This window comes from Mytilus galloprovincialis, chromosome 13, assembly GCF_965363235.1.
Source record: "Mytilus galloprovincialis chromosome 13, xbMytGall1.hap1.1, whole genome shotgun sequence".
Lineage (NCBI taxonomy): Eukaryota > Metazoa > Mollusca > Bivalvia > Mytilida > Mytilidae > Mytilus > Mytilus galloprovincialis.
Genome location: NC_134850.1, coordinates 6736830 through 6808918, shown reverse-complemented (window position 1 = coordinate 6808918; position 72089 = coordinate 6736830). Strand labels below are relative to the sequence as shown.

At 32.1% G+C, this 72089-nt stretch overlaps 2 long non-coding RNA genes across 3 annotated transcripts; both read left to right on the top strand.

Annotated features, from left to right (window-relative positions):
• Positions 1-5912: 5912 nt before the first annotated feature.
• On the top strand, positions 5913-7408 carry LOC143056761 (uncharacterized). The gene is made up of 3 exons (XR_012972498.1): positions 5913-6290; positions 6648-6726; positions 7290-7408. It is a non-coding gene; the product is annotated as an uncharacterized LOC143056761 (long non-coding RNA).
• A 5941-nt stretch (positions 7409-13349) lies between these two features.
• LOC143056587 (uncharacterized) lies at positions 13350-70106 on the top strand. 2 transcript variants are annotated; one of them, XR_012972411.1, is made up of 3 exons: positions 13350-13594; positions 55074-55242; positions 69825-70106. It is a non-coding gene; the product is annotated as an uncharacterized LOC143056587 (long non-coding RNA). The 2 variants fall into 2 exon arrangements; XR_012972412.1 differs by lacking the exon at positions 69825-70106 and adding an exon at positions 55539-55630.
• Positions 70107-72089: the final 1983 nt, after the last annotated feature.

The window sequence follows — 72089 nt, the reverse complement described above, 5'->3', positions numbered from 1 at the left end:
GTAATATCGACTGACAGCCATTGCTCGATCGAAATGCCCGAAATAAATGATCGAAATATCAAAAAAGTGTTTAGTTAGTTGATTTTCTATGGCTGTTTCAAATGTTTTACATATTGCCGACAAAACACTAACTGGGCGGTAATTTTTCCTTTTAAACATACTGTTTTTTATGAATGGGTTCCACTTGGGTAATTTTAAACGTCTCTAGAAATTGAAGTTACTGTATATAATGATAAATAAACAACCTGTGTGATCAATAAACTCATTATAGATACCAGGACTAAATTTTGTATATACGCCAGACGCGCGTTGTGTCTACAAAAGACTCATCAGAGACGCTCAAATCCAAAAAAGTTTCAAAAGGCCAAATAGAGTACGAGCTTGAGGAGCATTGAGGACCAAAATTCCTAAAAGTTTTGCCAAATACAGCTAAGGTAATCTATGCCTGAGGTAGAAAAGCCTTAGTATTTCAAAAAATCAAAATTTTGTAAACAGTTAATTTATAATTATAACCATATCAATGATAATTCATATCAGCACAAAAGTGCTGACTTCTGGGCTGGTGATACCCTCAGGGAAACAAATCTCCACCAGCAGTGGCATCGATCCAGTGGTTGTAAATACATGATTAACAGCGTGAAAAATGTTTGGTAACATACCAATGATACCAGTTGCCTTTTAAACATTTATTATTCCATTTTTTATAGGTTGGTTCCCTCCGTATAACATTCAGTATGCCTTCGGAATCACATGTATTTGGGGCATGGATCCCCCTTTTTTGGACCTCACTAAAAAAAAATTGTTCACTGTTTTTTTTATTTATTTACATTATTCTACAATGTATAAACATATATCAAGTCTCAACAATCCATTGCTAGTCGATTACAATAACTTTTTTACTATCCATACGAGCCCCAAGTGAAAAAAGAAAAGGTAATTACCTTCGATGACTGACCTACTTTCACTTTGGAGGATTAGGTCAGGAAATCGATCAAAATTTCATATAAAAACTCACTTACTTTTCATAAAAAGTACATCCTTAGATTCCTAAGATATTTTTCTCGACGTTTAAATAGGTCACATGGTGATCTGCGGTGGTTTTGTGTCTTGTTTTACTGATTTTGTTCTACAATTGTCGTCCGTTTGAACCTCGATTCACGGAAGTGAAAATACAGCGCCATCTGCGTGGTCTTTCGCTATGTTTCATAACTCTGTTTGACTAAACTGCTTTCCTGTTTTTGTTTACCAGTTTTACAGATGGGTTCCGAATGCAATGTAGCTATAAGAAAAGGTAAGAGATATTCGAATATTGTCTTTTTCTGAAAAGTACGGGAAATTTCTAAAATGTTTGACGAAGATCAAATTAAAGCATTTAATTTAATCAAGGATGTCCACAATCTACTTTTAAGTGGACAAGCCGGAGCTGGCAAAACATTCTAAAAAATTTAAAAAGCTGTAAAATATTTACGAAAGCACCAAAGAAAGGCAGACATTGTGTGTTCTACTGGCATTGCTGCTACACATTTTTCCGACTTCGGAGCACAAACCTTACATCGATGGGCAGGAATTGAAGATGGTAGGCATATGAATCAAAACTTACTGCATCTCATTGAAACAGATGAAAGATTTATTTCTGTTAAGAAGAATTTTCTCAATGTTGATGTGCTTTTTATAGACGAAATTTCTATGATTAGTTCCAAAGTTCTTTCTCAAGTGGAATTTTTAATTAGAAATGTGAGGAAATCAAATCAATACTTTGGTGGTGCTCAAATTGTATTAGTAGGGGATTTTTACCAGCTCCCCCTGTACCAAATGAACTTTTAGGTGATCCTGGAAACCATTGTTTTAGAATTAAGTGGTTTACTGGCTGTTTTCCTCATCAAATTATTTTACATTTGATCCATCGTCAAAGTGACCATACTCTTATTAAATGCATTAATGAATTTGAAATTGGCAATCCGTCAAATGAGACGTTAGCATTTTTAAACTCACCGAATAGACTCACTGAAAATGAACATAATGCTGTGCAACTTTTTGCCAGGAATTTAGATGTTGACTTATCTAATTTTTTTTCAAGGGGTAATTCAGTACAGCTAGCATTTTCCTTTTCCTTTTCTGGAGAACATTTATTTTTTTTACAGAAATAGCACAAATGTGAAGCAACATTTGATGTTTTAAACGGTAAAACAATTTTACATGATTTTGATCTTAAATGAATGGTTTCTGAGTTTTCATCTCCAAAAATAGACACATGCTCTTTGTATACAGAAAGATCTGGTTGAATATGACTGCCGTCAACAGCAAGAAAACCACTACAAATATTTAATTGTCTAACAGTTTCAAAAACAGAATGATTTGACATGTTTAAATAACTGTTATTTTCAATACTTATTTCATCAAACTTAATTGTTTTACCTTGTGCAATTATGAACCATTGACCGTTGGATTCAAATTTAATTTCAATCATGAATCTGTTGCCATTTATGATTTCCGTTTTGAAATAACCAAGCAATATTTCATCTGGGAGTCTTGATATTACAAAAAAGTAATTTGGCACAATAGAAACTATTTTTTTTAAATTCTAAAGAATTTGTTTCGGACAGTGTACGCAATGACAGTCCATAATAAGCCTGAGTAGTCTTGCTCCAATCATCTTTACACCTTTTTTGTCTTTTTTGTGACATCCCTGAATATTTGTACAATACAATTTCCAATAGCTGCACTGGACACTGGTAAACAGTATTTTTTCTTAATTTCATTAAGATCAACATAATTACTAGCTTTGTTTGATCAGAAGACATCTTAATAAACACTTTTTTTTACAAAAACAAAGTTTTATGTTTATAACCTTTTTTTTGGATTTGTAAAAGTCCGCCAAAAATACTTTATTCTAATATCTCTTACCTTTTCTTATAGCTACATTGCATTCGGAACCCATCTGTAAAACTGGTAAACAAAAACAGGAAAGCAGTTTAGTCAAACGAAGTTATGGAACATAGCGAAAGACCACGCAGATGGCGCTGTATTTTCACTTCCGTGAATCGAGGTTCAAACGGACGACAATTGTAGAACAAAATCAGTAAAACAAGACACAAAACCGCCGCAGATTACCATGTGACCTATTTAAACGTCGAGAAAAATATCCCAGGGATCTAAGGATGTACTTTTTATGAAAAGTAAGTGATTTTTTATATGAATTTTTTATCGATTTCCTGACCTGATCATCCAAAGTGAAAGTAGGTCAGTCATCAAAGGTAATTACATTTTCTTTTTTCACTTGGGGCTCGTATGGATAGTAAAAAAGTTATTGTAAACGACTAGCAATGGATTATTGAGACTTGATATATGTTTATACATTGTAGAATATTGTAAATAAATAAAAAAACACTAAACAATTTTTTTTTAGTGAGGTCCAAAAAAGGGGGATCCATGCCCCAAATACCTGTGTTCGAAATATACAAATATTAACGGTCGGTATGAGCTAATGATGGCCTTGAACTTGAACGTTTCGGTTCCCGGTTTGACGACGTCCTCATACGGTACCAGTTGAAATGGCGTTAAACGTCAGAATGAAATAATTTCTTGATCAGTTAGTGGAAACATCCCAAACTCATTAATTCTTGATTTTATAACAGGAGGGAACATAATTATATTGAAGCAAAGACATTTTTTCGGGCATCGGCAAAATAGCAAACAACAACAACAACAACAATTTGTATTTGTCAATCAAGACGCCCCGAGGATCAGTACAATTACAGTTTAAATTAAAGTGTACTAATAATTGTGGTGATTTTTTTCATTGAAATTACAATGCATGATAAATATGATATTTGCATGATCAACTCTGATTAATATGACTGAGTTAATCGTATAGAAATCTATTGCATCATCATAAACCTGATAAAAAAATAATATATACAATATGACATAGACAATCGCATAGCTCCAAAAAATATTGCTTTTGAAATAATGGCTTGTTATTTGAATAACATACTATAGTATCACATATCTTTAAATGAAATAGGTTTCAACTTAGCTTCCGCTTACTAGGCAGCGACTTGCTATTCTAACGTGACTTGTCTCTATTAGTTTTAATTTATTTTATTATTATCATGTATACATAAAATGTCCCTCTGCTAACTAATAATCTATTTTTCCAGCGCCGGCAAAATGACACTAAATTAATGGTGCCGGTAAAATAGCCATTTCTATAGAAATAAGCTATTTTGCCGGCTTGAACTAAGATAGTTCACACAGTGCCGGCAAAAAAGTAACTGCCTTTTATTTAACAACAAAGAAATATAGATTATGTCGACTGCTTTCCTCATTCAACATTGTTCAATATTCAATAATTTTCGTGAAATGTACGAGCTTATTATAGATAGCCGATAGAGCGACAATATAATTTATAGGTCAATAAATGAGGGGGTTATGAGGGGTCATGATCACGAAACCCGGGCTTAAAAACACGAAATCCCGAGGTCCCGAATTTAAATAAATTTAAATCCCGACATCCTGAAATTCGGGGGAAAAAAATCTCGGATCCCGAAATCCTGAGCTTAAAAAAAACCGATCCCGTAAAGGCCTCCTATCCCTTCCATCGCTGTTATTTTAAAACTCTCTCCCTTTAAAGCTTTCATTTCTTGAATGCCCAAGCCCCCTCCCCCCTCCTCTTCCATTTTTTTTAATCCCACATCCCCACTTTTATCTATCCCTGTCCGGTAAACATAAAAACAGTTTTGGTATAATTATATACTGACCATGACACTGATTTGATTAAGCCTTTTAGGGATTTTTTTTTATATTCATATTTTTACAGAAGGGAAATGTCAAAATAAATCTCTGTCCTCCTTTTAACTGATGTATTGTTGTTTTTTTTTGTCCCAAATTTTTTAAATTATGAAGCCTATTTTTGTTTTGAAGCATCCCACCTGGACATTTATATAAAAGTACATGCAATTCTTTCAACTTCCAAAAGAGGGACGAAAGATACCAAAGGGACAGTCAAACTCATAAATCCAAAACAACTGACAACGTCATGGCTAAAAACGAAAAAGACAAACAAATAACAGCACACACGGCACAACATAGAAAATCAAAGAATAAACAACACGAACCCCACCAAAAAACTAGGTGTGATCTCATTTGTTCCCAAACTTTTTTACAGTGCTTTATTTTTTAGTACGCTATAAATCAATAAACATTTACAGTAATGACATGAGTGCATGGTACGCCCGTCACATTTTCACATAATAAGTTTAATTACGTCTCAATGTCATATATTTGAAATTTATGAAAATCAAACAGGAGATTACATTAATAGATATAAACAATTCACCAAAATGTTATAACATTTGCTGACACATTGTTCTGTTATTGTCCGAAAACTGGAAAATCCCACCTTCTTTTAAGCGAATAAAACCCCTTAACTCAGAAATGTAAAATCTAAATATTTTGTAAAATTATAAACATCAACAGATATAAACTATTCACCAAAATTTCTAGTCCGAGATTACTCTGACGTCCAACGGCTGTTTTGCCAGACAAGTTTGGGCCGTGGGATCGCGTCTTGTAGAGTAATTTCGGACTACAAAGTTTCATGAGAACTGCTGAAAGCATTTTCAAGTTATTTTTCCGAATCTAGAGTAATCCCTTTTTCTGACAAATATATGACTCTGTAACTCAAAAACGTGAAATCTAAAATTTATGAAAATCAAAAGGGAGCTCTTGTCAATAGATATAAACAATTCACCAAAATTTCGCAAGTTGGTGAAAGCATTCTTTTTAATAAAAAAAAAAACTCAACTCAAAACCTTAATAGAAAGAATGTCAACATTGAAAGTGAAATATAGCTAAATCATTAGATTGACTGATTCGATCCACAAAAAAATCATTCTTATTTTAGGTGTAATACCACCAAATCATGGTACGTCACATCCGGTTGCATACGAAAGTAGGCCTAAAAAAATATTCCCTTGAATTTGACAGTTGTAGAAAATTAACCCTGCATTTCAATGCACTTAAATTTTTCTGAGTCGTAAATATGTATGTTGGGTGTCTGAAAGCATCATTCTTTTTTTATTTGATGGTCTTATAAAATATTTTGGAACGTTAAGGTTACATAGTTACCAAAGCAGGTAACCAGTAAATAACAGTGTAAAAATTGGGTTGTCTACCCTCGGCGGTGGTTACTTTCTTATATGCAATGAAATGTAGTGTGAAATTTTCACTGTATCACTGGAAAGGATTGAACTTTACACATGCAAAGTATTTCTTTGGTTGAAATAAAGGTAAATACTGTACGATTTTTTTAAAAGTGCCAATTTAACAAAGACTAATAGGGAAAAATCAATGGTGGTATTACACCTATTTAGGGAAACTAAAATGTGCACTCGTGACCCTATTGTACTTTCATTTTTAAAAGTTATTAATAAACCAGTTCATACATTGTAAACATGGACTATTCGGAATGGATTTAGACACAGAAAGTACGTTTGAGGTAAAATTGCATTGAAATGGGGGTTTACGGGTGTTTTCTTAGTCAAATGGGTGGACAGACGAAGCTGTATTTAGATTACTGTGTTAAATTTTAAATTACCCTTACAGTTTTTGTTTTGTTTATACAACATGTGAATTTTTTATTTCAGTGTTAACCATGTTCTGAAGAGCATTCTGTTGAAAAATCTTATATGTGAATTGGTCTGCAGATGACACTTCAGCATTAAAGTATGTATCAACTATCATCATGTTTTTTTTTTGTTTTGGCCGCAAAAGTTTACAATTTGCCATTGTGCCGTCTACATTTTGCACAGACAATAACTCATCTAAACACTTATTTGTCCTGGATTTATCCACATCAGAATCCAGTCTCACATACTTAAACTTTATAATTCTTACCAATTATTTTTTGTACCAGCATTCCAAGGGACATAACCCTTTTTAAAAACATTTTGAGGTATTTTTTTATTACTCTTTCTCCCCATTTTCTAATGTAAAATACAAGAAAGTGGACTTTTTGTGTAAATCTATTAGAAATATACTGTTATGAGTAAATAAAAAGACTTTGATACCAGTAGCAATAAATGATTGACTGAAAGGGAACCGTTATTTCTCACACTCGGGGAACAGACCAAAAACTCAAGTTACACATAAGGGCTTATAGAAACTTCCGTGTAGACTGTTAACATTTATAGAGACAGTTCTTTCAGCTAAAACACTTTAATTATTGATTTAACATTACATTTATTTCATTTTTGTGGGAAAATAATCACATTTGTTTTATTTTTTAGACAAAAGATATCAAGTTTTGATGAAAAAGGAAGGAAGGAGGAAAAATGGACCAAAACAGACCAAAACAGACCTTCAAATGAACTCTAAAAGGTGCAATAAAATTGTTTATCATCTTAAAGTTGTCTTTTGTATTCTATTTAATTGTTTGAATGCATATATCATGAGTTTATGATCAGATATTAGTCAACACTGCATTTTATAATGATACACTGAAATTAGGATTTTTCGAAGAAATTGGACTGAAATTGCCGTAGGGTATGGCCTTACATTATAGTGATTTTCTCTGAAACTATAGTTCTGACTGAGACAAAACTTGACAGTTATGCTTGAAATAACTTGCAATTGGAGGGGAAAAATTGCATTAAGTTTATTTGACATTTAGGTGATCGGTAAAATCAAAAACTAGCTTATTTTTTCAACCTTACAAGTTTATACATGTATATAAATACTTGTACATACATGCATATATCAGTTAGACTGAAATGGGTGATCTTCAATCACTGATTCAAGTAAACATTTTGTCCAGAAATTTTGGAAGTAAGAGTTGTCTTTCTTTAATAATCACCAATTTTAAAAGTACTAGTAGTATAAATAAAACACTAGACTAAGTGATTTAATTTTATTGTATTTTGAATATACTGTACAATGTTTATTAACCAGGGACTAATTATGTTCATATATGAAATCCCATTTAGTTTATTTAAAATCACCTCAGTAAATAGTTTCTGGTGTTTTCTTTCATTATCAGGTATGGAATGTCAGACCTTTTAACTAGGTTCATCCTTCTGACATACATGTAAGAAAGCTAGTCCTACTGTACCTAGGCCCTCTGGTGTCAAATGCTGGTAGACCATTTCTGAAAGACAATTCAACTACAATCATTAATTTAAAAAATTCAGATAACACAAATTCAAAGTGAGGTCAATAAATAGTCTTTTAATCAAAGCAAGTTTTAAATCTATGGAATATAAACAAATTTCAAGACCTGCTTTCTTTCAAATTCCCTCATGAGATTTGTTGACCTGAATTTTCATACTCTATTATAAAAGGATAAAAAGTTGACCGGGCTATTTATTTTTTGGTGAATTTTAGTTCAAAATTGAAAATTTGACTTCATCATTTCTATTCAAAGGTGACTTCCGGTCAGCTTTTTACCCTTTTTACGTAATGTATTCATATTTTTCTTTATATAATATTATTTTTCACTAAATTTTCTTTAAGAATCAATTTACAGATTTTGACCGGGATATATGCTTTTTCAGGAAATTAAGTTTTAATGTTCAAAAATGTGTTGCCAGAGTCACGCTAAGAACGACTTCCGGTCAACTTTTCGGTAAAAAAACATATTTAAATATATTATGTTTTAATTTTATATTATAGTCTATTATATTAGCTTTCAAAATCAGTTTTATTTTTCAACCTAGCTTTAGAGGTTCTAGAGATATTAGTTAAAATACACCCAAATTTCACTTCCGCGTTTTAGACCTTCCCCTCGAGATCGTTCATTTCAAATAGTAAAACAAGCATTAGCCTTTCAAAAAGGGCTAGTCGACTCTTAGCTGATGAAAATGGAAAGTGCTCTCGCTTTGTAGATTTATTCATTTACTACTCTAAGAAAAGCCCCGTGCATCAATCACATATGCAACTATTCCAGTTATAATTAGGTTCGATAACCCTGCATATGACTGGTTTAATTAGGATTATGTAAAATGTACTGGTTACCCGTGTAATGAGTTCAGAAAAAATATATATATATATATATATATATATATATATATAAGTACGTCTGAGTCAGTGACAACCCTACAACAGATGTATCCATCGGATCGCCATCAATGATGGTGATACATGGCTGTGTACATAATGTATATGCAACTCGTCTAAACATCAACCCAACAATGTTAGATCTGTAAATTTGCTTTCGCAAATTTTTGGTTCTTCCCTCGCCGGGATTCGAACCCATGCTACTGTGATATCGTGACACCAAATCGCCTGCACTGCAGCCGTCCCGCTAGACCACACGACCACCTGGGCTCTCAAAAAAAGAGCTTTCGCTGGCCGTGTGTTACCTTTCCACGTCAGTTTTAATCTAGCGGCGTACTGCAGTACATGATATATCAGGCATGAAGATGTTATTGTTACAGATCAGCTAAATTATCTATAGTAAAGGATCCTACAAATTAATGTAAGATACAGTCACAGAAAATAATTATATTTATAAGTACGTCTGAGTCAGTGACATATATATTGATATTTCATCTTTGTTACCATCCATCCGTGGTTTCCTTTTGTTAAAATAAAATCTTATAATAAAATGATTTCATAAACATCGTATAATACTAATATATATATATATATTAGGTCTTGTAAAAACTTCATCGTGATTAGGCCACGTTGCCATGTTTGTTTTCTTTTATCACGTTGATGACTTAATTAATATCTCTACAATCTAGCTTTATTCTTGATTATCATACGAGTTAAATAATGTGTCATATTTAATTGCAATACAAACAGTTAAATCTTATTGAATTATTTGCATGTGCAAAATAAGTGTAAAACATCGTCTACGTTTGAAAATTATTTGGTCGCCATTTTGTTATATGTAACTTCGAAATTTGTTATCAAAACAAATAGCATGTATCATCTTTAACAGAGGGAAACAATCTTTAATTCTATGCTGCATTAAGGTAAGACAATTATTGAAAAGACTTGCATCTAACAATTTTTTAATTTTTATCGTACAAATCTTCAAAAATATATATTCCCATGTCGCCCCAAGCTATTAATGTACATATAAACTGCATGGTCGATGCATGTACATTTTTATTTTTAGTGTGAGAGATGTTTCTAATAAATATATTGAAGAACATGTGAAAAAAGAAATTTCTTAAGTACAAAAAGACACACTTTGATAAATTGCTGAAATATTACTTTTTTTATTTATAATTAAATTAATACCAGCATGTCGTGTCGTTGTGAACCCTCAATAGTGGCTGCCATTTTGAAAATATTACTGAAAAATGCCAAAATATGAACTTTTCAACCAAATTTTGAAGCTAAAAATTTGATACCTGAACTGATACAATGTATGGTTTGCGATTTCATTTTAATGAATATGTTGTCGATCTTTTTAGGGGTTGGTAGGATATAAGTAACAATAAATTGGTTGAAAAAATTGATTTTACAAAAAGGTCCCATTGCAATTTTATCGAGTTTTAACGAAGATGTCAACGGAGGCTGTGTGGCTATGTCTCCTCAATTTTCAAACTTATTTCGAAGCACGAATTCATATTTCTGACCTCAAACTTAAAACATATTTAATTGTAAAGATTTATCAACTGTAAAACGCGGGGTTGGGAGGGAAAATATACATTATAACAAAAAAGTTATGACCGTTTTATCTATGTACCCCGTTCACTTTTATTGATAATCAATCGGCCATTAATGATATACAACTTAAGTGTAAAAGTCACGTGATGACGGAGATAGTTGGGTATGACAAATTTTACCACACACGTGAGGTCATACGTTATGAAGTAGTGTATATCGTTTAACGTTGTTGTTTACAAAACTCCAGAAGATTCGACCATTTATAGATAAAAGTTACCTGTGTACCAATATCATGAATATACATGATTAATGACCAGGCAAAATCTAATTGCTAAAATAGAGAGGATAAATCCGATACTCTACAAGATTGAAGAACATTTACTAGGTTTGGATTGTCTTAACCAATCAATAAACTTTGATTATTTACGTATTGTAATATCTTCCAATCAGGTAGCAAGAAAAATTCACGCACTGACTGTCCATCCTTCATTCTTAATATCGACTCCTAGAAGTCGATAATAAGCCCATACCGGACGGTATTGTCAAGAATTTCAATAACGGCCGGGAAACAGACTACATTTTTTAAGAGACAGATGCTTCGTTTGTAGACTAAACATAAGTTTATTTATATATTGACACATTTAAGTATCTAATAGAAATAGCTTCGTTATATATATAATGAAATTTGATGCGACTTGTGTACGTAAAGGCAACATTAGTATATCGCTGTTCAAAAGTCATAAATCGATTGAGAGAAAAAAAATTGGGTTACAAACTAAATGCGGGAAACACATCAAGTGAAAAAGGAAAATAACAAAACAACAGAACACAGACAATTCATAGAAACGAACTAGTTCCCGAGGGTATCACCAGCTCATTAGCCAGTACTTTTTTTACCGGAATGAAAATACGGATTTTTTGTGTTATTAAAATTTGCTGTTACAAAATGTTAGAAATTATAATAAATAAAGGAATGTATCTCCCTCATGCAAAGCTTTGCTTCTTTTCACGGATTTGGCTTTACTTTTTGATCCTTTTGGAATATAGCTCTTCATCTTTTATATAAGCTTTGGATTTCAAATATTTAGGCCTCGATCATAACTGAAGAGACATGTATTGTCGAAATGCGCATCTAGTGCTAAGAAAATTGGTACCGTTAATGTTATTAGATAACAACTGCAACATTCCTGACTTGGTACAGGACAACTTAAGCAAAAAATAGTGGTTTGAACCTGCTTTTGTGGCTAGCCAAACCTCTACACTTTATGGCAATGTTAAATATACCGCTAAAAAGACAACAATAGTACATGACGGAAACAGAGTACAAATAAATTCAATAACACCAAAGACAGAAATACAAAAATAAACAATATGATAGTACATTTCGACATGTTAACCTCAGAATAACAACTAAAATGATTTAGACAGTACACAAAAACAGCATAATAGAATAACGAAGTGTGAGTTTGTAACACGAATTGATCAACGCCACAAAAAGTAACGTCACTGGTATATTTAGAAACAAACGGACATAAATCCCCGGCATGAATGAAGATAAGTTTCCTATTATGTTATTTGATGCATTTGAAAACAATTATAACCATACTAAAATAGAATTGTGTTACTCATAGTGTTACTTGGCGGCCTTTCTTCCAAATCAAACTGTGTTAAACAAACTTATTCCTGTGCACATAGTTGCTGAAACTAAAATCATACCACTGGGTGATTAACTATCATACACGTTAGAGATGTAGCTAGCTATAAACCAGGTTAAGTTCATCCTTTTCTGTATAAAAAATGCATGTACCGAGTGCGGACAATGACAGTTGATATTCATTCGTTTGATGTGTTTCAGCCATTTATTTTGTCATTTGATTAAGGACTTTCTGTCTTTTTAATTTTCATCGGGGTTCAGTATTTTTGTGATTTTACTGTTGTTGTTTTTCATTCACTTGTATGTTGTTGTCACCAATGTTTTTTGCAACATATACAAAACAATTAATATTTTTTTTTAAATATTTCTTGTTGGTTTGTGATGATTTTATTAACTTCCTGTGGTATATGGTTTCTTTTTGGATGTTGCATCCTTTGTTGTTAAGAATGGCGTTTCTGTTGTTGTTCCCTCTTTTAGGTTGTTTCATCATATAGTGTTTCATTAATTCCTGTTTAAACTTGCTGTACGGAGTGGGTTCTCTCCATTGTTAAAGACCGGATGATGACTGGTAATCATTGACATCTTTGTTCTTTGTTTTTGTTTTTTTTCTCTCTCGGAAATTTGTCACATTGTCATTCATAACACCGGGCATCTCCATATACTTATATAGAGGGACGATGTATATACTAGTACATTCAAAAACGTTAGTACGGACAAACCTTTTCATCAAAGATACCAGATGTATGTAAAGGCGATAATCAAAGTATTATTTGTTTAAGAATAAAACTCGGTCAAAGTCTAGTATAGCATTATATGCGATATGGATTTTGTTCAAGATATAGACCGTATGGACCGTACAGTATGGTAACAAATATTTCTGATATGTTTATCATTTGATCGTCTAGACTTGTAATGGTTGTTTGGGTGAGTCATTATCCTTTTAGAAAATGTAATTTAAATTGCACTGAAATTTGTTATGTTATCGGCAGGACTATCATATTAATTACGTCTCTTTCAAACATAAAATGTACAGCGTAATTGTTCATATATAAGGCTTTGTTAGGAACAGATGCTACATTAATTACGATGATGCAGTTCTAATGATCTTATTAATTAAACCTCACGAGTTCAGATCATTTTTGATTGCAAACACTTTGAAAGCTTGTTAATCAATTTATGCAGAAAAGAATAATTTCAAATTCAAACAAAAGCAACATAAGTTCTTTTTTTAATTTCCAGCAAAGTATATAAACGAAGTATATTAGTTTGCCTTACCACACATACTTCGACAGAGAAAATTGAAGGAACTGTCTTTAGTTTGTAAGTGTTTGTTGATTTTTATATTATTTTTACAAGGCTTTAAACAGATCTGCAATGCTTCAACAACTTAGCAAGATTATGATAAATGTCGTATATTGTTTCTGATATTTTTGTTTACTAGCTTAACAAAACTTTGAATAATTGTAATACTAAGGTTTTTCTATCTCAGGATTAGATTACATCAGCTGTATTTTGAAACACCTTAGGATTTTTTTTGTTTCTCGGTGATCTCCAATTTCGTATTTTATTTGGCCTTCTAACTGTTTTGAATTCGAGCGTTACTTAAAAATGGAGGCATTCTATATTTGAGATCCAAATTTAATGGTTTATCCCCCTATACATTTGTACATGCAACTATTAAAGGAAATTTCTACATTCGCCGGGCTTTTGTCAGAACTATACTAGTTGGACATTGGACGTTCAGTAAAAAATAATTCTATTGTGCTTTATTTTCAGATGTCACTATTATAAAACATTTGCTATCAAAATTATCTTAGTACTATGCATTAGAATTATTTCAATTCAATCGTTAGTCATATTCAACCAATCAAGCACTGTTTTTTGCGCTTTGGTCGGGTTGGTTTCTCTTTGACACATTTCCCATTTCATTCTCAATGATATTACAGAATTTAAGAATATATCAGAAATAAACAAAACCATGGTATATCTTTAATATATAATTTGGAAATGATGTGTTAAATAACATTGTGTATTGTAGTTTTTATACCATCAACATTTACTTAATTCGTTTTGTTTTATTCAAAAACAAATGAACGAAAAATTGCTACGTATCTTTTTTTTTCTTAACCTTAGTTTAGGATATTGCACTTTTAAAATATACAATTTCATTACATTAGAAAAATAGATTCTACATAGCATTAACATTCACACGATTTAAATCTTTTGACCGCATCAATCTAAACTGCCATTATTTGCTTTTTCTTTCTGCAAATCTATATAGCTGCACAGTACTTCAGTTTTAATTTTATTAGGTCTTGAGGGACTGTAATATACAAGTTACAGCAATTTTGGAAAAAAAATTTGTTCGCATCAATTTATAGTGCCAGCATGCAGGGGCAGATCCAACCATTTTTAAAAGGCTGGGGGTGTCCAAGTATATGCTCCCATTCAAATGCATTTGATGTTAAGTGGTGTTGCAACCCCTGGACCCCCTCCCCTTGATCCTAAATATTGAATCATAAACAAATATCAGTAGTTTTTATACTTCAGACTGAGTCGTGTAATAAAATATTTTGACTGCATCAACCAAAACTTACCTTATTTGCTTTTTATTATGTGAATCTATATAGCTGCACAGCAATTCAGTTATAATTTTAGGTCGAGATAACTGTAGTATATAAATAACTGCAATATTGGAAATCAATGACCTCAAATTTTTGTTCTCATCATTTGAGGATGCCAGCATTTCCTATTTTTATTCAAAATATCGCATCAGAAACAAATATCAGTAGTTTTCATACCTCAGACTGACTCATGTAACAAAATTATTTGTCTGCATCAATCAAAACTGACCAGATTTGACAGCATCAACCAAATGTGACCATATTTGACCACATCAACCAAAACTGACCAGATTTGCTCTTTTTTATGTAACTCTTATAGTCGCATAGAAAATCTGTAATATTTTTATGTAAGGATGGAGTGTATAATCATGATAATACAAATGGTCTATATTATAGGGTTATTGCATGAATATTGGGGAATATTGTTCCGAGTAGAATTTTATATTGCACGAGCTTATATTTTTATAGCAGGATGGATTGCTTAATATAAATGAAAGCAATATTGGAAAACAAAATTATGCTCGCATCAGTTTAAAGTGCCAGCATGTCCTCTTTTTAATTAAAATTTTGAATCGTAAACTAATTTCAGTAGTTTTGATATCTCAGACTGACTCATGGATATAACAAAATTATTTGTCCGCATCACCCAAAACCATGAAAACTGACCATATTTATAGCTTACTATGCGGTATCGGCTTTGCGCATTGTTGAATGCCGTACGGTGACCTATAGTTGTTAATGTCTGTGTCATTTAGGTCTTTTGTGGATAGTTGTCTCATTAGCAATCATACCACATTTTTTTTTTATATTTGACAGCATCAACCAAACTGAATATGTGTCAGCATCAACCAAAACTGACCATATTTACACTTTATAATGTAAATCTTAATATATATACAACCGCATAGTAAATCACTTATAGTTACATATCACGATGGATTGTCTAATTCAAATGACAGCAATATTGTAACACATTGGCTACAAAAAAAATTCCACATCAATTTAGAGTACCAGCAATTTTCTGCAAGTCCTCTTTTTATTCAAAATATTGAATTGTAAACAACTTTCAGTAGTTTTGATATACATGTATCAGACCGAGTCGTTTTAACTAAATGATTTTACCACATCAACCAAAACTGAACTTATTTACACTTATCATGTAAATATATATGGCCTCAGTCATTGTAAACCAATAATATTTCTATGTCAGGACGGATCGTATGATAAAAATGACACCAACTTTGGAACACAATACACCTTATTGCTAATCCTGGCTGACCCGGCCTCTTGAACTTTTGAAGCATACAACAATCACTTTTCCATTGTGGCGTCAGATATTTTGTTTTATGACGTCAATTTTTTACGGGAACCTGTGTGATATCCAGTAATGGCAGACAAATAGCGATAAAGTGTATTTATACCATATCTAAAAATTTTGGGCGCCGTTATTTCCTCTCTGTATCCATAATAATGAACCGTCACTAAAGTGAATTTTTACCCTAAAGTGACTTTTTAAGTCCGTTAGTTTGTGCTGAGACTACTATATAGTAGTATACGTATAGTAGTCTCGGGTTTGTAATGGTTTCTTTTTTTTTTAAACAAAACCATTTTACAGCATCATCCAACACTCACATGACTGATTCATATACTTTATTTTAAAATAAAAAGTACATGTATGGGAAGTTCTCTTCTTGGAATAGTATACTGTTAATATAATTTGAAGAAGGCAAAGAAAAATGCATGATTTTGTTTGTAGCCGAACGTCCAGGGGCAAATGTTTCATTCATGTTCAGATGAGTATATTTTTCTGAGTTCTAGACTCATTGATATCATTTATAATCGTTATGGATAAGTCTGACTAAATTGACGAGATGGTACAAATGTATATAGTTTTTTTACGTTATAATACAACACTTTTTTCATTAATATCCCATAATTCATCCACTGTACAATTTTCGTTTGAACATTTTTCAAAACAGAATCTTAAATGAATGTAAATCCAAGGCAAACAAGGTAAATTACGATTAAAATTCCATGAATTAAATGCAGATTTATATTTATGAAGAGGCTGTTAAAAACGGGGAACGAAGAAACGTTAACAATGATGTTTCTTATGCAATCTTATGAAAATATTTCTCCGATGAGTTGGATAACCTTCTATTCACTTCGATATTTGTACATGTAACGTTTGATCAGTAAAAAATATAGAAAATCTGCTATAGCAAAGTAATTGGAAGTGATTTATTTCTTCTAAATTCTAAAGTGCCCTTACTGCAGTGACGTCATTTAGAACTGTTCTACATTCCTGACTGATTTAGTCAGTTCTGCTGACAGTTCTACGGTTAGAACTGATTCGGACAGTTCTACCTAGAACTGATTTAGACAGTTCTACCCTAGAACTGATCCTGACAGTTCTACCTAGAACTGATTTAGTCAGTTCTACCTAGAACATGTAGAACTGATTCTGACAGTTCTACGTAGAACAGTTCTAGGGTAGAACTGTTCCAGGTAGAACTGTTCTAGGGCAGGTTAGAACAGTTCTATGACAGATATTCTGACAGTTCTGATGAGAGGTTAGAAGTGATCTCCACTGTACTAAGGTTTTTCTACCTCAGGATTAGATTACCTTAGCTGTATTCGGAAACCTTTTAGGAATTTTTGATTCTCGATGATCTTCAATTTCGTACTTTATTTGACCTTTTTAATTGTTTTGGATTCGAGCGATCAGTCTTTTGTAGAAGAAACGCACGTCTGTCAAATAAATAAATCCTGGTATTTATGATGAGTTTTTTTTCCATATACATGGATATTTGGAATGTTTTGTACTCTTATAATTCCGCACATATCTTTACGTCTATCTTTAAACACTAAATAACTTGACCTAGCATACAAAAGTCGTCGTATGATTCTTATTCTATGTCCATGATTGATAAAAATGGAGATATTTTATTTTTGAGATCCAAATTGTATGGTTTATCTTCCAATACATGCAACTATTAAACGAAAGTTCTACATTCTACGAGTTTTTGTCAGAACTATACGAGTTGGACATGGGAAGTTCAGATAAAAATAATATTATAAAGTTTTATTTTCAAATGTCACTACTCCAAAACAATTACTATAAAAAAAAAGAAGTAAGATCACAAAAACAATGAACTCCGAGGAAAATTCAAAACGGAAAGTCCTTAATCAAATGGCAAAATCAAAAGCTTAAACACATCAAGCGAATGGATAACAATTGTCATATTCCTGACTTGGTACCTGCAAAATTATCGAATTACTATGCCCTTTATTTTAAAACTCTTTCAACTTAATCGTTGAGTCATTTTCAGCAAATCAAGCACTGGAAAAATACTTTTTTTTTATTTGTTCAATATTTTTTTATTACATTAGAAAAATAGGATTTACATAACTATAACATTCACACGAATCATTCTCGGAATGATGTTTGCATTCGTATGGAAACTAAAATACATAACTCCTTCATGTAGGCAAAGGCAAGGGAACGTATATGTATGACGAGAGACAGTGTTATGCTGAAATGTTTGATAAAAAAAATTAAAAAGTGCGTGAAGTTTTTTTAAGAATATCAATTGTTAAAGTTCTAACAGAATTCGGTTTTTTAAATAATTTTACTACATAATATAGTTCAATTCTGTAAGATGTTCTTTAATGACTTTGATACTATAAACTACACTTATACTGTGACTTAACTATAATTTGGCATTTTTATTTGCTCTTAACATCTGTATGACTATTTGACTGAGTTTCAAATTTTACACCCATCTAGTCTGTTTTTAAACATAATCGTTCATTTCAAATTGCCCGCATCAATATCATTTATAGAAGGTTAATCCAGAAAAGCACTTCGGATGCAAGAAATTATTAAACGTGTTATTTTCAACTTTTTACATCACTGAGTCGATACCTCTGCTGGTGGACTATCAGTCCCCGAGTGTATCATCAGCTCAGTAGTCAGTGCTTTGGTACTGACATGATTTAACAAACTTTACTAACATTTTCCGTTTATAAATTTTGAAATTATTATGAAACTAAGGTTTCAACTCCCTCAGGCAAAGTTGGCTTTAGATGAATTTGGCTATTTATTTTAGGTACTTTTGACATATGGCTCTTCAACGATTTTCGGTACTAATGGTTTGAGCGTTTCTGATGGAGGTAAACTCAGAAAGGCGCTTCGGATGCATAAAATTATTAAACGTGTAGTTTTCCTTATTTTATAGATGACTACATGAAATGGACAATGAACATATAAATATGGTAGTTCTCCTGGATTTTAAAAAAGCTTTTGATTTGTTGCTCGTGAAGTTTTAAGTAAAAAATACCATCAAATTTTTTGACAGTACGGTTGATATTTTTAATCATATTTTACAGAAAAAACACAGCAATTCTATATAAGTCATATAAGTAATTAACATTCCGATAACATATTTAACAGGGCTCAACACTTGGACCCATTTTTATTTGTTTGTGTACAAAAACGACCTTCCATTATATATAAAAGAGTAAAAGAAACAAAGTGCAATACAGACGTGTATGTTGATGACACAACTATGCATGCATCAGGAAAGAGTATTGTAGATATGCAGTTAAAAGTAAAAGATGAACTCCAATGTGTTGAAAAATTGTGTCATGAAAATAACATTAAATCCGGATAAAACTAAATGTATGGTTATAGGTACAAGACAAACGCTGGGTTTTTATCGAGCAACTTTTGATCTAACTTTTGAGATTAATATTCTCAAAAATTAATCAGTTGAAAACATTTAAATGTTAGAATTGACTCTTATCTATGGAAAGCCACAGTGAACACCCCGATTATTATTATTTTTCCTTTAAAAAATACATGGTTACAAATAAATTTTCGGCTTTTACAATCCCGCCGATTATTATAATTCTAAAATCTTCGGCTTTTCAAAATCTTCGGCTTTTCAAAATCTTCGGCTTTTCAAAATCTTCGGCTTTTCAAAATCTACGGCTTTTCAAAATCTTCAGCTTTTCGAAATATTTGGCTTTTCAAAATCTTCGGCTTTTAGAAATTCACCGCCAATTATTATATTATAAAATCTTCGGCATTTTATCAGGAAAGGACAAGTGAAAACCTTAAACACGCAATCACATGCAGACTACAGTATTTAATATATATGTATATATATGAGTGTGTGCGTAAGCGCCTGTATTATTTATAAGCCACTCTTACAAAATAGGGGGCGGCATATTAATTTACTCCTGTCCGTCCGGCTGTTCGTCAGTAAGATGCACTGTTTGTCCGGCTATCTCCTACAGTTTTAAAGGTTCAACTTTAATATTTTATAGGGTGGTAATACACACAAGAAGATGTGGTATGAGTGCCAATGAAACATCTCTCCATCCAAGTCACAATTTATAAAAATAGACCATTATAGGTCAATGTACGGTGTCTATGTCCGGACCATATAAGTATTTGGACCATATGCGTATGGTCCGACCGTACGCGTATGGTCGGACCATATGAGTATAATACTGGTTTGGTTATTAATGGGCCGGTCCATATGAGTATTTGGACCATATAGGATTTTTTTTAGAATTACATTATATCAGTTTCAATAATACAGAAACTTTATCTAAAAAAAACAATGATGGTTACATGACAATGTATTATTTTTACTTTCCAGTGACTTCTTGTGTAACAGTTCATTACGAAATTTTAGGAATTTATTTTTTAAGTCGACATATTGCCATTCACTCGTTATAACAAGTCGGTAATGACCATCGGTATAAAATGTGTTTATTATAGTTTTGACAAGTAAGTAAAATTAAATATGTGAAACATCTAATTTTTTTTTAGCTAATCTTTTCATTATAATATAATAATAAAATTATCTATATGATAGCGTCTTTTTAATGAACGGTTATACCATATGAAGAGTTTAGAAGTATTAAAAGTAAACTGTTACAGAGTGTTAATTACCCCGACCATACGCGTACGGTTGGACCATACGCGTATGGTCGGACCATATGAGTATATAACCATATGGTCATGACCATACGCGTATGGTCCAAATACTCATATGGTCCGGAACATATACACGGAGCCTAGGCTCATATCAAACAGCAAGCTATACCCCCCCACTAAAAAAAAAAGAAAAAAAGAAATAGTGAAAAACCATTCAAACGGGAAAACCAACGGTCTAATCTATATAAAAAAGAAGAGAAAGAAGAAAAAACTTATAAACAACATCAAACGACGACAACTACGGACCATCAGATTTCTGACTTAGGACAGGTGCAGACAATTTAGTGGGATTAAACGTTTTAATGGTACCAAACCTTCTCCCTTATCGGAAACAATAGTGTAACATCACAACATAGAAAGACATATAGTGTCTGATTTTGGAATAATTAAAATAAGTTGTTGAATCCAATCTTCGCAAAGAAAAAAAAATAATGATCTGCCTCGTTCACACGGACTCGAATCGAATGCGAATCGAATTCGCTAATTGCGTTCACACACTCTTCCTTTTTAATTCGAATTGATTCGAATTGGCTAATTCGAATTATCCAATTCGCATTAAAGATACGCTTTTGTCAATACGAATTAAAAGTTAACGTCGTTTGGACAGTAAAGCAAATTTGACGCGCATTGTAATTCGAATTAGAATCGACGTTAGGACGTCAAACGTTTTGAATGCGAATTAAACTAATTCGAATTAGTTAATGCGAATCGAATTCGAATTACGTGTGAACTCAGCATGAGAATGCTGTCTAGTCGTTTGTTACTGTAATTGGTGATATTTAATGTTTGTGATTCGAGTAACTCAATGTCGGAGAAGATCAAAGATTCATAACTGTAAACTGTATGTTTATTTATTTTTACAAAAATCTGTATTATAAATTATTTAATTTTTTTTTATCACTAAATGTAAAATCCCCTTCTCATGCACTGTTTACCTAAAATGGTTTCTTCCCATCGAGTACATGAAATAGTTAAGTCTCGAGTATTTAATTTATACAATTTACTCAAATGCTGAAAACTGTCCACTGGCAGGAAGTTTTAAGATTAAGGAAGTTCGCTACTCATTTTCAAAATTACAAGCTTTTCATAAAATTAGTATATATTCATGATATTATTAGGGGGTAAATAAAGGAATCAAAACAGCAAAAATCTATATATAGGTCAGTGTACTTGTTTCCGAGATATTAGTTATTAAACGTTTGGAGGGAAAATGGTCTCTCTTGATTTTTCGTAGCTTTATCATTGACAAGTTTGAGTTCTCAAAAACTATCAAAAAAATTAACAACGAGTTTTAAAGACTTTGACAGACAGCTTATAATTATACATGTAAAAGATTTATTAAAAGAAAATTAGGGCTTAGTGGGCAAATTTTTTAAAGTCATTTAAATGGATAAAACCAGAGGATTCCGAAAATCTGACAAAAATTCCAAGACATGACAAGCGAATATCCTTAAGAACATACCGTGTTTAAAACAAAAGGAAGTTCACTTCAATAGATATAAAAAAAATCCCCAAAGAGTCATATGTTTTTAAGTTACTGTCCAACATGTTGATGACTGACGGATGGAAAGAAGGACAGGTGTATACCATAGTACGTCCCGTAAGCATACTGGGGATGTAAGCAACTATAGGTCACAATACAAACTTCAACAATGAGCAAGACTCATACTGTACTTGACATGATATAACTGAATACAATCAAACGGCCCCCTTTAAGTGATACTTGTAAATATTTTAACTCTGCCTTTATCATAAATGAAGCTCCTCAAAAGGGTCAAAATCTTGAAATTGTTTAGCTGTCTAGATGATACAAACGATACCCCCGCCTAACCATAGGAAGCTTTAAATTTAACAATATATATGGTAATTTAACTATAGGAGGAGATAGCCGGACAAACCAAGATCTCTTTATGCAGCTTTAGTACCAAGAAAATGACGAAGCCAAACTACAGCTGTGATCATCTGTAATTGTCAGAATATTTGGAAGAAATCAAAATTCCATGCATACTTTCGTTGTGTGTATGAACAACCTACACAATATTCAAGTTGTACCTTTAAAGCTGTATGAAATAGGCAGACAAACAATGCATCTTACTGACGAACAGCCGGACGGACAGGAGAAAATTAGTATGCCACCTCCTATTTTGTAAGGGTGACTTATAAATGATACAGGCGCTTACACACACACTCATATATATATATATACATACACACTATATAGTCTGCATGTGCTTGCGTATTTAAGGTTTTCACTTGTCGTTTTTTGATTAAAAGCCGAAGATTTTACATTTGATAATAATCGGCGGGGAGGGGGGTATGACTTTTATGGATATAGACTTTCAAAAGCCGAAGATTTTTTAACTGAAAATCATCGGCGGCCATATGATTAAAAGCCGAAGATTTTATGATATAATAATCGGCGGTATTTTCTAAAAGCCGAAGATTTTGAAAAGCCAAATATTTTGAAAAGCCGAAGATTTTGAAAAGCCGTAGATTATCATTTGAAAAGCCGAAGAATTTGAAAAGCCAAAGATTTTGAAAAGCCAAATATTTTAAAAAAGCCGAGATTTTGAAAAGCCGAAGATTTTGAAAAGCCGTAGATTATCATTTGAAAAGCCGAAGATTTTTAAAAAGCCGACGATTTTGAAGAGCCGAAGATTTTGAAAAGCCGTAGATTTTGAAAAGCCGTAGATTCTGAAAAGCCGAAGATTTTGAAAAGCCGACGATTTTGTAAAGCCGTAGATTTTGAAAAGCCGTAGATTTTGAAAAGCCGTAAATTTTGAAAAGCCGTAGATTTTGAAATCCCCTAGATTTTAAAAAGCAGAAGATTTTAAAAAGCCGATGATTTTAGAATTATAATAATCGGCGGGATTGTAAAAGTCGAAGATTTATTTGTAACCATGTGTTTTTTAAAGGAAGAATAATAATAATCGGGGGGTTCACTGTGGCTTTCCATACTTCTCTGCCATATTAATTACTTATGTTCATCAATATCATCTAGGCTTCATTTTTTTTCTTAAATCATGACATTTTTAAATATTGATTTAAGAAAATTATATTATAATGGTTATATTCTCCCACTGATAAATTGTTGTTGTATTATTTGGGGTGGCTGTGCTAAACATGAGCTAGTTAGAATTATAAAATTGATACAAAGTGCCCCAAGACTAATTTAAGATGACTGACGGCTTTGAGCAAGCTTTGATTCCATTTTCACTTACAGAAGTAAGTTTTCTATGTTGAGTCGTGTGTACTATTGTTTATCTGTTTGTAGTTTTCAGTTTTAGCCATGGCGTTGTCAGTTTATTCTCGATTTATGAGTTTGACTGTCCCTCTGGTATCTTTCGTCCCTCTTTTATGGTGACTACATTGTGAATATAGTATCATTGGTGAGGTTTTGAAAACAATGAGTACCTGTATAGCATGTAACTTATATATTCATAAAAATGCACAGATACTATTAAATGTGATGTACAATGTAGATACTATTAAATGTGACGTAACGTTCATAGTAAATGTTTTATCTACATAAGCCTGAACATGTTATGGCGGGTCACATATGTCTTAAGCACCCATACTTCGTATATAAAGTCACAAAAAATGTCTACGCTTAAAACAAAAAGTAAAGAATATTTAATTTACAGTGTCTGAACGAAAGCAGTATCATTTAAAAATTCAAATGTTGAAAATTGATCGTGTATGGTGAAGGTTATATATTTTGAAATTCTTACGCAGGGAAATATTATCATACATTATTATATCTCCTTTAGGTGAGCAAATCCTATGCAAGATGAAAATAGTCAAGATTCTGTGTTCGATGTTCATAGTGCTTATATCAGTTTTAGCAGGAACAGTTAGTGGAAAGCCACCAACAGGACGACTTGAATTTAACAGAGTAAAACGAGATGCTAATGTCAACACTCTGGATAGAATCGTAGGATAACTGGTAATAACAAAAAGAATGACTATTCATTATCTTGTGTTTTAAATTACCACTACTACTACTACTACTTCTTCTTTTTTTGTTCAACTACTACTACTACTTCTACTACTACCACTACTACTACTAATACTACTACTAGTACTTCTACTACTACTACTACTTCTACTGTTACTTCTACTACTACTACTACTACTACTACATGTAGTACTTCTACTACTACTACTACTACTACTACTACTACTACTACTACTACTACTACTACTACTACTACTACTACTACTTTTACTTCTACTACTACTACTACTTCTACTACTACAAAAGAATAATAATCATAACGATGATAATAATAATAATAATAATAATAATAATAATAATAATAATAATAATAATAATAATAATAATAATAATAATAATAATAATAATAATAATAATAATTATTATTATTATTGCAGAGCAATATAATATTTCCCACAGAAAGGAATCAAAAGTTAGCGTGCAATAAATTCCAATATTGCACTAGTGCAATAAATTTTCAAAAATTCATGACGTCATCAACGACAAAATCTTAGTTTAAACCAATTTTTACTTTCAAATATTATATTGCTATACAATAAAAGGATTATTGCATTAATATTGGGGAATATTGTCCCTCGTAGAACATGTATTGCACTTGCAAGCTCATGCAATATAAAACAATGATAATAATAATAATAATAATAATATAATAATAATAATAATAATAATAATAATAATAATAAAATTATAATAATCATAATAATAATAATAATAATAATAATAATAATGATAATAATAATTATAATCATAAAAAAACATAATACTAATAATAATTTGTATTTTTCAGGCTAATAGAGATCAGATCGGTGGCACCAGACACTGGATCTTTCATAATTTAATAATAGAAGCTGAACTTAATAGATTTATCGTTGATCTATGTATTTGTTTTTATTTCATCTTAGTGATACCTTTTTGTCTCAATAATCTAGTGACCATATGTTCCTTGAAAGAAAAGATTGTCAAATGATTTACTGCAACTCAAATAAGTATTAAACAAAGGGGTGCCACATGTGGAGCAGGATTTGCTTACCCTTCTGGATTACGTGGGATCATCCCATGTTTTTGGCGCGGTTCTTGTTGCCCAGTCTTTAGTTTTCATTGTTGTATTTCGTGTTCTTTTGTTTGTCTGTTGGTTTATTCATATTTAAAATTCGGAGAGTATTATTTTCAATGATGATGTCGGAAAATTAAACTTTTGTGTTTTGTGTTATCAAAATAAGGAGGTATACAGTTTTGAATGGTAGAGTCATTAGATATACTCGATAAGTTGATTAAATCAACACCTCTCTTAACATAATTAATGTTCAGAAAATGCCGTTTATTATCTTCAGGTTTATCAACACGAAACATCCTTTGGTGGCAAAACGCTGTAATTTTTCGCACAGAGTGGACTGAGTAACCTGCTTGTCATGTTATTTACATATTGGTATTTTACCCAGTTAACATTTTAATTGGTGCCTCTTGTTGTTTTTGAGTGTAGATGGGAGATTATCAAGAGTATAGTTTGTATGATGTTTAAATCTTGTTTCGATTGAGACGTTTGCCACGAAACCTATTATTATGTTGATTTTTTTCAACAATATTCGTGATATCAATAGAAGATGTTTTAGATATGTTGCCTTGTTCTATAAAATTGTCATTTAGACCTAGGGGATATGCTGTCTGCAGTTGTTTAAGCCAAGAATGTTCGATAATTGTCAAGGAAGTCAATTCCGTTATGCCATATTCGTTTCACAGATAATAGCGGATATAACTACAATCACTTTGCCTTTTCCGGCGAATTTGAACTCCCGAATTAGAATTATTACCGGGTTTGTACTAACATGAACAACACGACGAGTGCCACATGTGGAGCAGGACCTGCTCACCCTTCCGGAGCGACTAAATCACCCCCAGTTCTTGGTGTGGTTCGTGTTGCTCTGTATTTATTTTTCTATGTTGTTCTTATGTACTGTTGTTTGTCTGTTTGTCTGTTTGTCTATTTCTTTTGTAGCCATTGAGCTGTCAATATATAAAAGAAGATGGGGTATGATTGCCAACGAGATAACTCTCCATAAGAGACCAAATGACACAGAAATTAACATCTTTAAATCACCATACGGCCTTCAACAATGAGCAAAGCTTATACCGCATAGTCAGCTCTAAAAGGTCCCGAAATGGCAATGTGAAAGAATTCAAACAAGAAAACTAACGGCCTAATTTATATACAAAAAAGATCGAAAATCAAACATGTAACACATAGACAAACGACAACCACTGAATTACAGGCTCCTGACTTGGTACAAGCACTAACAAATAGAATATGAGGGGGTTAAACATTTGAGCAGAATCCCAGCCCTCCACCTAACCAGGGACAAATTATTTTCGACGTATGAGTTTGAATGTCCCTTTGGTATCTTTCGCCTCTCTTCTTCAAATTGTATGCAATTGTCCTTGTTGATTCTAGAATGTTTCGATTTTATTAAATGTATTGAACAAGTAAATATAAAGGAGAAATCCATCACATATAACATCTGCACTGGCCGCTGCCATGTTCGAATATCTACAAAGACAAAACAGAAAGAGTCATAATACAAATAAATAAACATATATATATACATATATACATATGTAGAACTCGGAGGTGCTATGGGGAGGCTGAAGTGAGATGTTTACGCTGAAGTGCGATGATCTACACCGAAGTGCGATGGTCCCTACGCTGATGTGCTGAAATCAATTTGTCGCATGGTTGTCATTCTAAAGTCAACAGAAGTGCAATCATAACGGAAAGTAGATTAAGTGGAGCTGGCAGGTCAGTTAACTGCTAGTAGTCTGTTGTTATTTATGTATTATTGTCATTTTGTTTATTATCTTTGGTTACATCTTCTGACAATCGGACTCGGATTTCTCTTGAACTGAATTTTAATGTGCGTATTGTTATGCGTTTACTTTACTACATTGGTTAGAGGTATAGGGGGAGGGTTGAGATCTCACAAACATGTTTAACCCCGCCGCATTTTTGCGCCTGTCCCAAGTCAGGAGCCTCTGGCCTTTGTTAGTCTTGTATTATTTTAATTTTAGTTTCTTGTGTACAATTTGGAAATTAGTATGGCGTTCATTATCACTGGACTAGTATATATTTGTTTAGGGGCCAGCTGAAGGACGCCTCCGGGTGCGGGAATTTCTCGCTACATTGAAGACCTGTTGGTGACCCTCTGCTGTTGTTTTTTATTTGGTCGGGTTGTTGTCTCTTTGACACATTCCCCATTTCCATTCTCAATTTTAAGTGATTGTTAGTACGTCGTATATATTAATTTACATCCATTGCTCATGGTCTATGGATGTCCTTGCAATTGCATACTAAATGGGACATCGTCCTCTACATGTGGGAATAATTCTGCATTAACAGTTTATCTACAATACGTTGTTTCATTCATAAGCTCATCGTTTACCGCAAATGTATAACGAAAAGATGTCTGTATTTAAAAAATGTAACGCCCAATCGTACGTAAAACAGAAACTTTTGTATGTTTCGAAAAATAAAAAGCCACTGCTACAGAAGATTACTAGTAACCCTCTCCTATCAACAAATCCTTACCCTTTACGTAGTTTAAAAAGTTAAAAAAAAACTCCAGTGAAAAAAGGTTTATAACATACACATTGTATCTACATCGACATGAAAAGCATTGCAAGTAAACTCATCATAGATACCAGGAATAAATTTAGTAGCCAGACACGGGATTCGTAAAAAACAAGACTCATCAGTGACGCTCGAATCCAAAAAAGTTTAAAAGACCATATAAAGTACGAAGTAAATGTAGCTTGTGGAGACCATAGCATTTCAGCGTTACCGCGTACATCGCAATTCGGCGTCGCTATCAACAAAATAGCGTCACAATGACACCATCGCATTTCAGCAAGAACAAACACGCACTTCAGCGTGACTATCGCGGTTCGGAGTACCAACGCGGTTCGGAGTTCTATCGCTCTTCACAGTCATACATAGAATATATACATCCTCTATCATTTTCCATATAAATACAGGTGAACAATTTGTCAAAACAGGTGCAATTTGGGTATTCTCACATTTAAACAATATAAAATACGATCGAACCACAAAAAAAAATAACTATTTCTATCTTGTATTACATAAATGGTAATTGTACATGTTTTGTGCGTATTCATGGTTTTGGTAAGGGTTTAAATATTTATTTTTTTCAAATTACTATATTTCCTCCTTATGTATTATGAACTGATATCTAACAACAATTTGTGACTATGTGCTTCAATTTAATAGTAACATCAATATCGATAACTTTATCAACATCTAACCACAGCAAATCCATTTTAAAGTGATTTAATATATACTCTGTAGTAAATACAGATAAATTGTATGTGAAATATAATCATTGGCAAGCGTGCTGTATCAGTCAACCGTGATGATATCGATACAGCACTTTTTATCTGTATGAGGTCACGACATCTGTTGCAGTCACTGTTGCAAAGGCTTTATCAAACCCTTAATCTGTATGACGTCATTTCAAACCTATAATCTGTATGCCGTCATTTCAAACCCTTTTATCTGTATGACGTCATGTCACATAAAAACATCTACCCGAGGTACATGATATAATAAAGTGTAATATCACACACCGTATTAACCCTCAACTAATATATTCCCTCGAGGTCTTTGAATTATATTGGTGTGTAAGGTTGATACGAATGTGATATTGAAAAAGCCATATGATATTCTGTATATATTTATACTTATAGAAATGACATAACTTGTGTTCATATACAGTTTTATTGATATATTTTACGTACCTGATAATTATCCTATAGTAGGTAACCTCCCTGAAAGAAGTAATGTAAAATTATTAATCTGGTTGACGAAAAGGACGACAATATATAACAATAATTGAAAATCCTTGGTTCTGTGTTTTGATAGCAAATATTAAAGTTACACGTTTGAAAAAAATAGATTTGAACTGCCAGCAGCTCATGTTAAACTTTTAATATGTATGACAAATTAGAAATTTCTTATGTTAATAAGTATTACATGCAACTTCATTAACCGCGCCTGGAAAGAATCGTTTAGCTGACTTTTCAAAACTATAACTTTGATATCTGCTATCAAAATACCCAGAAAACTAAAAATGCAAAAAAACAAAGCAAATATTGATTCTGTCGGTTAACGCAGGTCCTATGGAACGGTGATCTGTAGTAGTTCTAATAGAATGCATTGATTAATTTGAAAAAAAATAAAGAAATATCAAAACAATGCAAAAACACCACTTAAAAATAGAAAAAAGTATGTAAATTTAGTAAACAACTAAATAGGTCACTAGCTACAAATTATATTTAAAAACATTAAGTATGATTTTTTTATTTTGTTCAATTATTAATAAATGTCAAATAAGGAAATAATAATTCGCTTTAAACATCCAGTATGATTCATATTTGTCAAACTAAATTAATAAACATTAATGATCAATTAGTCACTTGCAATTGAATAATTAAACCTCATTGGGTCCATAATCATGAGATTTCAACACTTAGCAAGAGATGGATAACGCATGAATTGTGAGTCTTCGGTGATTTAATGGAAATGAATGTCATTATTGAATGTAAAAAAACAGAGGTAAATCATTTGATTGATTGAAACGAACCTAGACAAATACAACTGCTCGAGTTTAATTTATATTTCTATCTATATTAATGTTTATATAGGTTATATAATCATCGAAGGTTTTTGGAGGTCAACTCGATAGGTAATTAAAAGGCTTAGAATACAAACGGAACGCAGCTACATATTATCGAGTCCATTTCTTTTTTTTTTTTTTTTTAGAGTTTTTATGTTTTGGATGTGGATAAATGTTCAACATGGTTAAAAATTAAATATGAGTATTTTATGGAAAGCCAACGGGGTCAAAATTCTTAATTCGTAACTTGTCAATTCGTAACTTGTAACTGTGTAATTTCTAAATTGTTAATTCGTAAATTGTTAATTTGTAACTTGTTACTGTGAAATTCATAATGCTTAATTCGTAAATTGTCTATTTGTAACTTGCACCTTTGTAGTTTCAACATTCTTAATCGTTAGCTTGTCAGTTTGTTACTTGTAACTGTGCAGTTTCATAATGCTTCATTCGTAAATTGTCGATTTGTAACTTGTATCTTTGTATCAAAATTCAACATTCTTCATTTGTTAATTGTCAATTTGTAACTTGTAGATTTCAAAATTCTTTATTGGTAAATTGTCTTTTTGTATATTGATGTTTTGTAACTTGTAACATGTGACTTGCCGATTCGTGAATTGTCGATGTGTGAAATGTCGAAGTGTTAAATGTCATCGTTGTATTATGCTAACGATCATTATGACGACAGATGGCGCTCGGGTTCTTCTTCGGTGTATAATCCTCCTGTAAGTCGCAGTACCTCCATGTGGAATATATACTTAAGTAATTTTAATCCATTAATTACAGCAAATGCGTCTAAAAAAAAGCAAAACAAAAATTGCATGTTTACAGGATCCCAGTTTTATTATTATTACTGACGTGGACTTTCGTTCGGAAACTATATAAAAAAACCATCCCGACTAGTTCAGTCCCTCAAAATAATTGATCTCTCCTAATTACGAGGTTAATGAGATAGTCGTTAATCAGTGGAATATTATGACTGGATTATTCAGGTATATACAATAAGGAGATGTGGTAATAAACCGCATGATTGCCAATGAGACAACTATCCACCAACGCGAAGTACAATTAAAGTCCATGTAAGCAACTATAGGCAACCTACTGCCTTCATCAATGACAAAACCGTATACCATATAGTCGGCTTTAAAAGGCTACATCATTACTGAAAACCCCAGGTACTAGTAATAAACGATTTCTATTAATTATAAAATGCTATTATCGGACCATTTTATTCTGACAGGAAAGGGCTGACATATATATTATATGCTGCTGTTGTCGGTTATATGGTCGGGTTGTTGTCTCTTCGACACATTCCCCTTTTCCATTCTTAATTTTATGTATTAATATATATGCCTACTGAATTTTTCTGGACAAGAAGCTTAAAAATTGCCGTTACCAGATTTCCTACAATAAATATGTACAACCAAAAAGACCAAAATATTCACGAGTCCCTCGATCTCAAAAGCTGCTTAATGTCCCGTACTCCCGATATGAACCCCACCTGGGGCCACACCTCCTTGTAGCCCGGCAACCTTACAAAATCTAAAATGTTGTCAATCGTTAATTAACTGAAATGATTCACGATGTTAATCAATATACCTATTTTTTTTTTTAATTTGCATGTCAAATATAAAATAAAAAATCATTTGCAATAAATTCGTAACATCCTAATATCCTACTAACAAACCAGGTTGTATTCCGCCTGGCTCTTCTGTCGAGCAGTCAGCCAGGATCCCAGGCTATCATTTTACTCTAAAAATGACCAAATACATACTCCTTTGGCCAAACCCCAAATAATGTGCAAATATTTTCGTGGAGAAATAAAATTAAAGAACCTTAGTGAGCGTGCTCACATGCCCCACGTCCCTACATTGTCACTGGAGAAATAAAATAACTATAAGAAAAAAAAGTTATATAAGAAAAAAAAATGAATCATAATTTCCTGTCGATATGTACATCTACATAGTATGTCCTTATTATCTACAAGGTTTCATGAAATTATGTGGTGTGGTTTCAGAGGAGTTGCGACGACAAACTGTTGCAGAGGTATATCGAAGCACATAAGTTCAAAGGGGCGTAACTTCTAGAAAAAAAATGAATTGTAATTTCTTGTCGATATGCAAATCTACTTAGTATGTCCTTATTATCATGAAATTATGTTATGTGGTTTGAGAGGAGTTGCGATGACAAGAAACAGGACCGATGGACTGACGTACGGACGGACGGACGGGCAGACATACAGACGGACGGGTCAAAACATTACACCCTCCTCAACCTCGTTGCGTGGGGTATAATTAGTGTAAGCATATAAGAGATAATTGCCTCTTTCGTGCAAATGGCGATATGGCTAGATCTTTTCTCTGACACGTCAGAGGGAGAGGGCGTCAAATTGTTTAAAAGTAGGAGTATTAAGAAGGGGGGTTTGAGATTTCAAAAAAACACTGGCCTTTGTTAGTCTTGTATGATTTTTAATTTTTGTTTCTTGTGTATAATTCGGAGTTCAGTATGACGTCCGGTATCACTGAACAAGTATACATATTTGTTTAGGGGCCAGCTGAAGGACTCCTCCGGGTGCGGGAGTTTCTCGTTGCATTGAAGACCCATTGGTGGCCTTCGGTTGTGGTTTGCTCTATGGTCGGGTTGTTGTCGCTTTAACACATTCCCCATCTCCATTCTCAAATTTATGTAGGTGACGCGTGTAGTAAAAAATAAACAGTTTCATAGTTTAACGATCATGGTCATTACAAAATATATAGAGGGGACACCTCCTAGTATATTTCGATCTTGTACCATGATCCTTTTAGATCTGTATCTGTAGGAGAACGTTTTGGATACACTACGCTTTTTCAATGTGGTTCTATTCGAATACTGTTTATACGAAAAATGAGTTAGAGTATTGTCGTATTTTACTCGTTGAGATCTCAAAACATTTCGTGTAGTTTTTTTATCTGCATGTTTGTTCACAACATTTCTTGACTGATAATTGTCAAATCGGGCCCTTGACAGCAATTTAGTTTTCTTTTTGGACGATATCTGTTTTTTAATTGTCTGGTTCTATAGCACTGCGACCACCTCGTACAGAAATATAAGCTTCTGACTTGAGCGTCTTGTCTGTATGTCCTGTAGTTTGAGTTTGGTGAGCGTGTTTGAGACGCAACCAACTTCTCTGGATTTGTACTCTCCTGTTATAAATCTCACAGGTTGTCGCTGTATTCTTTCAAGCTTATTGATGATTGTAGATGTGAACTGGTCCCATACTATTAACGATATGATATCCCATTATTGACCTGACCATTAATATATGCGTTTTTCTCGCATTCCGGTTGACAATATCTCAAATTTTAGGGCCTCGATTACTTTTTCTGGTTCCTTTAAATTTTATCACAAAATAGTGCATATTCAACACAGTTTTGATATATAGTATACATTAACTAAGTGGCTCATTAAAATATTTTTTCATTCAGTTTGTTTTACAAAAAACTTCATTAAACATTTGTTTATAGATATAGGAAGATGTGGTATGAGCGCCAATAAGACAACTCTCCATCCAAATAACAACTTATAAAAGTAACCCATTATAGGTCAAGATACGGCCTTCAACACGGAGCCTTGACTCACACCGAACAACAAGCTATAAAGGGCCCCAAAATTACTTGTGTAAAACCATTCAAACGGGAAAACCAACAGTCTAATCTATATTAAAAAAAAAACCCAAGAAACTAGAAACACGTTTAAATTACATAAACAAACGACAACTACTGTACATCAGATTTCTGATTTATGTTAATTACTCAGGAGCCAAATAAATAAAGACTGTTCGTCCATTTGTTTCTTGTATTAAAACATATCATTAGATAATTACATTCTTTTCTGAAATTTTAATATTGAGATTATAATATAAATGAATGATGGTTGTCAAACCATTTCTGCCATTATACATTGAGTCCTAATTTGCGGGCCCAGGACAATATTAGTATTTTTCCAGCACCGTCTTATATTTCATGTTTTTAGTCTTGTTTTGACCCGGTTAAAATAATTAAGTAGATATTTCTTGCCAAGTGACACTAATATATTTTCGAAGCTGATAAGGAAGCCCGTTCCAGCGACACGTCTATATACCTTAATAATAAAGGAAGTGACACACCTCATTGCAGGTTTGGTGACCAGTACAGTAAACAAACATGTTTATACGAGGTTACCTCAATATAAAACCGAGTCCCTTTTATACATGCCATATAATACAAACAATGTATTTATCTATTTGTTATCTTTTATATGTATGCACTGTACATAATTGATTTATACTCCTTTGGTTATTTACTCCATATGGCGGTGCTCCTACTTACAGGAGGATTATACACAGAAGAAGAAGCCGAGCGCCATCTGTCGTCATAATGATCGTTAGCATAATACAACGATGACATTTAACACTTCGACATTTCACACATCGACAATTCACGAATCGACAAGTCACATGTTACAAGTTACAAAACATCAATATACAAAAAGACAATTTACCGATAAAGAATTTTGAAATCTACAAGTTACAAATTGACAATTAACAAATGCAGAATGTTGAATTTGATACAAAGATACAAGTTACAAATCGACAATTTCCGAATGAAGTATTATGAAATTGCACAGTTACAACTTGAGTAACATACTGACAAGTTACCGATTAAGGATGTTGAAACTACAAAGGTGCAAGTTAGAAATAGACAATTTACGAATAAAGCATTATGAATTTCACAGTAACAAGTTACAAATTAACAATTTACGAATTAACAATTTAGAAATTACACAGTTACAAGTTACAAATTGACAAGTTACGAATTAAGAATTTTGACCCCGTTGGCTTTCCATAGTATTTGAGTCCAATCGGTGGACATGCATTTGATAGCTAGTGTCCCTATTAAAAAAGAGAAGATTTGAACCAAGTAAGCTTAAAATGTAACCAATTCCAAAACGATGATATCAATTCAGCTATGGGGGGGGGGGGAGTTACACGGTAACATAAATGTTTGTGTATATTGTCTCCATAACATTGTTATTTATGTTCGATACTGTTCAGTATTCTTATTGAAAAATGTCTACATGTAGTATTTTGTTTGCTTAGAATGAAAGACTTACCCTCGGATTCAGATGCTGTAAAAAAATCATTTTAATATATAACTGATAACTAGATATAAACATGTAATATAATGACGAGATATCGACCATAGGGGCTTTATGTTGAATTAATTAGATATATTTCAACTTAAAATGAACATGTCAAAGTACCTTGACTGTTGTCTTTCAATGATTCAACATAATCTTATTATGTAAATAAACTCATCATAGATACCAGGACTAAATTTTGTATATACACCAGACGCGCTTTTCGTCTAGAAACGACTCATCAGTGACGCTCGAATCCAAAAAAGTTAAAAAGGCCAAATAAAGTACGAAGTTGAAGAACATTGAGGACCAATAAATTTAAGTTAAAGTGTGAAATATATTTACGTCCACGAGCAACACGACAGTGTCACATGGTGAACAGTTATGATTAATTTTGCTCAGTCTTAAGGTTTCGATATGATTCCCGGTTTTTTGTTATGATTAATCTTGCTCTGTTTTAAGGCTTCTATTTGTGTTTTGTTCTCTAATTATAACTTAAGATAAAGACCAAGGGTTTTTGATCATACTAAGATCATTCGCAGTTTTTGGTGGGGTTCGTGTTGCTTTGTATTTAATTTTCTATGTTGTATCTTCTGTACTATTATTTGTCTGTTTGTCTTTTTATATTTAGCCATGTCATTGACAGTTTATTTTCAATCTATGAGTTTGACTGTCCCTCTGGTATCTTTCGTCCCTCTTTATAGTTCAGTGTACAGAACAAGAATCAGATTCACAGCAATTGAATCGAGTACAACATGACGAGATCTACTGTTTTTAAAAACAGATTACAAAATCATATTTACTTAACGAAAACATTTTATGTCCACCCATCTTCTTATTGTCCCTTCATGGTGCTGAATTCTAAACCTTAAATAACAGGTAGTTTCTCTTTCACGATAAGTTATGCTGTTCCCGTAGGTGACCATTATTTTCAAATTCAACTGTTTAATAACTCTACCCATGATATTTCACAATGCAAATAAAATGTGTTGTGTTTTTTGTAATGTTTTGTGGAATTGACTAAACATTTTATATTTCTATATACGTATGAGTCGACGCAGTGAAACTTTCTACTCTCACTTTGAAGAATCTCTATAGTATATTTTTGTCCTTAAAAATCGATGACCTATTTAAATTCATTATGTGTTTCTACATGAAATATTTTTCATTTTTTTTTCATTTTGAATATTTGAAAAAAATAAAACAACAAAAAAACCAAACTCTTAGAAAAGATACAAAACAGAAGGGTCCTTAACAATTGGTAAACTCAATGCTTAACCATACCAAACGAATTGAAAATAACTTATATTTCTGACTTGGAAGATACATTTTCTTTTGAAGAAAATGGTGGATTTAATCTGGTTTTTAATCTAGCTAAACCTCTCACTTGTATGACAGTCGCATACAATTCCAATATATTGACAACAATGTGTACACAAAACAAACAGACAGAATGCTAAAAATGCTAAAAATAGGTTTACAGCAATCAACATTGTATTATAATCGCAATCACTATATAAACAAACAAATATATCAAAAAAGAAAAACAAAATGGTATATTGACAAAGCACAAACACATATGGGTCATACCTTGTTCACATCTTGTGCCTTCAAATCCATTTTCACAGGAACAACTATATCCTGAAGGGTTATTTCCACATGAGCCATGGATGCATGGGTTTGGAGAACAATCTACAACAAACACAGGTGTCAATACAGGATAACATAGAAATAATTGATTGTTGTTGTAGTTTGAATAAGTGACCATGATCTTAGAAAATGTTCTATAAGTTATGATTTTAATAAAAAAAAAAAAAATAAAAATAAAAAATAAATGAAATGATTTTCGTTGATACAAAGACATACAGAAATAGAAAAGTATATAATATAATAATAATAGAATTATAATATAAAAAGAAGATATACTGTTAAAATTGATGGCTTTGATATTGACAATAAAAGTACTTACGATCTATAACTGAAATATTAAGAAATACATTGGTAGACATCATAAATCTGTTTCATCAAAGTTAACATTTTACTGTTCATTTCATAGAGAATCGTTTCTGTTATACCTTTGTAGTATCAACATTCATTTGCACTTACCAGTTCAGATATCTAAATATATTGTCATCAATTTGTCTAGCTTAACGTCATTTAATATTCAAATGACCAGTTTAAATCATATATTTAGATTTTGTAATTATTTGTTTATTTTATATATCTAATACCGCAATGCAACTCTTGGAGCTTTTTTATTTTTTGTATAAGTCCTTCAGTTGTTAGTGTTTTTGTTTTTTCAGTTCAGCAGTTTGCCTTTAAGGTTTTATTGAAAAATAAATGGCAATTTGCACTATAAGTCAATGATGATATAATCGAAAAACTAAAGAACTTAGCAAATCGCATCATTTACAGATGATATCACCACATGTTCAGTTGTGTTGACATAAAATATAATTTATATGTTCATCTTTGTATAAACTTACGTTAACTCTATAAAATATAGAATTATTCGAAACACTTATGTTTGTCTACTCAATTGAATAGATTGTATGAGTCGCACACGACACACCTTTTCGAAAGTTTTAGTTTTTAATGGTTTTCAGCTTCGAATTGGTCCTTCTTACTGGGTGTGATCTTAGATGTTCCGGAAGTGTAAGCAGATCCTGCTCCAAATGTTTCACCCATCATGTTTCTGATGTTAGTACACACTCGGTACCATGTCTTGTTTGGTAGGTGGTATTCGTGAAAAGGGAACGGGATTGTAGTTACGAAACAAGGAACATATCCGCTATAATCTGTGAAACAGATATTCCGTTACGGTCACCATCTCGTGATTGCGTCGGTAAAATGTATCACGAGATGATTTCAACTTCACCATTTGGAACTCTTGGTTGAATAGCTTCTTTGTGAGCAGCAACCATATATCAATGCAATCATGAATGGAAATAAAAGCCCGGGAATAATTGGGAAGCTGAAATCCTCTTTTTGTCGTAAAGTTTTGTTTTCTATAGCGATTGGCTAAAAAAATCAGGTGCTAAAAATGTCAACTTTTTAGCTAAATACATAATATGTCTATTGTGTTTAACATATACCTTGTGCACATTTTGTCCCTTTGTAACCAGATTGACAGGCACAACTATATCCAGAGAGGCTGTTTGCACAAGAACCATGAATACATGGGTTCGGAGAACAGTCTACAAGAAACAAAGGTGTCAACTAGAACCACTGCATTTATAAAATTGTTTGCAGTTTCTTGTCTGCAATTTTTTTAATTTTCATTGCCCCAAAACGACTGTTAGAACATGAAACCATTTTTATCATGAAGACTGCATATTTTTGCAAGTAGCACATGAAGGATGATACAGGACCTCCTCGTAGACAAAAACAAGACAATTGAACTCGTGAATCAGGGGAAAAGGGAATTGGGAACTTAGAACATTTTATGTCGCCATCATTATACCGCCATAAGCCTTAATGAACATGGTGTGGCTGATCACACACGTCATTGGCGCTGAGTAATTTCTAATGAATTACCTTTTTGAACTTTTTTTCAAATGTAATTCAAAATTTCAATGAAACTATAGTTTTGTCACAGCCGGGAGTGGCTTCCTTTTCTTTTCTTTTTAAGTCGAATTATGCAATCATCTAACTAAAAATATCATATGAAGCGTAACGGTTTATAAAAATGATGATGTATATTATGATGATGCAATTTTAATGATTTTATTTATGAAATTTAGTGCAGATAGTTTTAGATTTTGAAACACTTTGACAGCTTGTTTATCAATTGATGCAGAATAAAGTATTTTCAAATTCAAACAAAAGCGTAACATTTCTCTAGTACTTGAGTACTTTCCAGCAAGGAATATAACCAAAGTAAAGTAGTTTACCCTCTCCACACATACTTTGACAGAGAAAATTGAAGAAAATATTTGAAACAGTCTTTTATTTATAAGGGGGTCTCGGTGACCAAGTTGCCAGTTGTTGTTCTACTGTAATCACTATGCAGTCAACACTAAGGTTGTGAGTTCACACCCCACTCGTGCGGGTGCACTCGACTCCACTCTTAATGACTAGTATTCACAGTTTCCTATCGAAGGTCGGAGGTTTTCTCCGGTCAATCCGGCTTCTTCCACTAATAAAAACTGGCCGCCCAAAATATCCCAAAAGCGGTGATTAGAGGTGGCATTAAAAAAAACCAACAATCAATGAATTAGTGTGCAAGTGTTTGTTGTTTTATATATTATTTTTACCAGGATTCAACTTATTTTTATATGACTTCAAACATTTTTTCTATCGTTAAGGTCGTCTTCCGAAGACAGTTGGTTTCCGGACAATAGCTTTAGTATAAGTAAATAGAAATCTATGAAATTAAAAGACAAGGTTTATAACCACAAAAAGAAGGCTGGGATTGTTATTGAGGAGTTGTGAACCTAACAGATTAGGAATAAGTGTCCAAAAGGGGGTCCAAGTAAGCATTTTTCTAGTTTCGAGACAAAAACTTGGCGAACGGTTTATGGATTTCTCTAAAATTATACCAAAACGTTTCCATACCACAAAGGGATGATAAGGATTGGCTTTAGGGGGTTGTGGCTCAAACCATTTAGAAATTAGAATCAAAAAGAGGGAAAACGTGGTTACCTGGTGTATGGACAATTACTTTTAATTACAATGTTAAGTTTAAATTAACCTCCCTGGCACTGCTTTTAAATTATGTATAAAGAAATGTTGTATTGTCTTGTAGCTGTCAATTAATTTTTTGGAAGTTACTATTATTTAAATGCTGATTAAGAAATATTAATTCTAGCCATGGTTATGTATGTCATTTTCTTTTTTAATGATGTTCGCTTGTCATGTTTAGGAATTTTTGTCAAATTTTCGGAACCCTCTGGTTTTTTCGATTTGAATGCCTTAAAAAAAATTTGCCCATGACCCCCATTTTTTTTAATAATTCTTTTACATGTATACTTATAAGCCATCTGTAAAAGTCATATAAAATCGGGGGAGTAGAATTTAAAAAAAAATGGGATGAGGGTGAATTCGCAACAGCATAGTGAATGGCACAACAGCAAAAAAAGAGTAATTTGTTAATTCTTTTTCAATTTTCATTTAATTAATTAAAAATTCTGGACTTGATTTTTAACTCACCTGGCCCAAAGGGCCAAGTGAGCTTTTCTCATCACTTGACGTCCGTAGTCGTCCTGCGTCCGTCGTCCGTCGTTAACTTTTACAAAAATCTTCTCCTCTGAAACTACTGGGCCAAATTTAACCAAACTTTGCCACAATCATCATTGGGGTATCTAGTTTAAAAAATGTGTCCGTTGACCCGGCCAACCAACCAAGATGGCCGCCATGGCTAAAAATAGAACATATGGGTAAAATGCAGTTTTTGGATTATATCTCTGAAACCAAAGCATTTAGAGCAAATCTGACAGATTTTAATTGATCATCAGGTCAAGATCTATCTGCCCTTAAATTTTCAAATGAATCGGACAACCCGTTGTTGGTTTGCTGCCCCAAAATTGGAAATTTTAAGGACAATTTGCCGTTTTTGGTTGTTATCTTGAATATTATTGTAGATACAGATAAACTGTAAACAGCAATAATGTTTAGCAAAGTAAGATCTACAAAAAAGTCAACATGACCAAAATGGTCAGTTGACCCCCTTAAGGAGTTATTGTCCTTTATAGTCAATTTTTGTCAATTTTACGTAACTTTTTGTTATCTTGTACACAAATCTTCTCTGAAACTACTGAGACAAATTTAACCAAACTGGTCCACTATCAGCATTAGGGTATGTAGTTTTAAAAATGTGTTCGATGACCCTGCCTACGAACCGAGATGGCCGACATGGCTAAAAATAGTACATAGGGTAAAATGCAGTTTTTAGCTAAAATCTCAGAAACAAAAGCCTTTAAAGCAAATCTAACGAGATTAATGTGTTCGTTAGGTCAAAGTCTATCTGCCCTGAAAATTTCAGACTAATCAGGCATCCCGTTGTTGGGTTGCTGCCCCAGAATTGGTAATTTTCAGAAAATTTTGCAGCTTTTGGTTATTATCTTGAATATTATTATAGATACAGATAAACTGTAAACAGCAATAATGTACAGCAAAGTAAGACCTACAAATAAGTCAAACATGATCAAAATGGTCAGTTAACCCTTTAAGGAGTTATTGCCCTTTATAGTCAATTTTAAACAATTTTCATAAATTTTGTAAATTTTGTAAATTTTTATTCGTTAATGATATGCCTATAGACCAAGGTGAGCGACACAGGCTCTTTAGAGCCTCTAGTTTAATTATTTTATAAATCTAATATTGCCGACGTATTTTTTCGATTTTTTTTGTGTTTTGTTCACTGCAGAAGTGTCATGTATAAGAGGACAATATCTGAGGTTTGACAAGATAAATGAGTGGTTTATTGTAGTTTAGAAAGTCAAGTGGGATAGTGTCGATTTGTCTGTTTAGTACATTTACTTGTCATCAGCTTGATATAGATGTTGAATCCGTTTTGGTATAAGACTATATATTGAGTTTGTTCCTTTACCCATGGTAATTGCCTAGAATTTATCTGGGTTTGCCTGCATTTTGTTGAAAGAGAACCACGATATTAGGGAGTAACTATTTTGTTTAATTACTGATTCCAAAGTAGTGCCTGATTTAGAGAGGGTGTTATCATCAGCATAGTTATATAACTCACTGTGATTGACAAAAAGTGAGATGTCCTTTATAAATACCTTAAATAATACTGGACCTAGTTTAGACTATATAATTATCTCTGACTTATTTTTACACACTGTTTTCTTGTCGGAAGACAACTTTTTAGCGATTCAAGGGCAGATAGACTAAGTTAATATTTTTTCAATTTACAAAGAAGAAGATCATGTGACAGTACAAAGCTTCATTAGATGCATCAATATTGCTGCTAAGTATTTAAATTATTATCCATTGTTTTTTTCCAATTTTCCTAATTTTAAGTAATGTTGACTGACAACAAAGTATTTAGTAAGTTCCATTCGATTCCCGTTCCGTGATGAAAATTTCAAGGGTTGAATTTTCGGCTCTCCCTTGACACCATTTGCAAGTATGGTCATGAGGAAACGATGATAGTCCGTTGGAAGGGGACGATAAATGGCTGACCCATGTTAAGAGAGAGCCATATCTCTTGCACGTTAAAGACACCCTTGTAGATTTCGAAGAAGAGCACGCCAATTCCGCTACAAGGCAACACTCGCATCCGCAAAGTAGGAAGGGATTAATATAAGTTGCAAAACTTGTTTACCAATCCACATTAAATAAATATGGTTGCTTCATTTGTTTTTAGATATTGTCGGTAAACTGACGCTCACTGGTCTATAATTACCCTTTTCTCTTGGGTGTTTGTCATTCACCTGTATGTTGGTGTTACCAATGTTTTTTGTTAAAACATCTACCAAAAAAACCCGATTAAGATATTTCTGATATTTATTGTTGGTTCGTGATGATTTTTATGTCTTCCTGTGGAATATTGTTTTGTTGGTTGGTGCAATATTTCAAGAAAATGAAATTTAACTTGCGATGAAAATTAATTTTGTCACAGCCTGGAGTGCGGTTTAGGATGAATGCGAAGCGTACCGGATTATATATGAAGCTTTGTTTGAAAAAGATGATGTATTTATTATGAAGATGCAATTCTAATAATTTTATTTATTAAAACTCCGTAGATAAGATAATATTGGATTGCTAACATGTGGCAGCTTGTTTAATATCAATTAATGAAGAATAAAATTATTTAAAATTCAAACAAAATCGTAAAACTTCTCCAGTACTTGAGTACTTTCCAGCAAAGTAGTAAAGTAGGTTACCTTCTGCACACAGTACAAAGCTGAAGAGCATTGAGGACCCAACATTCCAAAAAAATTGTGCCAAATAAAGCTAAGGTATATGCCTGGGATAAGAAAATCCTTAGTATTTCGAAAAATTTATACTTTTGTATTAAAACAGGAAATTTATAAAAATAGCCACATACTTGATTTTCATGTCAACACCGAAGTGCTGACTACTGGTCTGGTGATGCCCTCTGGGACGAAACGTCCACCAGCAGTGGTATCGACCCAGTGGTGTAAATAGCTACACCAAGGTTGTGAGTTCGAACCCCGCTCGCGTGGGCTGCACTCGAATCCACTCTTCATTGACTAGGATTGTCAGACTTCTATCGAAGGTGTGTGGTTTTCTCCGGGCAATCCGACTCCCTCAACCAATAAAAACTGGCCGCCACGAAATATCCCAAAAGCGGTGAAAAACGTGTCATTAAAACAGCAATAATAAATGAACTAACTTGGAAGTGTTTGTTAATTTATATATTATTTTTACCAGGATTCAACTTATTTTCAAACGACACTTGGAGTTGTGGTCCTAACAGTTTAGGATTTAGGGGCCCAAAAGGGGTCCACATAAGCAATTTTCTAGTTTCCAGACACTAACTTGTGGAACGGTGTATGGATTTTTCTGAAATTATACCACAAGTTTCAATACCACAAAGGGTTGGTTAGGATTGGCTTTGGGCGATTATGACTCAAACCGTTTGTAATAAGGGGTAAAAAAGGAGGAAAACAAGGGTTTCCAGGTTAATGGACAATTGTTTTAAGTACAATGTTAAGTTTGGATTACTTCCCTTACACTGCTTTTAAATTATGTTCAAAGAAATGTTGTATTGTCTTGAGGTGATTAGCCGTCAATTTAATGGTGAAAGTTACTATTATTTAAATGCTTATTAAGAAATATTAATTTGAGCCATAATAATATATTTTATTTTCTATTTTAAGACTTGTATGATGTATTCAATTGGGCAATTATGGTTGTAAAATCCGTGGGAAAATCGAATTTAGATTATTACTATATCTTGAGGGAAAGATTTTTTCGGGAAAAAAGGGGTGGGGGGGGGGGGGGCATTTTTTCTCTTTTCAGATTTCAGAAATCAAAAGTAAAATTACTTCAAATATTTTTTTTGCTAAAATTATGGGGGGATAAAAAAAAAAATATTTTGGGGTTTTAATCTTCTTTTTTTTTGGGGGGGGTCCATTCGCAACAACATAGTATATATTTTTTTGGGGGGGGGTCAATTCGCAACAACATAATATATTTTTTTGGGGGAGGGGGTCAATTCGCAACAGCATAATGAAGTTGGTTTTTTCCCGGGGGTGGGGGGTGGGGGATGAATTTGCAACAGCAGAGTATATTGCACAAAAGCAAAAAAATGAATATAATTTCAAACCATATAACCAATTCTGAGTTCTTTGACTACAGTTTTTCTGTGTCAGAAACCTAGTATGTGTCAAATATTTAATAACAATCCAAATTCAGACCTGCATCAAGCGCGAATATTGTGTCCATTTTAGTCCCAACGGTTCAGGGTTTGACCTCTGCTGTCGTATCCAGAGGCGCTCGACGAAGCAATCTATTTATTCATATTTTAGATCTGCCATGCTGCAACAACTTAATAGGACTATAAAATGTCTTATATTGTTTCCGACCTTTTTTTTTTTTTAATATGGATATTTGGAATATTTTCGACTCTTAGTAATTGATTATATATATTATACAACTATAGCCTTTGTATGAGGTCGATACAAGGATATATTTACTTGAAAGAAGTATATTGACTGAGGACGAAGTCCGAGGTCGATATTCTTCTTTGGGTCGATATATCCTGTATTGACCTCATACAAAGGCTATATTTGTTATATTATTAATTTCGACCATATTTGTATCAAAATCGTCATTTGATTTTGTTTGAATTTTTAGATATTATATTGTCTCCTTGACAAAAACAGCATATTACTGTGAAAGTACTTTTATTCATGGGGTTTCAATTTTCGTGCTTTTCGTGGATGACCTTATCCACGAATTAAAGTGTCCAACGAAATAAAACAACCATTGTCCAAATTAAGACATTGAAATTTCCCCATGTAGGTTTGCCTTCTGATATGATCTAGAGAATATATTGAATAACGCCAAATCTGAGAATACTATAATAGCAGTTACAGGACATACATAATGTGAACTACAACTGCATGTAGGATTATATCCTTAATCGGCATTTAATCTTTAATAACCTAATTATCTATACAATCTTTTAATTCTCATAAATGTTTTTTTTTTGATCGATGAAAGTCACTGATTTCCGGTATTGATATGATATTATGATAAAGTGTTCATTTTATATTCTCATAGTTCTCGTATATATGGGAAATAATAATTTAATGCTGGGCTTAATTTTGATAAGAATGATTTTACAATTCAAGATACGTTTATAGCATTTGAGTATGTTACTGTTTACTTTTAAAGTTGACATGTTCATGGCCAAATTAACACCTGTGATAGTCTTTAATCTGTTGATCAATTTATGTTGGATTAATTAGTGTTGTTAACACGGGCCAATGTTTACTTTGAAATTTCCATCAAGACAGACAATTTGTAACCTTTGGTTCTAAAGGCTTCAATTTTTCATTATTTTTTTAGGAAACTAAAATCCACGAATTAAAAAACCACCGAACATGTAAATATTGCTCAAACCGCGAAAATTGATACCCACGAATTAAAGTACTTTCACAGTAGTTGGTTTTTTTGTGTTTCTTTTGTTCAGCATCTTATGTATTTTAAGATTTTTTCCGTCAAATAATCATTTAAAGTTATCATTTGTTTGAAAACGTTTAACAATATCCTGAAATTTATTACATGACGTTACAAAGTAAATCGTTTTTTAGACCTTCTAAAAATAACCGTGCAATACGCTTTTTGCTATCCGCCGTTTTTTCGCTACCTTCGAAAATATAGTTATAGACTATCCCTAAACGAATCAAATTTGTTAAAATATACGAATAAATAATATTGACGTATATTGTCTTACATTAATTAACTGGACAAGCTAACATATACAAATACACGAATTCAGACATTTTTTATTTGAGATCCAAATTGTATGCCAAGGAGTGTCTTCCTGCCTCATTGTTAAAGCTTTTCTTACCATTCCGTGTTGTTTTTGGCCATGTTACATCCGATATGCCTTTGTACCTAAAGTTCCATGAATATTTTTAATTTTTTATTAAATTATATAGGAATTCTAGACTTGATATTTTAATCATTTTTTAATCTCTAACGCCATTGTTCGTATGTTATGTATAAGAGTGAGGTTTGACAAGATAAATGAGTTATGTATTGTAAGTTTAGAAAGTCTGGTGGAATGGTGTCGATTCTTATTAGTACATTTACTTGTCATACAGCTCAATATAGATGTTGAGTCTATTTAGGTATAAGACTATATATTGAGTGTGTTCTTTTACCCATGGTAATTGCCTAGAATTTATCTGAGTTTGTCTGCATTTTGTTGAAAGAGAATCACGATATTAAAGGAGTTACTATTTTCTCCTAAGGGTTTAATTACTGATTCCAAATAGTACCAGATTGAGAGAGGATGTTAGCATCAGCATAGTTATATAACTCACTGTGTTTGCCAACAAGACATATGTCATTTATAAATACATTGAATAATACAGGAACTAGTTTAGATTCCTTAGGAACACCTATTTAATTATCTTGCATTTGACTGATACTCTAACATATTTTTTACACACTGTCTTTTCTTCGGAAGATAACATGTTAGCAATTCAAGAGCAGATGGACTATAAGGTCATATTTATCCATTTACAAAGAAGATCATGTAAAAGACAATCAAAAGCTTTACTGAGATCCATCAATATGACTGCTAAGTGTTTATTATTATCCAGTGCCTTTTCCCATTTTCCTACCTGAGAGTCACTGGTGAGTCTGATGTAAAGAAAACACGCGTCTGTCGTATCAAATTATTAGCCTGGTACCTTTGATTACTATTAGCATGTCGAAATTTTCTATTGTACTGTTTATTTGGGTATTTCTCCGTTCTGAATGTTCTTCCATTTATTTGTACTGATGTCCTGTCATGTCATGTTATGTTGTCATTTTAGTATTATTTTTTACATTGCCGTAAAAGCACAAGGTTTGATTAGCCGCAAAACCAGTTTCTACCCACCATTTTTTCTTAAAAATTTCCTGTACGAAGTCACAAAAGTGGCAGTCTTAAAGTTCGTGTCTGTGTGTTGCATTGTCGTTTTGGTTTTTGTTGCTCTTCAGTGTTTCTGTTGTTTCTTTGTTTTCCTCTTATAGTTTGTGTTTCCTGCAGTTTTAGTTTGTAGCCCGGATTTGTTTTTTTCTCTCAATCAATTTATAACTTTCGTGTTACTTAGTCTTTAGTTTTCTATGTTGTGTCTTCTGTACTATTATCTGTCTGTTTGTCTTTTTTTATTTTAGCACGCAGTGATGTTAAGGCACTTTACGAGAAAAATACGTTAAAAAGCATATTATTTTTAAACAATTTTAACTTAATATTGCCAGAAAAAGATTTCTTAGCAGCGGTAATAGTATTAATCATTAAAATCTAAATTTAATTTTTCACGGTTTGTTTACATCAAAAGTGAAAGTAGTCACGTGACCCGAGCAGCTACTGAAGGTGTTTATTTCATTTTAAACTCAAAAGTCCAGCGTGTTGCTGGAACCTTTTAACAAAAAATAAAGCATCAATGAAATCGTCTGAATGTATATTTTCTGAAAAATGCTATCCAAAGTTTAAGCTATACTGACAAAAGGTACAAACTGGTGTAAATCTGATGAAAAAAGGGAGGTTTTTACGATTTTCCACGTTAACACCACTCGTTTTCATTAATATCAAGATATTTACGTGTTTGGATAGCAATTATCTGTTAAAAGAGACATTTCTCGTTTCAGAATGGTTACAATCCAGTAATTCTGTCTCCGGGAACACGCTGGACTTTTTAATATTATTAATCGAGTTTTATTGTGTATCATTTCAGGGCCATTATCAAACGCTTGAAAGACGTTGTATGAGAACACCTTGAACATTTGCGGACAGATCCAATTTTCCGGATAAGTGTAAATACCGCGAAAACTTGAATTGATGGACAGTTTTGCGCCTTTAATACAATGTGTTATTTGTATTTATTTTTATTGTTTATATATTATTTTATTTATTCATTTGATGTAGTAAACTTTTACTACTGCCAGAATTAAAAAAATAAATATTTTTGTGATCAAATATTTTTTCTGTCAAGTCCAAGTACGCTTTTAGGGGTGCGATCTTTCAATACTTTGTAAATTATACCCGATTTTGTGATATAAAAGGCATCAAGTTGATAAATTTTAGAATAAATATTCAGATCTACAAATTCTATTGTCCCTCATTTCTCATTGCCCTCTTTTAAAACTTTCCTACATATGGCCCTTGCTACCTTCGGCCCCTCCTTGTATAGTAGAATATTATTTCCAGATTCATTTTTGAAGAGGACACCTCGAAATTTTCCACCAGCATATTTTGTTCAAATTTCAGTGTTTAAAGTTTAATTGATCGACTTAATTTCACAAAAATATTTATATTTGGCTTAGTTTTCCATCATTTGTGGAGAAACACCTACCTTATTCCAACCATACCTTCATTTATTCCTGAACATCAAGTTTACCTGCATCACCAACAGAAAGGTAATGTTCTGCATTTTTCAAATGAAAAAAATCTTCAACAAACAATCCACTCTTCAGTATTAAGTGTGGAATAGTTCATAAAAAAATTCAGGAATTAAAACACAGGAAATGTAATGTTCTGCATTTTTCAATTCAAAAAAATCTTCAGCAAACAATCCACTCTACAGTATAAAGTGTGGAATAGTTCATAAAAATTCAGGAATTAAAACACGGGAAATTTTTGTTTGGAAAACAGGGGGAGTGTGTGCGTGTTCCAGAATCACAGAATACAAACATTATTTTAGCAATGGCTTCGTCAGTTTAATTATTTTCAATCTATGAGTTTGACTATCCCTCTGGTATCTTTCGTCCCTCTTTTCGAACAGCGGTATACTATTGTTGCCTAAGTAATGTTGACTGACAGCCATTGCCCGATCGAAATGCCCGAAATAAATGATCGAAATATCGGCAAAGTGTTTAGTAGGTTGATTTTCACATTGCCGGCAAAACACTAACTAGGCTGTAGTTACCCCTTTTTAAGCATACTGTTTTTTTTATGAATGGGTGCCACTTGGGTAATTTTAAACGCGTCTAGGAATTGAAGTGTATAATGATAAATTAACAAGCTGTGTGTGTGATCACTACCTGATTAGCAGCGTGTAAAATGTTTGGTAACATACCAATTATACCAGTTGCCTTTTTAACATTTATCATACAATTCTTTTCGAAACATATGCTTCGTTTATAGGCTGAATAATAAGTTTATTTGATGACAGATTTAAGTATTAATTAGAAATAGATTCGTTGTATATATAATGAAATTTGATGCCGACTTTTGTACATAAAGGCAACAGTAGTATACCACTGTCCAAAACTCATAAATCGATTGAGAAAGAAAGTGGTTACAAACTAAAGGAGGGGAACCCTCAAGTGAAAGAGAAAATAACGAAATACAGAACACTGAAGACAAATAAACTAAAACACACAACAATGCAAAGTTCATAGAAACGAACTATTATATAACAACTGCAATATTCCTGACTTGGTACAGGACAATTTGAGAAAAAATGGTGGTTCGAACCTGGTTTTGTGGCTAGCCAAACCTCTGCACTTTATGGCAATGTTAAATATACCGCTAAAAGGACAACAATAGTACATGCCGGACTAACAGAGTACAAATTAATTCAAAAACACTAAAGACAGAGAAATACAAAAAAAAACCAATATGATAGTACATTTCGACATGATAACCTCAGAATAACAACTAAATAAATTAAGACAGTACACAAAAACAGCCTAATAGAATAACGAATTGTGTATTTGTAACACGAATGGATCAACGCCTCAAAAAGTAACGTCACTGGTATATTTAGAAAAAATGGACATAAATCCCCGGCATGAATCAAGATAAGTTTCCGATTATGTCATTTGATGTATTTGATAACAATGATAATAATACTAAAATAGAATTGTGTTAGTCATAGTGCTACATGCGGCCTTTCTTCCAAATCAAACTGTGTTAAACAAAATAAATCCTATGCACATAGTTGCTAAAACTAAAATCCTACAAATGAACTTGGTGATTAAATATCATACACGTTAGAGATGTAGCTAGCTATAAAACAAGGTTTAATTCATCCTTTTCTACATAAGAAAATGCCTGTACCGAGTGAGAACAATGACAATTGTTATCTATTCGTTTGATGTGTTTGAGCCATTGATTTTGTCATTTGATTAGGGACTTTCTTTTTTTTTGATTTTCATCGGAGTTCAGTATTTTTGTGATTTGACTTTTTTCTATACTTGGGTGTTTTTCATTCACTTGTATATTGTTGTCACCGATGTTTTTTGCAACATATATATATATTTTTTTTTAATTTCTTGTTGGTTTAATTTGTGATGATTATATTTATTTTCTGTGGTATTGTTTCTTTTTCGATGGTGCATCCATTATTTGTTAAGAATGGCGTTTCTGTTGATGTTCTCTCTTTTGGGTTGTTTCATCATATAGCGTTTCACTAATTCCTGTTTTAACTTGCTGTGCGGAGTGGGTTCTCTCCATTGTTGAAGACCGTATGGTGACTGGTTATCATTGACATCTTTGTTGTTTGTTTTTTTCTCTCGGAAATTTGTCACATTGTCAATCATAACACCGGGCATCTCCATATACTTATAAAGAGGGACGATATATATACTAGTACATTCAAAAACGTTAGTACGGCAAACCTTTTCATCAAAGACACCAGATGTATGTAAAGGCGATAATCAAAGTATTATTTGTTTAAGAATAAAAATCGGTCAAAGTCTAGTATAGCATTATATGCGATATGGATTTTGCTCAAGATGTAGGCCGTACGGTGACAACTATTTCTGATATATATATAATTTGATAGTCTAGACTTGTATTGTTTGTTTGTCTGAGTCATAATGTTTTTTTGAAAATGTAATTTAAAATTGCACTGACATTTGTTTTGTCATAGGCTTGACTATTATATCAAGATTGAATTATGTAGGTCTCTACCAAAAATAACATATGCAGCGTGATTGTTTATATAAGGCTTTGTTAGAAAAAGATGCTGCATTGATTACGATGATGCAATTCTGATGGTTTTATTAATGAAAACTCACGAGAGGTTCAGATAATTTTTGCAAACACTTTGACAGCTTGTTTATCAATTTATGAAGAATAGAATTATTTCAAATTCAAACAAAAGCATAAAAAATCGGTCAGTTCTTTTTTAATTTCCAGCATAGTATATAAACAGAGTAAATTAGTTCACCGTACCACACATACTCCGACAGAGAAAATTGAAGGAACTGTCTTTAGTTTGTAAGTGTTTGTTGATTTTTATATTATTTTTACAAGGCTTTAAACAGATCTGCAATGCTTCAACAACTTAGCAAGATTATGATAAATGTCGTATATTGTTTCTGATATTTTTGTTTACTAGCGTAACAAAACTTTGAATAATTGTAATACTAAGGTTTTTCTATTTAGGATAAGATTACATCAGCTGTATTTTGAAACACCTTAGGATATTTTTTGTTTCTCGGTGATCTCCAATTTCGTATTTTATTTGGCCATTTGACTGTTTTGAATTCGAGCGTTACTTAAAAATGGAGACATTTTATATTTGAGATCCAAATTTAATGGCTTATCCCCCTATACATGCAACTATTAAAGGAAATTTCTACATTCTCCGGGCTTTTGTCAGAACTATACTAGTTGGACATTGGACGTTCAGTGAAAAATAATTGTATTGTGTTTTATTTTCAGATGTCACTATTATAAAACATTTGCTATCAAAATTATCTTAGTACTATGCATTAGAATTATTTCAATTTAATCGTTAGTCATATTCAACCAATCAAGCACTGTCATTTAAGATTCTGTTTTAACAAATGTTCAAACGAAAATTGTACAGTGGATGAATTATGGGATATTAATGAAAAAAAGTGTTGTATTATAACTTAAAAAAACTATATACATTTGCACCATCTCGTCAATTTAGCCAGACTTATCCATAACGATTATAAATGATATCAGGGAGTCTGGAACTCAGAAAAATATACTCATCTGAACATGAATGAAACATTTGCCCCTGGACGTTCGGCTACAAACAAAATCATGCATTTGTCTTTGCCTTCTTCAAATTATATTAACAGTATACTATTCCAAGAAGAGAACTTCCCATACAAAAAAAACCCATTACAAACCTGAGACTACTTTACGTATACTACTATATAGTAGTCTCAGCACAAACTAACGCACTTAAAAAGTCACTTTAGTGACGGTTCATTATTATGGATACAGAGAGGAAATAACGGCGCCCTAAATTTTTAGATATGGTATAAACACACCTTATCGCTATTTGTCTGCCATTACTGGATATCAAAAATTGCTACATATCTTTTTTCTTAACCTTAGTTAATGATATTGCACTTTAAAAGTATACAATTGTATTACATTAAAAAAAAATAGGATTTACATAACTCTGACATTCACATATGCATGTAAGCAATAGTAAGGAAAAGTATGTATGACGAGATACAGTGTTATGTTGAAATGTTTAATTAAAAAAATGAAAAAGTACGTGAAGTTTTCAAGAACATCAATTGTTAAAGTTTTAACAGAATGCGTTTTTTTATAATTTTATTCCAGAATATAAATTCAATTCTTTAAGATGTTCTTTTAAGAATTTGATACTATTACACTTACACTGTGACTTGGCATTTTTATTTGAACTAAACATCTGCATGATTCTTTGACAGAGTTTAAAATTTTACACCCATCCAGTCTGGTTTGAAACCTAACCATTCATATCAAATTGCCCTCATTTATATCATTTATAGATGACTACATGAAATGAATAAGGAAAATATCGCTATGACAATTCTCCTGGATTTAAAAAAAAGCTTTTGATTTGTTGCTCGTGAAGTAAAGTAAAAAAAAGCCATCAAATTTATGGCTTCCATGGCTTCTATGGCAGTACGGTTTGTTTTTGAAAATCATATCTGAAAGAAAAAACACAGCAAGTCTATAAAAATCATATATTAAGTAATCAATATTCTGGAACATATTTATCAGGGCTCAATAATTGGTTCCATTTTGTTTATTTTGTATATAGATTATCTATAATTATATATATAAAAAGTGCAACACAGACGTGTATGCTTATGATACAACTATGGATACATCAGGGAAGAGTATTGGAGATATGCAGTTTAAAGTACAAGATGAACTCCAAAGTTATGAAAAATGGTGTCGTGAAAATAATCATGTTTATAAATACGGATATAACTAAATGTATGGTTATCGTTACAAGATAAAGGCTGAGTTGTTGTACTAAAATGAGTTAGTAAGAATTATAAAATTGTGCCCCAAGACTAATTGTGTATGCTGGACGGCTTTATGCAAGCTTTGGTTCCCTTTTCAGCTTATAGAAGTAATATTTTATACAAAGTACTTAAAGTTGTTAATTTCTATGTCTTTTTGGTCTCTTGTGGACTGTTGTTCCAGTGTTACACACATATTTAATGGTGAATACACTGTTAATATAGTATCATTTGTGAGGATTCGTAAAGAATGAAATACCTGTATAGCATTTTAGTTACAAAACCAGGTTCAACCAGATTCAACCCACCTTTTTGTCCTAAAATGTCCAGAACCAAGTACGGAAAATGGCAATGGTTTTATTATAGTTCGTTTCTGTGTGTGTTACATTTTAATGTTGTGTTTCTGTTGTATCGTAATTCTCCTCTTATATTTGATGAATTTCCCTCAGTTTTAGGATTTTTTTTTCTCAATCGATTTATGAATTTGAAATAGCGGTATACTACTGTTGCCTTGATTAGTTGATATTTGATAACTATATACTTATTAGAAGTATGTGATGTTCAGAGCACAAATAATAATGTGACGTAATGTCATATGTCATTGCGGGTCTTTATGTGTCTTAAGCAAATCGCATAAAGTTATGATGTTTAAACATGGAATACTGTGATCATTGTTGGTATTGTTTTTGTACCAATATTTTAAGTACAAATCAAGTTCTGGAAAATACAAATACCTAACTATTACAATAATTCTAAAGTGAAGCTATAGTACTAAATATTAAAAGTAAATTTATAGAACTACAGATTTTTAAGTACAGAGATGATACCTATGCAAGAGTAGCTGTGAATGATGAAGGTTATATAATCGGAAATTCTTACACAGGAAATTTTTTTCATACATTATAATACATTGCATATCTTTTAGGTGAGCAAATCCTCTGCAAGATGAAAATATTCAATATTTTGTGTGCGATGTTCATAGTGCTACTATCAGTTTTAGCAGGAACAGCTAGTGGACGTCCACCAAATGGACGTCTTGAATTATACAGATTTAAAAGAGATGCTTATGACAACACTTTATATAGAATCGTAAGGTAACTGATATTTACAAAAAAAATTATCATTCAATATATTGAGTTTTAAATTACTACTACTACTACTACTATTACTCCAATAATAATAATAATAATAATAATAATAATAATAATAATAATAATAATAATAATAATAATAATAATAATAATAATAATAATAATAATAATAATAATAATAATAATAATAATAATAATAATAATAATAATAATAATAATAATAATAATAATAATAATAATAAAAAAATTAATTCATAATGATAATAATGATAATATTAATAATAATTTGTATTTTTCAGGTGAATAAAGATTAGATGGTCTGGCACCTCGTGGACTAACTGGATCTTTCATCATTTAATAATAGAAGCTTATTAAAATGGATTTATCGTTGTTCTAATTATTTGTTTTTATTTAGTGATACCTATATGTTTTAACATTTTAGTGGCAAATTGTTTCTTGAAAAATAAGATTAAATTGATTTGCTGCAACTGATATAAATATCAAAGAACAATGGTGTCACATGTGGAGCATGATTTGTGTATCCTTCCAGATTATGCGAGATCACTCCGAGTTTTAGTGAGGTTCCTGTTGCCCATTCTTTAGTTTTCTATGTTGTGTTTTGGGTACTATTGTATGTCTGTTGATTTTAATCACATCTACAATTCAGAGATGCACAATCTCAATTTAGAGGAGAATCATTTTCTACAATGACGTCTGAAAATTTAACTTCTGTGTTCTGTGTTATAAAAATACAGAGGTATGCAGTTTTGAATGACAGAGTCATTAGATATACTCGAAAAGTTGATTAAATCAATAATCTGTTAACATATAAATTTCAGACAAATGCGTTTATTATCGTCAGGTTTATAGAAAAGGAACAGCCGATGGTGTCTAAATGCTGTAGTAATACACGAACATTCATACAACCTCATTCATACAATCGCTTTACCTTTTTCCGCGAATTTGACTTACCGAATAAGAATTATTACCAGGTTTGTACTAATACGAGCAAAACGACGGGTGCCATATGTGGAGCATGCCTGCTTACCCTTTCGCATCGACTTAATCACCCCAAATTCTTGGTAAGGTTCGTTTTGCTCTGTCTTTAGTTTTTTATGTAATTTCTGTGTACTGTTGTTTGTCTTTTTGTCTGTAGCTCTATTTTTGTGTAGCCATTGCGTTGTCAATATATAAAAGAAGATGTGATATGATTGCCAATGAGATAACTCTCCACAAGAGACCAAATGACACAGAAATTAAAAACTATAGATCGCCGTACGGTCGTCAACAATTAGCAAAGCCTATACCGCACAGTCAGCTCTAAAAGGCCCCGAAATGACAATGTAAAACAATTCAAACAAGAAAACTAACGGTCTAATTCATGTTAAAACAAAGAATGAAAAACAAATATGTCACTCATAAACAAACGACAACCACTGAATTACAGGCTCCTGTCTTACTACAGGCATATACATATAGAATGTGGCGGGGTTAAACATTTTAGCGGGTTCCCAACCATCCACCTAACCTATGACAGTTTATTTTTGACCTATGAGTTTGAATGTCCCTTTGGTATCTTTCGCCTTTTTTTTCAAATTGTATGCGAATGCTCTTGTTGATTCTGGATCGTTTCGAGTTTCTACAAAGACAAAACAGAAAGTCATTATACAAATAAATGAATACATATTTAGAAACATATATATATATACGTAGAACTCAGAGGTGAGATTGGAAGGCTGATATGCGATGGTAACGCTGAAATGTGATGATCTACACTTTAGTATGATGGTCCCTGCGCTGATTTGCTATAATCTATGTGACTCATTGTTTGTCATTCTAAAGTCAACAGAAGTGCAATCAAAATGAAACTAGATTTAATATTTTTAGTACGAGGTGTATATACATTAACCTCTATTATTCATGGTCTATGGATGTCCTGTCAATTGCACACTAACTGAGATATCGTCCTCTTTGATTTTATTTATGTGGGAATAATTCTGCATTATCATTTTATCTGTAATACGTTGTTTCATTTATAAGCTCCTCATTTACCGCAAGTATTCAATGAAAAGATGTCTGTAATGCAGTAATTGAAAAATGTCATGCCCAATTTTTCGTAAAGCAGAGCCTTTCGTTTATTTAAAAAAAAAAACTTTGCTGCAGAAGATTATCTCTCCCCTATCAACAAATCCGTATCCTTCTCCGTAGTTTAAAAGTTTATAAGCCTCTTGTCAACTTAAAAAACTGGAATACGTTTTCTAACATACAAATTGACATCTACATCGACATGAAAAACATTGCAAATTGTAGTTTGTGAAGACCATAGCATGTCAGTGTTACTACCATCGAAATTCGGCGAAGCTATCAACAAAATGGCTTCACCATGACACCATCTCACTTCAGCGAGATCGGAAACGCACTTCAGCGTCAAAACATCACACTTCAGGGTGACAATTGCTGTTCGGAATACCAACGCGGTTTGGAATACTATCGCTGTTCACAGTCCTACATATAAGATATGCATCCTCTTTCATTTTCCATTTAAATACAGGTGAAAAAAACACTGTCACTGTGCAATTTGGGAACTCTCACATTAAAATCAATATGAAAAAATTTTGAACAACAAGAAAAAAAATATATATCTTGTATTACATAAAAAATGGTAGTTGTACATGTTTTGTACATATTCTTGGTTTTTGTAAGGGTATAAATATTTTATTTTTACAAATAACTATTCGATTTGAAAGTAATTGATTAGCAGTTTCTCCATCCTGTTCCTCCTTCTTTAAATTTCCTGTTTATGTATTATTGACTGATAGCTGACTTCAGTTTGTGGCTACTGTATGTGATAAAATATACATTGTAACAGTAACATCGATATGGATAACTTTATCAACATCAACATCTAACCACAGCAAATCCATTTTCTGTGATTTATCATATACTAAGCATTAATATGATAGCTTTTGTATATGAGTAATAAACGGAAGTACACACGCCATAATTTCACACCCAAGCTGAAAACCCATATATTTTTATTTGGGGGATCAATGCAATTCGCAGCAGCATAGTAAATGTTTTTTTTTTTGGGGGGGGGGGGGGGGGGGTCGCTAAAGCATAGCATTTTTTCTGGGGGATAAATCGTCAACATACGAGTATATTGCACAAAAGCCAAAAATTGAATATAAATCCAAATCATATAACCAACTCTAAGTTGTTTGACTACAATTTTTCTGTGTTAAAAACCTATTATGTGTCAAATATTTAATTACAATCCAAATTCAGACCTGTACCAAGACCGGCCAACCTCTGTGGTTGTGCCCAGAAGCGCTCAAAAAAGCAATTTATTTCGAATTTTTGTTAATTTACCATGCTATAACAACTGAATAGGACTATAAAATGTCTTATATTGTTTACCATGTTTACTATCTTTTTGTTTACTCTTCTGTGGATATTTGGAATGTTTTGGACTGTTAGTATTCATCACATATCTTAACGTCTATCGTCTTACATTAATAAACTGATCAGGCTAACAATATATAAAAACATAAATCGACGCAAGGTTATAACAATGTGTTCTATGTCGATATTTGATAAAAAAATGTTTAAAAAGGGGTAAAATTTTTTTAATATTTTTTTTGGGGGGATCATTCGCAACAGTATAGTGTATTTTTTTGGTGTGGGACAATTCGCTAAAGCATTGCCACATCTGAGTATATTGCACAAAAGCAAAAACTTGAATATAAATTCAAATAATATAACCATTTCTAAGTTCTTTGACAACAGTTATTCTGTGTTAGAAACCTATTATGTGATGTGTCAAATATTTAATAACAATCAAAATTCAGACCTGTAAAAAGCGCGGATATGGTCTCCATTTTGTCCCAACTGTTCAGGATAGCATCCCTGTGGGTTGTCCAGAAGCGCTCAGCAAAGCAATTTATTTAGACATATTTTAGGTTTGCCATGCCACAACAACTTAATAGGACTATAAAATGTCTTATACTGTTTACGATCCTTTTGTTTACTCTTCTATGGATATTTGGAATGTTTTGGACTTTTAGTAATTCATCACATACATTGGCTTCTATCGTCTTACATAAATAAACTGGACAGGCCATTATATACAAAAACATAAATCGACGCATGGTTATAACAATGTGTTCTATGTCGATATTTGATAAAAAAATGAAGACATTCTATTTTTGAGATCCAAATTGTATGGCGAGGAGTGATTTTCAGTCATGGTAGCTTAGACGTTCAATGAGTGAATCATAAGATTTTTTTTGTAGTTGTCATCAATCAAGAATGAATCTGGATTGCTCTTTCTTGTATTTTCTTGTATTTTCGTTGTGTTTTGCTCACTGCAGTAGTGTCATGTATAAAAGGACAATAGCTGAGGTTTGACAAGATAAATGAGTGGTTTATTGTAAGTTTAGAAAGTCTGGTGGGATGGTGCCAATTCTTTTTAGTAAATTTAGTTGTCATGCAGCTCTATATAGATGCTGAATCCATTTAGGTTGAAGACCAGATATTGTGTGTGTTCTTTTATCCATGGCAACTGTCAGGAATTAATCTCTGTTTGCCTGCATTTTGTTGAAAGAGAACAACGATATTAGGAAATTACCATTTTCCCCTAAGGATTTAATTCTGATTCCAAAGTAGTACCAGATTGAGAGAGGGTGTTAGCATCAGCATAGTTATATAACTCACTGTGTTTGACAACAAGAAAGATGTCATTTATAAATACATTTAATAGTACAGGAACTAGTTTAGATTCCCGAGGAACACCTATATAGTTATCTTGCATTTGACTGATATTCTGACATATTTTTACACACTGTATTTTCCTCGAAAGATATCTTTTAAGCAGTTCAAAAGAAGATGAGTTATAAGGTCATATATTTCAATTTACAAAGAAGAAGATAATGTAAAAGATAGTCAAAAGCTTTTCTGATATCCATCAATGTTACTGCTACATAAACTCATCATAGATATCAGGAATAAATTTTGTATATACGCTAGACGTGCGTGTCGTCTACAAAAGACTTATCAGTGACGCTCGAATCCAAAAAAGTTTAAAAGGCCAAATAAAGTACGAAGTTAATCGTATTGAGGACCAAAATACCTGAAGGTTTTGCTAAGTGTTTATTATAATCAGTGCCTTTTCCCATCTTCCAACCTGAGCATCACTGATGATTCTCATGTAGACGAAACACGTATTAAATTAATTATCCTGGTACCTTTGAAAACTATAAGAATGTCGAAATGTTCTATTGCGTTGTTTATTTGTGTATTTCTGTTTCCTGAATGTTCTTTATTTGTACTGTAGTCCTGTCATGTAATGTTGTCATTTTAGTGTTATTTTTGACATTGCCATAAAAGGGCAAGGTTTGACTAACCGCAAAACCAGGTTCAACCCACCTTTTTTTCTTTAAAATGTCCTGTACCAATTCAGGAAAATGGCAGTTGTTATCTTATAGTTTGTTTTTGTGTGTGGTTTTTTTTGGCACTTCAGTGTTACTGTTGTTTAGTTGTTTTCCTCTTATATGTGTTTCCCTCAGTTTTGATTTGTAACCCGTATTAGTTTTCTCTCAATCAATTTATGGCTTTCGAACAGCGCTATACTACTGTTGCCTTTATTAAAGTAATACTGACTGACAGCCATAGTCCATGACAGCAAAACCAAAAAGGAAATGATCGAAATATTATTAATAGTTTGTTGATTTTCTATGGCTGTTTCAAATTTTTAAGATATTGCCAGCAAAACAATAACTAGTCTATAATAACCCATTTTAAGCACATTTTAAAAACATTTTTTTTATGAATGGATGCCACTTTGGCAATTTTAAATGTGTGTAAAAAAATTGAAGTATATAATGATAGATTAACATGCTGTGTGATAGGTTTAATCAGTACAAGGTTAGCAGCGTATAAAATGTTTGGTAATTTACCAACTATACCAGTTGTATTTTTAACATTTATTTTACCACTTCTTTTAGAAACATATGCTTCGTTTGAGGCTGCAAAAGAAGTTTATTTGATATTGAAAGATTTAAGTATGAATTCGAAATAGATTCGTAGTATATATAATGAAATTTGATTTGACTTTCATACATAAAGACATCTTCTTTTTTATATCAGTAGTTTACCGCTGTTCAAATGTCATAAATCGATTGAGAGAAATCAAATCCCGGTTAAAAACTAAAACCGAGGGAATAACATCAACTTTAAAAGGAAAATAACGAATTAACAGAACACAGAAGACAACACAAAAAACAATGAAGCAACATTCATAGAAACAAACTATTAGATAATGACTGCAATCTTCCTGACTTGGTATAGGACAATTTGAGAAAATAGAGGTTTGAACCTGGTTTTGTGACTAGCCAATCCTCTGCACTTTATGGCAATGTTAAATATACCGCTAAAAGGACAACAATAGTACATGACGGAAACAGAGTACACATAAATTCAAAAACACTAAAAACAGAGAAATACAAAAATTAACAATATGATAGTACATTTCGACATGTTAACCTCAGAATAACAACTAAAATAATTTAGACAGTACACAAAAACAGCATAATAGAATAACGAAGTGTGTATTTGTAACACGAATGGATCAACGACACAAAAAGTAACGTCACTGGTAAATTTAGAAAAAAATGGACATAAATCCCCGGCATAAATCAAGATAAGTTTCCGATTATGTTATTTGATGTATTTGATATTGTCCATTTGACTTCTATATATTTGCAGAAAAAATTTCTTAAAAATTCATTTTTATGAATTAATGATTTTTCCTTGATGCATGTTATTATATGGTATATACGAACTCTGACTATTAATTTCATAATTTTTGGTCAATAATTAAAAAAGTTTACCATTAGTTCTCTATGTTAATTTTATTTTTTGAAGTGTTGATTACCTGATGGAGTAAGTATAAGTAGTGTAACGGCCATCTAAACAAAACAAAAACAAAATACATGTGCTTTTAATGTTTGTTTATTTGTACCATGTGACTATACCAATTTGAATATTAAAGGTCACCAATGAAAATGATCATCACTTTGTGGTTTTGATTATTGATTTTATATCATTATATATAAGTTAACTTACTATACACAAGCTTTTCATGCTTTTAGCATGGTGTGTTGTATAACAATAAAAAGAGGCTCTGAATAGTTAAAGAACAGATTTCAGTTAACTATCATTCAGTTATTTATTAATGTGCAAAATGCACATCTTGGAAGCAAACAATTTAGGAAAATAAAAAAAAAAATGTTTTTATAGTTGGTAAATTCTGTCATTACTAAATGTCCACTAACATAACATATGAAGGTAAACATAAATAACAATATTCATTTTCATATCCTTTCCCTATAAAGTACTATTTTACTAGTTTATACTATATCTTATGATTTTTTTTTTATAAAGAAAATGGAAATTGCAGTTTCTTATCATAGATAGAACAACTATTACAATCACATGGCATGAAATATAAGTTTAGTTGATGGTCAGTAGAGGTCATCTTAATATTTAAATATGCAAAGTCACATGGTAAAAATAAACAAACATTAAAAGCACATGTATGTTGTTTTTGTTTTGTTTAGATGGCCGTTACACTACTTATACTTACTCCATCATGTAATCAACACTTCAAAAAATAAAATTAACATAGAGACCTAATGGGAAACTTTTTTAATTATTGACCAAAATTATGAAATTAATAGTCAGAGTTCGTATATACCATATAATAACATACATCAAGGAAAAAATTATTAATTCATAAAAATGAATTTAAAAAAAAAAATTTCTGCAAATATATAGAAGTCAAATGGACAATAACATTTATGATAATACTAAAATAGAATTGTGTTAGTCATAATGCTACATGCCGGCCTTTCTTCCAAATCAAAATGTGTTAAACAAAATAAATCATGTGCACATAAAAGCTAAAACTAAATTCATACAAATGAACTGGGTGATTACATATCATACACGTTAGAGATGTAGCTAGCTATAAAACAAGGTTTAATTAATCCTTTTCTACATAAGAAAATGCCTGTACCGAGTGTGGACAATAAAAGTTGTTATCCATTAGTTTGATGTGTTTGAGCCATTGATTTTGTCCATTGTATAGGGACTTTCTTTTTTTAATTTTCATCGGACTTCAGTATTTTTGTAATTTTTTTTTCTCTATACTTGGATGTTTTTCATTCACTTGTATGTTGTTGTCACCGATGTTTTTTTAAATATTTCTTGTTGGTTGGTGATGATTTTATTAACTTCCTGTGGTATGGTTTTTTTTGGATGGTGCATCCTTTGTTTGTTAGGAATGGCGTTTCTGTTGATGTTCTCTCTTTTGGGTTGTTTCATGATATAGCGTTTCATTAATTCCTGTTTTAACTTGCTGTACGGAGTGGATTCTCTCCATTGTTGAAGACCGTATGGTGACTGGTTATCATTGACATCTTTGTTCTTTGTTTTTTTTCTCTCTCGGGCATTTGTCACATTGTCAATCATAACACCGGGCATCTCCATATACTTATAAAGAGGGACGATGTATATACTAGTACATTCAAAAACGTTAGTACGGACAAACCTTTTTATCAAAGATACCAGATGTATGTAAAGGCGATAATCAAAGTATTATTTGTTTAAGGATAAAAATCGGTCAAAGTCTAGTATAGCATTATATGCGATATGGATTTTGCTCAAGATGTAGGCCGTACGGTGACAACTATTTCTGATATATTTATTTGATAAAATTGAGAAAGGAAATGGTGAATATGTCAAAGCGACAACCACCCGACCATAGAGCAAACAACAGCCGAAGGCAACCAATGGGTCTTCAATGTAGCGAGAATTCCCGCACCCGTAGGTGTCCTTCAGCTGGCCCCTAAAATATGCATAATAGTACAGTGATAATGGACGTCATACTAAACTCCGAATTAAACACAAGAAACTAAAATTTTAAATCATACAAGACTAACAAAGGCCAGAGGCTCCTGACTTGGGACAGGCGCAAAATTGCGGCGGGGTTAAACATGTTTATGAGATCTCAACCCTCCCCCTATACCTCTAGCCAATGTAGAAAAGTAAAAGAATAACAATACGCACATTACAATTAAGTTCAAGAGAAGTCCGAGTCTGATGTCAAAAGATTTAACAAAAGAAAATAAATAAAATGACAATAATACATAAATAACAACAGACTACTAGCAGTTAACTGACATGCCAGCTCCAGACCTCATTTAAACTGATTGAAAGATTATGTCTTCATCATATGAATATCAGGTACAATCCATCCCGTTAGGGGTTTAGTATCATACTATCATAAAATATATGAGAAGAACATAACCCGTGTCATGCCAACAACTGTTTTTTTTTTTTTTTTTTTTTTTTTTTTTTTTTTTTTTTTTTTTTTAGAAATAAATGTGTTTAGTTCCGATGCAAAGACCCTATCAGTGAATCAATGTTAAAGCCAAAATATGCAATCTTTAATGACCTGACAACAGTATCGTAACTATATCCCCTTTTAATAAGTCTATTTAAAGGTTTTGTTAGTTTCTGAGGAGAATACTGACATTTTTGTGCTTTATAAAGAATATTTCCATAAAATTTTGGATGTGAAATACCTGAACGTATAAGATGTCGGCATGTTGAGTTATATTTACGAATTATTTCCTTATACCGGTGATAAAATTTAGTAAATGTTTTGACCAGTTTGTGATATCGAAAACCCTGGTGTAATACTTTTTCAGTAATACATAAATTTCTCTCGCTAAAATCTAATACATTGTTACATACACGAGCGAATCGTACAAGTTGAGATATATAAACACCATAAGATGGTGACAAGGTCTAGACTTGTATTGTTTGTTTGTCTGAGTCATTTTATTTTTTAGAAAATGTAATTTTAAATTGCACTGAAATTTGTTATGTCATAGGCTTGACTATTATATCAAGATTGAATTATGTAAGTCTCTACCAAACATAACATATGCAGCGTAATTGTTTATATAAGGCTTTGTTAGAAAAAGATGATGCATTTATTACGATGGTACAATTATTTTATTAATAAAAACTCACGAGTTCAGATAATTTTTGATTGCAAACACTTTGACAGCTTGTTTATCAATTTATGCAGAATAGAATAATTTCAAATTCAAACAAAAGCATAAAAATTTGGCCAGAACTTGAATTCTTTCCAGCAGAGTATATAAACCAAAGTAAAGTAGTTCTCCACACATACTTCGACAGAGAAAATTGAAGGAACTATCTGAAAACAGTCTTTAATTTGTAAGTGTTTGTTGCTTTTTATATTATTTTTACCAGGCTTAAACTTATGAAGAAAACAGTATTTCAGATCTGCGACAACTTAGTAAGACTATGCTTAATGTTTTATATTGTGTCTGATCTTTTCGTTAACTAGCTTAAAAAAACTTTGAATAATTGAAATACCAATGTTTTTCTGCCTCATGATTAGATTACCTTAGGTGTGTCTGGAAACACCTTTAGTAATTTTTGGTTCTCGATGATCTTCATCTTCGTACTTTGTTTTAGCCTTTTGAACGGTATTGGATTCGAGCGTCACTGATGAGTATTTTGCAGAAAAAAAAACCGTCTGGCACAAATTCAAAATTAAAATCCTGGTACCTATGATGAGTTTTTTTTTTACATATACATGGATATTTGGACTAGTAATTCATCACATATTTACCTCTATCTTCTTGCATTAGATAACCGGACCTAACATACCCAAATCGTCGTATGATTCTTATAATGGTCGATGTTTGATAAAAATGAAGATATTTTTATATTTGAGATCCACATTGTACATTCTACGAGCTTTTGACAGAACTATACTAGTTGGAAATTGGACGTTCAGTGAAAAATAATTCTATAATGTTTTAATTTCAGATGTCACAACTATAAAAACAATTGCTATCAACATTATCTTAGTACTATGCATTAGAATTATTTTAACTCAATCGTTGAGTCATATTCAACCAATCAAGCATTGTTTTTTTTCTCTTTGATCGGGTTGTTGTCTCTTTGACACATTGCCCATTTTCATTCTAAATTATATTACAGAATTTGGAATAACTCAGAATTAAACAAAACCATGGTATATCTTTAATATCAAATTTGGAAATGATGGGTTAAATAACATTGTGTATTGTAGTGTTTTACTTAATTCTTTTTTTTTTTTGAAAAACAAATGAACGAAAAATTGCTACATATTTTTTTTCTCAACCTTAGATAAGGATATTGCACTTTTAAAATATACAATTTTATTACATTAAAAAAAACAGGATTTACATAGCTATAACATTCACACGATTCATTCTCTGAATGATGTTTGTAAACTAAGATACTTAACATATTCATGTAGGCAGTAGTAAGGAAAAGTATGTATGACGAGATACAGTGTTATGTTGAAATGTTTAATTAAAAAAAAAATTGAAAAAGTACGTGAAGTTTTCTAGAACATCAATTGTTAAAGTTCTAAGAGATTGCGTTTTTTTTTATAATTTTATTACAAAATATAGTTCAATTCTTTAAGATGTTCTTTTATGAATTTGATACTATAAACTGTACTTACACTGTGACTTGGCATTTTGATTTGCTCTAAATATCTGCATGATTCTTTGACTGAGTTTAAAATTGTACACCCATCCAGTCTGGTTTTAAACCTAACCATTAATATCAAATTGCCCTCATTTATTTCATTTAAAAAAGACTACATGAAATGAATAATGAAAATATCGCTATGGCAGTTCTACTGGATTTAAAAAAAAGCTTTTGATTTGTTGCTTCCATGGCTTCCATGGCAGTACGGTTGATTTTAAAAACTCATATTTGAAAGAAAAAACACAGCAAGACCATATAAATCGTATATTAAGTAATCAATATTCTGATAACATATTTATCAGGGCTCAATAATTGGTTCTATTTTGTTTATTTTGTACATAAATTACCTATAATTATATATCATGTATATATATAAAAAAGTGCAACACAGACGTGTATGCTGATGACACAACTATGCATACATCATGAAAGAGTAATGCAGATTTGCAGTTTAAAGTACAAGATGAACTCCAAAGTGTTGAAAAATGGTGTCGTGAAAATAATCATGTTCATAAGTTCGGATAAAACTAAATGTATGGTTATCGTTACTAGACAAAGGCTGAGTTGTTGTACTAAAATGAGCTAGTAAGGATTATAAAATTGATGAAAAGTGCCCCAAGACTAATTGTGTATGCTGGACGGCTTTATGCAAGCTTTGGTTTCCTTTTTCGCTTACAGAAGTAATATTTTTTATAAAGTACTTAAAGTTGTTAATTGCTATGTCATTTTGGTCTCTTGTGGACTGTTGTCTCATTGGCAATCATACCACATCTTCTTTTTTTATATATATATATATATATATCAAAGCAACTTAATTATATTGAGATATATTTAGATTTAGAATGTGTATAACTGTATTCCTATTATTGGCTGTTCCAGTGTTACACACATATTTAATGGTGAATACACTGTGAATATAGAATCATTGGTGAGGATTTTAAACAATGAAATACCTGTATAGCATTCTACTAACAAGACCAGGTTCAACCAGGTTCAACCCATCCTTTTTTCCTAAAATGTCCTGTACCAAGTACGGGAAATGGCAATGGTTTTATTATAGTTCATTTCTGTGTGTGTTACATTTTAATGTTGTATTTCTGTTGTGTCGTAGTTCTCTTCTTATATTTGATGCGTTTCCCTCAGTTTTAGTTTGTAACCGGATTTGTTTATCTGTCAATCGATTTATGAATTTCGAACAGCGGTATACTACTGTTGCCTTGATTAATTGATATTTGATAACTATATATTCATTAGAAGTATGTGATGTACAGAGCACAATTATTAATGTGACGTTATGTCATAGTTAACAGCCTTTTTATACGTTATATCTACATAAGCCTGAAAATGTCATTGCGGGTCATATGTGTCTTTAACAAATCGCATAAAGTTATGATGTTCAAACATGAAATACTATGACCATTGTTGGTATTATTTCTGTACCAATATTTTAAGTACAAATAAAGTACTGGAAAATACAAGCACCCAAATATTACAATAATTCTAAAGTGAAGAAATAGTACTAAATATGAATTTATAGTACTACAGATTTTAAGAACAGAGATAGTACCTATGCAAGAGTAGCTGTGAATGATGAAGGTTATATAATCGGAAATTCTTACACAGGAAAATTTTATCATACATTAAAAAACATTGTATATCCTTTAGGTGGGCAAATCCTCTGCAAGATGAAAATATTCAAGATTTTGTGTGCAATGTTCATAATGCTGATATCAGTTTTAGCAGGAACAGCTAGTGGTAGGCCACCAAACGGACGTCTTGAATTTAACAGAGTAAAAAGAGAAGCCAATGACAACACTTTGGATGGAATAGTAAGTTTACTGGTAGTTACAAAAAGAATGATTATTCATTATGTTGAGTTTTAAATAAAGACAACAGTAGTATACCGCTGTTCGATACTCATATAAATCGATAGAAAAAAAACAAATCCGGGTAACAAAGTAAAACTAAATTACTACTACTACAACAACAACTACTACTACTACAACTACAACTACATAATAAAAATAATAATAAAAATTGTAATAAAACTACTACTACTACTACTACTACTACTACTACTACTAATACTACTACTACTTCTTCTACTACTACTACTACTACTACTACTACAATTACTACTACTACTGATATACTACTACTACTACTACTACTACTACTACTACTACTACTACTACTACTACTACTACTACTACTACTACTACTACTACTACTACTACTACTACTACTACTACTGATCTACTACTACTTCTACTTCTACTACTACTACTACTACTACTACTACTACTACTACTACTACTACTACTACTACTACTACTACTACCACTACTACTACTACTACTACATACTACTACACTACTACTGCTACTATAACTAAATAATAGAAATACTTATACTTCTACAACTACTACTACTTTTACTACTGCTACTTCAACCATATTATAAAAATACTTTTACTACTACAACAACTATTACTACTTCTACTACTACTACTACTACTACTACTACTACTACTACTACTACTACTACTACTACTACTACTACTACTACTACTACTACTATTTCTACTACAACTACATAATAAAAATACCACCACTACTACTACTACTACTACTACTACTACTTCTACTACTTCCAAAAGAATAATAATAATAATAATAATAATAATAATAATAATAATAATAATAATAATAATAATAATAATAATAATAATAATAATAATAATAATAATAATAATAATAATAATAATAATAATAATTATCATAATAATAATAATAATAATAATTATCATAATAATAATAATAATAATAATAATAATAATAATAATAATAATAATAATAATAATAATAATAATAATAATAATAATAATAATAATAATAATAATAATAATAATAATAATAAGTTGTATTTTTTCTGGTGAATAGAGATTAGATGGTCTGTGACACCACACACTGGATCTTTCATCATTTATAGTAGAAGCTAAACTTAATAGATTTATCGTTGATCTATATATTTGTTTTTATTTCATCTTTAGTGATACGTTTTTATTTTGACATTCTAGTGGCCATATGTTCCTTGAAAAATAAGATTTTCAAATGATTTGCTGCAACTCATATCAGTTTCAAACAAAAACGAGTGCAACATGTGGAGCAGGATTTGCTTACCCTTCCAGAGCACCTGAGATCACCCCCAATTTTTAGTGGGGTTAGCGTTGCTCAGTCTTTAGTTTGATATGTTGTGTTTTGTGTACTTTTGTTTGTTTGTTGGTTTTTTTACAATGATGTCTGAAAATTAAACTTCATTAGATATACTCGATAAGTTGATCAAATTAATACCTCTTGCCTTGTCCCATTATATTGTCATTTAGACCCAGGGATATGTTGTCTGCTGTCGTTTAAGCCAAAACTGTTTGATAATTGTACGGGAAACTTTCATTTCGTTAAGGAATATCCGTTTCACAGATGATAGCGGATATGTTCCAATTGTCGTTACTACGAACGCTTACCCTTTTCCGCGAATTTGACATACCGTATGAGAATTATTCCCTGGTTTGTACTAGCGTGTGCAACACGACAGTTGCCACATATGGAGCATGATCTACTTAACCTTCCGAAGCACCTAAATAATCTCCAGTTCTTGGTGAGGTTCGTGTTGCTCTGTCTTTACGTCTTTAGTTAGTTTTCTATGTTGTCTTTTGTGTACTGTTGTTTGTCTGTTTGTCTGTTAGCCATTGTGTTGTCAGTTCATTTTGGACTTATGAGTTTGAATGGTTCTTTGGTATCAGTCGCCGCTCTTCTTCTAATTGTATGTGATTGCCTTTGTTGATTCTAGATAGTGTCGAGTTGATTACATTTATTGAACAAGTATATAAAAAGGAGGAACCCATCACATATAACATCTGCAATGGCCGCTGCACTGTTGAAATATCTGCAAAAGACAAAATAGAAACAGTCATAATACAAATAAAAAAGCAGATATGTAGAACTAGTAGAAGAGACGGAGGAGGCCGAAGTGCGATGGTAACGCTGAAGTGCGATGGCCTGTACGCATGATTGTTATTTTGAAATCAACAGAAGTGCAATTATAATAAAAAGTAGATTAATTGATTGTCAGAACGTGGTATATAGAAATTTACATTATTATGCATGATCTATTGATGTCCTTACAATTGCATACTAAATGAGAGATCGTTCTTTTTGCTTTTCTACATGTGGGAATAGTTCTGCATTCACAATTTATCTACAAAACGTTGTTTCATTCATAAGCTCCTCGTTTACCGCAAATGTATAATGAAGAGATGTCTGTATTTGAAATAGGTTTCGTCCAATCGTACGTAAAGCAGAACCTTTCGTATATTTCGAAAAATAAAAACCCATTGCTACAAGAGGTTAACCCTCTCCTATCAACAAATCCGTACCGTTTATGTAGTTTGAAATTAAAAAAGAAAATGCAAGTAAACTCATCATAGATACCAGGATTAAATTTAGTATTTACGCCAGACGCGGGATTCGTCAAAAAAAGACTCAACAGTGAAGCTCGAATTCAAAAAGTTTAAAAGACCATATAAAGTACGAAGTAAATGTAGCTTGTGGAGATCATAGCATTTCAGCGTTGCCACGTACATTGCTATCAACAAAATAGCGTCACAATGACACCATCGCATTTCAGCGAGAACAAAAATGCACTTCAGCGTGACTATCGCGGTTCGGAGTACCAACGCGGGTCGGAATACTATCGCTGTTCACAGTCCTACATATAGTATATACATCCTCTATCATTTCCCATATAAATACAGGTGAACAAATTATCAAAATAGGTGCAATTTGGGTACTCTCACATTTAAATAATACAAAAAACGATTCAACCACAAGAAAAAATAACTATTTCTACCTTGTATTACATAAATGGTAATTGTACATGTTTTGTGCGTATTCGTGGTTTTGGTAAGGGTTTAAATTTTTACAAGTTCCTCCTTATGTATTATGAACTGTTATCTAACAACAATTTGTGACTATGTGCTTTAATCTAATAGTAACATCGATATCGATAACTTTATCAACATCAACATCTAATCACAGAAAATCCCTTTTAATGTGATTAAAAAGAGGGACGAAAGATACCAGAGGGACAGTCAAACTCATAAATCTAAAACAAGCTGACAACGCCTTTGCTAAAAATGAAAAAGACAA